Raw genomic sequence first — 72,089 nt, 5'->3', positions numbered from 1 at the left:
TGGAAGGTAGGGTGTATATTACTGAGTTCGCGGGGTAGATTGAGTTTGTAGGCTACGGGGCCGATTTTGGCGAGAATCTTGAAAGGCCCTATGTAACTTGGGTTCAGCTTCCCACGCTTTCCAAAGCGTATCGTGCCTTTCCAGGGTGAGACTTTCAAAAGGGCTTGGTCTCCCACCTGGAATTCCAAAGGTTTTCTTTGTTTGTCTGCGTAGCTTTTCTGTCGATCTCTACCGGCTTTTAGTCGTTCACATATATGTACGATCTTCTCGGTCACTTCTCGACTGATCTCCGGACCTGTGAGAGGGCTGTCAGGAACTCGTCCTTTAGCTAACTGTGTGTCACCCACCTCAGCCCAGCACAGAGGGGATCTGCACTTCCGGCCGTAGAGGGCTTCGAACAGAGTTGCCTTGATGCTCGTGTGATAACTGTTATTGTAGGAAAACTCAACAAGGGGTAAGTGGGTATCCCATGCCTTACCAAAGTTGATCACACTGGCTCACAACATATCTTCCAGGGTTTGGATAGTCCTCTCACTTTGCCCGTCGGTCTACGGAGGGTAGGCTGTACTCATGTCCAACCTCGCCCTACGACGCTTTGTAGCGATTACCAAAATCTCGAAGTGAGCCTACTATCTCTATCGGAGATTATAGATATATGTTCTTGTGAGTTTCTCCATCTTGTCTGTTTCTTTGATGGGCAGGAAATGTGCGGACTTGGTCAATTTGTCGACGATGACCCATATGGTATCAAGCCCACCAGCTGTCTTAGGTAGCTTAGTTATGAAATCCATAGTGATCCGCTCCCACTTCCATTCAGGTATCTCCGGTTGCTGTAGTAGACCTAATGGCTTCTGGTATTCAACCTTGACCTTCGCGCAAGTAAGGCATTTACTCACAAAGGTAGCAATCTCTGCTTTCATGTTAGGCCACCAGTATGACTTTTTAAGATCCAGATACATCTTATCTGAACCTGGGTGAACAGAATATCGAGTGTTGTGTGCTTCCTTCATGACCAAGTCTCTAAAACCACCGTGACGCGGTGTCCAGATTCGGTCCATGAGATATAAGGGTCCGTCACTCTTGACCTCCAAGTTCTTTTCCATTCCTCGTAGGGATTCTCCCGCCACATTCTCAGGCTTCAAAGCTTCGAGCTGGGCCTCCTTAATCTGTGCGGATAGATGCGAATGGATAGTCATTGTTAATAACTTGACTCTTCGACCAGATTATTCTTTTCGAATTAGCGCGTCTGCTACTACATTGGCTTTTCCCGGGTGATAACGAATCTCGCAGTCGTAATCATTGAGTAGTTCGACCCACCGTCGTTGTCTCATATTGAGCTCCTTCTGGTTCAGTATGTGTTGGAGGCTTTTGTGGTCGGTGTATATCATGCTCTTCATACCGTACAGGTAATGTCTCCAGATCGTTAGGGCGAACACAACCGCTCCTAATTCGAGGTCGTGCGTGGTGTAGTTGACCTCGTGTGTCTTCATTTGTCTTGAGGCGTAGGCAATGACCTTACCTCGTTGCATCAAAACACAACCAAGCCCCTGGTTTGATGCATCGCAGTATACCACAAAATCTTCTGTCCCTCCGGGAAGGGATAATATCAGTGCGATGCATAGGGCTCGCTTCAGTGTTTGGAATGCCTTCTCCTGCTTCTCTCCCCAGTCAAATGTCACGCCATTCTGAGTCAATGTGGTGAGAGGTTTCGCAATCCGAGAGAAGTTCTAAATGAATCTGTGGTAGTAGCCAGCGAGGCCTAGAAATTGATGAATTTATGTAGGCGTCTTCGGTGCTGACCAGTTTTCAATAGCATTGATTTTGGATGGGTCCACATGGATTCCCTCTTTGCTAACCAAGTGTCCTAAGAATTCGACTCTTCGGATCCAGAATTCGCACTTCGAGAATTTCGCATATAGTTTCTCGGATCGTAGGGTTTCTTGGACTTGTCGTAGGTGATCGCTATGCTCCTCCTTACTTCGAGAGTAGATGAGTATGTTATCAATGAAGATGATGACGAACTGATCCAAGTAAGGACGACACACCCTATTCATTAAATCCATGAATACTGCGGGCGCGTTGGTCAGTCCGAACGGCATTACTACGAACTCGTAGTGTCCGTAACGAGTTTGGAAGGCTGTTTTTGGAACATCCTCCTCAACCACTCGTAACTGGTGGTACCCGGACCTAAGATCAATCTTGGAAAAGTAACTCGCCCCTTGCATTTGGTCGAATAGGTCGTCTATACGGGGAAGTGGGTAGTGATTTTTGACCGCCAGCTTGTTGAGTTCTCTAGAATCGATGTACATACGAAACGATCCGTCCTTTTTCTTTACGAACAAGACCGGTGCTCCCCAGGGTGAGAAGCTTGGTCTTATAAAGCCCTTGCTGAGCAGCTCATTAAGTTGACCGGATAGTTCTTACATCTCAGTAGGCGCTAGACGATAGGGCGATTTAGCTACGGGGGTAGCCCCTGGAATTAGGTCGATTCTGAATTCAACCTGACGTTTGGGAGGTAAACCTGGGAGCTCCTCTGGAAAGACGTCGGGGAAGTCGCATACGAAGGGGAAGTCTTTTAGATCTTTCGTTTTCTGGTTCGTGTCGACAACGTGTGCAAGAAATGCGCGATATTCCTTACACAAGTACTTCTGGGCTTGAATACTCAAGATGACGCGAAGGCTCGTACTAGGTTTGTCTCCGTAGATTAACAAAGTTTCGTTATTCAGTAGATTTAGATGGATTGCTTTATCGAAGCACAGAATATCAGCACGATGGAGACTCAACCAGTCCAAGCCCACAATGACATCGAAACTCTTGATCGATACTGGTATGAGGTCGATTGGGAATGAATGATCATCTAGCGTGAGGGTGCAACCTATGTAGATTTCGTTAGAGCTCTCTGTCTTTCCGTTAGCCATTTCTACGACGAATGTTTCTTTTAGTGGTTATGGGGATTGCTGAAGTGTTTAAAGTTTTGGTTTATGAAGCTTCTTTCTGCACCATTATCGAATAAGACACAAGCATAAGAGTTGTTGAGAAGAAACATACATGTGACTACTGTGGGGCGCTACTGCTTCATTGTGGCCAATAGCGAGTAGTAAGAGTCTATTGCGATAGTAAGAGTCTATTGCAAGTATGATAAGAGTGTTTCATGGACTAAATCAACATAGCCCAATAATCAGAGAGAGTCATATCAACAGAGTAGGTAACTGCCAAATTTTTACTGGTATTAATGATGTAATATAGGTTCGGGAAAAGTGACCTAAAAGTAGGCCTTAAAATCAAACCATAAGGGAAAACGTTGGCAGTCTAGGAGCCTAGGTAAAGTACTTTCAAAGTTAGGAATGTTTACAGACAAGTGCTCTACCGAGCATAGGAAAGAAAAGGCTAGTCCTTAAACAAAAGAGGGAGATAAGTGGACATCTTTTACTGGCGACGGGTATCCCTTGGGCGAAACCTAAGATCAGCCATTCGGTGCACAACTTCTTGAAGATGTATTTCTTGTGTTCTCTGGCGTGCCCGGAGTTCCCTAACTTCGGCTCGGGATGTAGCTAGTTGTTGCTGCAGAGCCTCACTGGTTCTCCTAGTCCTATCCATCACTTCTTCCAGTTGGCGGATACGGACAGTGTTAAGGCTGGAGTTGGCATCAATTTCCATGACTCTGCCAATGGATGCTTGACCTTGTTTGATGTTCCTGGCAATCCTACGGACCATGATAGGCAAGACTCGGTCCGTTGATCCTCCTTCGCTTATGTTGTAGAAGCTTCGGTCTCCGTTGAAAGGTACAGGCTGACCCCGCTCATCGCCCCATCGGTTCAAGGTTATTGCCCACATGGGAGTGGGAACTTGAAATGCTAGGAGGGGGTTGGGGTTTGGAGCTACAGGGGGTAGGTTGTTGACTTCTGGCTCGGAGCTGGAGCTATCCGAAAAGCCTTCAGCACGGTGATCATCCAAAGGGATCGGGTGATCATCTTCTAGCTCCTCATCGAGCCATCCTCCATTGCCTTGGTTCGGATAATACGGATCTCCGGGATGGTGGAAGCCAGCCATGCTATCTATGCGAGAATGGAGAAAGAAAGGTTAATAGACATACTAATCTAGGATACTTATAAGATGGTCGTTATTAGTCGACCCAATACTTGCATAGTGCATACCAATTACATGTAACCGAAGCAAGATAGTCCTTCGAATAAGCGACCCTAACTCCAGATCCCCAATCAAACAAGAACAGGAAATGAAGCAAAGGTCCAGATTCTAAGTCTATAGCTCCCTAGTCACATGTAACTGTGGTGTATCCACTTAGCAACTATTGCCCTACTAGTAACGACCCTTTTAGTTATCCCATATATAGTTAATAGAATGCAGAATACTCCTATAGTATTCTTGTTCTAACATTCTTGTGGTAATGTTGGTATGTGTTTAGACTTGTTGCAACACCACAATCACTCTTAGGCACATGCTAGTCACTCCTAGAAAAATGTAGTTGATCAGGCTACATCCACCCAGATGTGACATATGTCTCTAAGCCTAATTGTGTTGTTCAATAATCTTAATACTTTTATTCTGTTCTAGTATGATACTGACCCTTTGTATTGGTGAATGTAGATATATACTTAATTAAAATATTTTAGCATTTAAAGTATATATTCTTGGTCAGAGTGTTTTAGTCCCGAAGTGTTTATAGTTCGTATATCTTTTATGGGTTGATATACTTGATTCACTATAAACAAAGCTCTGATACCAATCTGTCACACCCCAAAACCGAGAACGGAGGAATACGTTCTGGGGTGAAGGACGTCATGTACAGTATCATAACAATTGCATAATAGTAAAAACAAGCGACAACAACCATTGTATTAATATAGTAATTGTAAATAAAAGTGTGTTCTGTACAGTTTGATAGACACCAAAAGTATAAGAAAAAAATAAAAGATGGTCTTGTATATACCCCATCTTCTCAAAAGCTGCACCAGTACCTGTTGATTTTTGACCTGAGAATACAAGTTATTTTGAAAACGAGTACCAACATAACGCTGGTGAGTTCATAAGAATTTAGTGTTGTTGTTTGTATAAAAGTGTTTACAATCATGTAATATAAAAGCTGCGATTAATGTTTGAGAATAGAAAAAATCCCTAGAAAATGCTATATTTTCCAGATTTGAGCATTTGTAAGTTTGATCCTTCGAGTGTGTAAAAGTATTTCCATTGAAACTGTCAATTATAAAAATAAGGTAATAGATTTCATTCAAGTAAAGTATATGAGGAAAGATATTGCCGATTGGCTGTAGTAGTGTTGCAAACTCCAATTAGTAATATATATTTATTTACTTCGGGAAGTTATGTGACAACCCAAGTTGTTCCGTTACATTTCCCCGTTACCGTTAACGGAATATTCCAGTTTATAAAAGTTCCGTTAATTAGAGGTCGTCAATTTAATAAACATTTCATTTGTTTATATTTAATATGCCGTTAAGTCGTGATAAAAGTGGAATAAAAACACATAACACACATTTCCATTTAATTAGAAAAAGTTAGTTTTTTATGACCACTAAATCGGGTGCGACCAAAAGCCCCGTCTAACGGCAGTATTGGGTAGAATTCCACTGAGCTCCAACTCTCACCCATATATAAAGGGGAGTAAACTTCATTTGGAGCTTTTCCACCCTCTCTCTCTATACTCTCTCACTAGACCCGTTTTCGACCCGAATCCGCAACCAAACGCTTCCAAATCGTAAGTCCACTTACCCTAGCTTGTTCTAAACATTATGACTCGTGATTATAGCTTAAAATTCGACCATTTAAGCTGTTGAAAAGGAGTTTACGGCCCAAGATTCTCCTTAGGCCGTAAACCCCTTATATGTGGCCAAAATGACCCAAGCTTGTCCCTTTAAGCCTAGGAACCAATTAAGGAACTTGTCTAGGAGTGTTTAATCATAAAAACACAAGGATTTGAGGCATAAAAGAGAGTTTACGGCCCAAGCACATGCTTAGGCCGTAAACACCTCTAAATCTTGTTAAAAACCCCAAAACACTCCTAAACCACCCTAGGGCTTCATACATAAATTAGGGGCTTATCATTTCGGGTTTAAACCATTTAAACACATCAAAATGGAGGGAAAAAAGGAGTTTACGGCCCAGGCATGTACCAGGGCCGTAAACACCCCTAAACACACCCAAATGATAGTTTTAATTCCCCCAAATGGGCTCATACTTCATTATAAATTACTAGCAAGGTATTAGGGGCTTGAAACTTCACAAAACTCAAGGAATGAGAGTTTACGGCCGTAAACTCCCTTAGGAGTTGTCCCTGGGCCGTAAACTCCCTAATGAAGCCCTTAAAGACCTTAAACTCACTCATGCCTTTTCGATTTGGACTTAGAAAAATTCCACTAACAAGATAGAGCCTTAAAACACACTAGAACCCCTCACCATGAGTTTACGGCCGTAAACTCAGGGTGAGATGTCCCTGGGCCGTAAACATAGCTTTGGGAGTTTACTCTCGGAGAGTAAACTCCATTCCTAAGCCATACACACCTTTAGACGCTACCCGGGACACCCCAAACACTTAACCAAAGTGTTTTCCGCTCCTTGAGTGCGTATACTTGTTTAATTAGTATTTAATATACTAATTGTATGTGAACATATGTTATCATATGTTAAATAGGTCATTGAGTGTGTTCGAGTCCTTACGTGACACCGAACGCCCAATCGGTACCTTCGTTGGACCTACTTACACCAGGTGAGTTCATACCCCTGAATGAACCTTTTAAATGTTTTTACATGTTTTATAGGGGGAATACAAGTTAAACGTGCCAGTTATCATATCAATCACATGTGATTCATAACCCGCATGCACAAGGATTTACCACACTGTAAACCGTTTTACCGAGTAGGACGCTATAATGGTTTTCTAAAAGGTTTTCATTTGTTTCAAAACTCTTACTTATACTGTTTTATCTAAATTCATTTTAAACTGGTTCATGAAAGATTTCCAAAGGTTTTCAAACATATTTTACAAAAGAATACAAATTATGATTTTTCCCCGAGTATAAAGGCTTTTCCTCAAAGTTCCCTTTTACGACGTATATTCTTACTTGTTAGTTGCTACTGCTTCGCTTTCATGTATTTTATAATCCTACTTGATAATGCTTTCTCTTCGTGATACGCTTATACCTGTTATTGCCTCTATTTCACTTATACTTGTAGTCGCTTATACCTGATAGACGCTCTTACTTCACTTGTTGTCGTCTCTACTTCATGATACGCTTATACTTGTTGGACACTGCTACTTCACTTGCGACCGCTCCTACTTCACTTGTTAGACACTCCTACTTCACAAGAATCACTTCTACTTGATACACACTCAGTCGTAGTTAGATGCATGTATGTGCTTATATAGGTACATATAAGTAATGATTGAAAGACTTAGGAAGGCTTATCCGCCCTATTTCCTTTTCTTCGTCGAGATGTGGTCTGGTGGGATCGGATGGCCGTCTGAAGGTCGTTTGATTCATTAGTTATATATTATGTATATGAGTATGGACATACAGGAATTCTCTAGTCATTTTAGTTCAGAGTCTCTACCTCTAGTCTACACTTACATTAGAAACACACTACCCACTATTTGGAAGTCTCTACCTCTAGTTCAGCACTTACACACTACCCACTATTTGGAAGTCTCTACCCATTATTTGGGATGCATCTTCAGGACACGGCCTTCTCTGTCGTCTAGTTGGTAACCAGAATCTCCTGTAGGGAGAGTGGACATTGTGTGTATAGATCTATACGGGATTGACAACCCCGCATCCAGACTGCTAGCTACAGTCCCGGCCTACCAAGCCAACGGGTGACAAATGTCATATTTCGGACGCTTGTAGGGCGTCTGGTACTCTAGTCAGTACGGTTACGAGTATCCCGGGTTACCTTATAATTCATTGGCCTTAAGGTAACGGTATTTTACCGGCAATTTACACTGTATGCTGGTAATTCATTTTCAGAGTCACACTGTTTTGACCTTACAAGACGTATCTTTCACTTGATACTGTCTAGGGTCTGTTTTTCTCTGTTTTGACCTTACAAGACATATCTTTCATTTGATACTGTCTGGGGTCTGTTTTTCACTGTCTTAGACCTTACCAGCTGTACCTTTCATTTGGTACCTTCTGGGGTCTAAGTCTCTGCTGGTTAGACTGAACCAGGCGTGTCGTTAGTTCGATACTCTCCTGGAGTCTATGATTCCTTTGCCTTAGTCAGCAGTCCTCACTGCTGAGGCATATGTTATTTCCCTGTTGTCTCTTGCTTTCTTTAATAATCAAATTCAGTATTTTGATAATGATAGCAATTAAGGGAAAACCACTTTTTACCACATAACACTGACCAGTCTTGGTAGAAGGCTGCTTTTATTAAAGAAAATATAGGATTTTCTAGAAAGAACTCTAATACACAGTAAACACTTAAACTACTACTTTATAAAGTTATTTGGATAAATGTCACTAAATACTTATGAACTCACCAGCATTTGTAAAAATGTTGATACTCGCTTTTCAAATAACTTGTATTCTCAGGTTAACATTAGACAGGTACATCCCCGGAGCTGTTGATGAAGATAGCTTAGTGTCATGCCGTACTTACTTATATTTACTTGTATTACTTTGATGTATTGTAATGTAACCATGTAAAATTTTTACTATTAATGCAATGTTTTGTTGTACTTTGATTACTATAATTCATGTGTTGTGATACTTGACATGACGTCATCCACCCCAGAACGTTTCCGCCGTTCCGGTTTTGGGGTGTGACAAGTTAGCTTAGACTTTAATTCTTAGTGTGTTAATTTAGATATGGATGTGATCTTTCATGTAACCAATCTGAGTGATAATAGAGAGTCTGATGACCTTCCTGGTCATACGTAGTGTAGCGATGTTTTGTCACCCCTGGGCCTAGTCAGCTCGGACTGTAGTTAACAGTCGGGATGTAATAGCGTCCGTCCTCTATAGATCTATACATGTAGTGTTGCTTTCCTTCCGGGAAGCTCTGGTTACATGGTATTTGCGCAGTAGATTGTCGTATGGAGGGATAGTGTGTCACGTTCTGGATTAGTGTATTTTCTTGTATTATAGTATTGTAAACTTTTAGTATAGTATATAGGGTGTTCTCTTTAACGTGCATTAATTTGTAATAGTGGTAATTATAGTGAGTATCATAGTGATAGAGGAAATGAGAAGTAGTCTTAACTATACCTATTATAGTTAAATAGAGTGTGGGATTACATGCCTTTGATTGGTAAAGGTATGGAATAAGATGAAGACTTTCATATCTAACACAAATATATATGATATATAACTAAGAATTCAACGACAGTCGGACGGATAACAGTATACCCTAAGACCCCAATCAAACTAGAACAGGAAGTAAGGCGAGCTATCGGTCCTAAGTCCTTCAAGTCTTACTTATATAAATATATTGGTGTAGATATAGTTTAAAAGAAAAGTAGTTTAAAAACAGTTTGAAAATAGTTTAACAACAATTTAACATAGAAAATGCGTTTGATAATTATTTAAAACAGTTTTGTTGACAAGTAGCTAAAAGTATAGAAAAATCCTTTTTGATTGCAAGTTATAAATTGCATATGATTTGATACTATAACTTGTTGTATTTAACTTGTATCCCACCCTAAAACGTTTAAAAGAAACATTTGAAAGGTTAATTAAGGGGTATGAACTCACTTGTAGTGAGTGGACCGGGTGGAAGTGTTAGTTGAGTGCTTGGTGTCAAGTGAAGGCTTGAATACACTTTATGATCCTAGTAACATATGAAGACATATGTTCACATATAATTAGTGAATAAGACACTAATTAAACACATATTGACATCCAAATGCGAAGAAAAACTCTTTGGTCAAGTGCTAGGAGGCTATTGGGTTGCAAGGAAGGAGTGTAAGGCCTCACTATGGAGTTTACTCCTCAAATACTCACCTTAGGTGAGTTTGCAGTTGAGGGACCAATTCCCCATGAGTTTACGGCCGTAAACTCATGGGAAAAGTGTATTTGAGTGCTTAAGTGTTTCTTACATCACTAGGAAGAGTTCTGGGGTTTAATCCATGGCTTGAGGGGTGTTTAGGGTTAAAAGGGGGCACTCCCTTGGAGTTTGCGGTCCTAGGACCACTCCTCGGGAGTTTACGGTCGTAAACTCTATGGTTTACGGCTGTAAACCCTTAGACACACCTTTTCCTTTGTTTTTGAGGTCCTAATCTCATTCTTACAAGTTTCTAGGTGAATGTATAAGGCTAAATAGGGGGTTTAAGGCTCAATTTGCATAATTAGAGGGAGTTTATGGCCTAAGAATGTTCTTGGGCCGTAAACCCTCTTTCAAGCCTCCAAACTTGGTGTTTAAGGTCCAAGACACTTCAAGGTTAAGTTCTAAGCTAGTCTCTAAGCCTAAGGAAGGGATTTGGGGCATTTTTGGCACTTTTTTAGGGGTTTACGGCCTAAGAGGGTTCTTGGGTCGTAAACTCCTTGTTCTTGGCCTTCTTGGATGATTTTAAAGCTATAAAGATATGTAATGAGCTTTAGAACTATTTAGGGTAAGAGAACTTACAGTTTGGGAGCTAAAACTTGCGGATTTTTGGAAGAATCGAGCCTTAAAGAGAGACAGTAGAGAGAGAGTGACTAGAGTGGTAGAAAGTTTAAGTTGGTGACCACTCAACCCTTATATAGGGCTTGAGTTGGTGGCCAGGTGGGGATCCACCCCATACCAACGTTAAACGGAATTTAAATTTTTACCCGATTAAATGGTCGTAACCCGGCTTAGTTGTAAACTAAAAAATTTTCTCAAATAAATTTTAGGGTATTACCCGTGTTTTTATTTATTTCATTTCAACACTAAAATAAAATAAATCATTAGTTGATTTGTCTAATCCAAATGTTAACGGAAATCTTAATAATAATAATAAAATAAAGTATTCTATTAATGGAAATGGGGTACCGCAACGGAATAAATTTCGAGTTCAATGGACACCTGTGCCTTAACAAAGGTACTGTCACACCCCCAAACCGAGATGGCAGAAACATTCGTGGGCGGAGGACGTCATGTTCAGTATCACAACACATGTAGAATAGTAAAACAAGTGACAACATATATTACATCAATATTATAGTGTTTACATTGTATTCAAATCACGTATGATTGACTCCAAAAGTAAGTAGCAAAACAAGACTCGAAGTTATTATGCTCCTTCTTCTAGAATCCTGCACGTGTACTCATCTACTAGTTTCCTGAGAATACAAGTGATTTTGAAAAGAGAGTATCAACATTTAAGTTGGTGATTTCATAAGTATTTTGTTTTAGAAAGCATGTTCTTTGTTCCTCGAAGGCCTTAGTATGTTCCTCTACAAAATCCAATATTTTTTAATGTAATCTAATGTAAGAAAATGTGACCCTTAAGTTCCTTCTACAATCACCTAGTAGATACAAGTTATATACAATACAGATCAAACAGACAAACGATTGTGTGGTTCTACCCTAAGCCCACAACCAAACAAGGAACAGGAAATGAGGCGGAATCCACACATTCCACTGTTTGTCGGATCCACATTGTATGTAACTGTGGACTATACACTAGGTAATTACAGAGTTAACATTGTTGGTCATTTTTGAGTGACATCTACATTGTACTTAGAAAGTAATGTAATACTGTTGTATTTGTATGCAATCCTTTGTGTATGTATGTACTTAGTTTAATGTTCCCTCTGAAAAGTATGTTTTTGTACAAGAATATAGTATGCTGTACTTGTATGTTATGACCTGAACCATACCTATTCCCCCTATGCTTACTTAGTGTATACGGATTATATATATAACCAAGATCAAATAGATAGTAGAGTGTGTGAATATGCTCTAAGCCCACAACAAAAAAGGAACAGGAAGTGAAGCGAAAAGCGCACATTCTACTGCCTATCGAATCCTATTAACATATAACCCTAATGTAAAAACCAAGGAATCATAGAGTTAGCATTATAGGCCCTTTCTACGATGTATGTTCATGTTACTAGTTCATATAATTGTTCCTGGATCCACCAGATGTACTGTAAAGTATTGGATTGTAGTTTTGTTATTGTATAAAACTATGTAAAGTTGTTTATGTATTCATACACTAATCATATTGTTACTACCAAATTGTGAGTTATTATAACCATGCTAATGACCAGGATGGCCTGATACGATGTGCTTCAAGCGTCGGAACTGTTAAGACATTTGTCACCCCAGAACAACTGTAGCTAACAGTCAGGGTGCGGGATTGTCAGTCTCGTATAAATTTATACACAAACTCACGCCCTCCCTCTGGGAGACTCTGATTATAAAATCAGGGCTTTCTTTGGCACTTGGATAAGTACTGGAAGGTAACTCTCACAAAGCTATATTTACGGTTACGTGTAGAATAAAGAAAAGCCTTTTTATAATGCTATATTGTATATATTATCCTTTTCGTAGTTGAAAGTTGTAGTATGAAAGTTCCCTAAACTATACCTATTATAGTTTATATGTATGTTCTGTACGCGATGAAAATCTAAGTAATTTAACAGTTTAAATAACACAATGAAATAATTTGAGAAAGATACCTTTTGCTCGACATGTTTACAAAAAGGGTTAAAGTTTTATTTAAATCAGTTTCATGTTTAATATATATATATATATATATATATATATATATATATATATATATATATATATATATATATATATATATATATATATAACATATATAATTGAGATCAATCACGCAATCGGAAAAATGGTTCAAACCCTAGTCTACAACTAGACAAGGAACAGGAGATAAGGTGGAAACACCAGTCCTAAGCCTACTGGATCTTAATTATATATATAAAACATGTATTTGGAAAATAAAAGTATAAAACAGTTTAAGTAGTTTGAAAACACTTTTTAAAATAGTTTAAATCAGTTGAAATAGCTTACAATGTTTTCAAAAACTGTTTCAAAATTATTTGAATGTTAACACAGTATTTCCTTGTGTTTTTACTTGTATCCCCCTCCCCCTTTTAAAGCTTTGAAATATAGTAAAACGTAGGCGATTGAACTCACCTCGAATGTGTGTGCTTGATCGGACTCGAAGTGATTGGAATGATCCTCGGGTTAGAATACGAACTGTAGTCGTATCCTAGTAATAATTATACACGATATCGCGTTTAAATTAATAATATATTAATTTAAAGTGTTAGATAACACTAAAGTATTTAAGAAATACTTACAATAGCCTTCGAACTTAATTGGAATAAGATCTAGACTTCTTCAGTGAGCAAATAGGGGCTTTTGGTCAAGGCTTGAAGACTTGAAGATTATTCTTGGTGTTCTTGGTGAAAAGGGAAGGAGATTCAAAGGAAAAGGGGCAGCACCTTATGAGTATTGAGAGCAAAATGGGGAAGGAATTCGGTGTGAACATATATATATATATATATATATATATATATATATATATATATATATATATATATATATAGAGAGAGAGAGAGAGAGAAAAAAAATAGAAATCGGTCTTAAACGGCTTGGGCCCTTGTGTGTTTGGTCCTAAAGGGCCTAGATCTTTGAGAATTCGGTCATGGCAAGACCAAATTCACCATTTGATGAAATTTATGGCCGAATTCATTCCATATATTTGTTTCCCTAAACCGAATTCACCATTTAATATTTGACTTGTCTGAATTCTCCCTATAAAGGAAGTCTATGACCGAATTCACTTAATTAAGGTGATTATCTATGTTACAAACCTTTTTCCCTTGATTTAAATTACTATATACTGAACTATATTAACCTAGGTCTCAAGCCATGTTTAGTTGTTAGCTTATAAACAATCCCTAAAGGCTATAGAGGACACAAGGCAACAAGGGGGGTGTAATGTGGTTTCACTTGTACTAGGTTAGGGTTTAGGCTTTGCTGGGTCAAACATTTTGAGTTGTAACAAATACCTATGGACTTCGGTCACAAAATCTTCTCGGACCTATCAGGTGCAGCAGTTGATGAAAAGAAGTACAGATGAAGGATTAGATCCTTACTTTATCTTACAACAAGTCATACGGACATCATGTTTGCTACTTGTCTTTGTGCCAAATTTCAAGTCAATCTGAAAATGTCACATCTTTTATATGTAAAACAAACATTCCGATATCTCAAAAGAACCAAGAGTCTTAGAATCTGGTACCCAGAAAATGAGAGTTTTCTTCTTCAAGCTTACTCAGATTCGAACTATGTCGGTCTTCAATTGGATAGGAAAAGCACTTCAGGTGGCTGTCAATTTTTGGGAGGTCGATTGGTTAGTTGGTCATCCAAAAAACATAACTGCATTGCTCTATCAACAGCTAAAGCAGAATACATTGCTGGTGCTAGCTGTAATTCACAAGTTCTCTGGATGAAATCTCAACTTTTGGATTATGGTTACCGCTTTCAACGTATTCCAATCTATTGTGATTCTCAAAGTGCAATTGCAATTTCACACAATCCAATTCAGCACTCCATGACGAAGCACATTGATATACGGTACCATTTGATAAAAGATCATGTTTTAAATTGCAATATTGAACTCATTTTTGTTCCATATGACGATGAAGTTGCTGATGTCTTTTCTAAGATATTAGACAAAACCAAGTTCAATGGTTTTCTGAACAAAATGGGTTTGATGATGCCTGATCCTCAATTCTTTCAGGAGATATGTACTCTCTGATGGTAAATCAGAAAGTATAGTTGGTTCCGAAGCAAAATCTTTTTACATTTCGGAACTATTACCTCTCGGTACAATCAGGATCATATTATGTGTCTTTTTATCTAACCTTCTATCTCAATGTAAGCTGTACAGCTCCTAAGTCTTGCAGTCCAAAGACCAATATAGTTATATTTGTCGCAATCTTGTCTCGGAACCCACTTCATAAAATCATCCCAGAATTCAAATTCGAAACGGTAGTAAATTCTTTCTATCTTTTGCTCAGGAACATTCTAAACATTGCTTTGGAAATTGTCTTAAAATTTTTCATTCAGGAATGTCTCAAAATTTTGCTCCGAAATTTTAAAGAATCTTGCTCCGGAACATTAAAGATTTTTTTTGGAATTTTAAAGAATTTGGCCCTAAAAATTTTCAAAACGCACTCCGAATCTTTTCAAAATTCGCTCTGGATATTTCAACTCTTTGCTCCGGAATGTTTCTCAAATTTACTCCAGAACTCTTTTTCTCAAATTCTCATTTTGGAATGCTCTTTCTCAAAATCTTCTCCGGAATCTTTCAAAACCATTCTCTCTAGAATTTCAAAAAATATTCTGCTCCAGAATTTTCAAAGAAAAAATTGCTTCGGAATTTCAAAATCTTTCTACAAAATTTCAAATCATGATTCGGATCTTAACAAATCTTCTCCAGAGACCTTTTCAAAATTCAATCTGTTTTTTTCTTAAAGGATATTCAGGACCTGCTTTTCAAGATCACTTTGTTCCAGAATGCACTTCATAATCATTCGGAAGTCCAAAGGTTTTTAAGGTGAAACGTTTTCAAACGGTTACTTTTCAAAGATGCTTATCTTGTCATCCTAGAAATCCACACCACGTTTTCACCCTCACAAAAGCAAACATCCCATCGCCATTTGACGGTTTCTATTCCTCACGTCGTTCCATAGAAACCTTTCGTCATCATTAGTCCACTCATGGTAATTATAGTGAGAAGACTCACCTCGTAAGCTGGAAAGTAAATGTCTCGTGCTCAGAAATCTCGAACTAGCCTCTGCCTAATACACACAATAATGATCCCTAATTAATAACGGTTCTCATGAAGCTAGACCAATCCTTCCATACACTCACAGAAGGGTAAAAGACCATTTTACCCTTCCATGGGCTTAATAGTCCACACATTGACCAAACCCTAAAAGTTAACGGCAAGGAGTACGCTTCGTGTACCAGCTCTCTACGTTGGGTGTACTCAGCTGCCATGTAGGCATCGGGGATGCTCGACCCCTACGCTGCCCGTACTGGGATTACACCCAGCGTAAGTACCAGTTTCACACTCCTCATATATTTGGTCTAAATCAGTTAAGATCTTGGCTCATATCGCAGATTTGGACTCCCTAATATCTTTTAATCCATAAAGTCAGCCACTTTAAGCCTTTGCATGGCTGATTTGCTCACAAACACCCAAAACACTCATCCTTTTTTCTCATAAAGCTCATATCTCATGCATGGCTTGTTTCTAACGTCCAAGATTGGATTTTTATGACATTACTCCACAAAATAAACTAAAATGGGTTGACCATGGTCTCTGGAGATCATTATCTCATAAAGTCTCCATCTTTTGGGACAAAACCCTAAAATACACTATGTAGATGCACAAATCCAAAGAGTGGGAAAGATTTGAGCTTTATACCTCATAATGAAGCTCCACACTCAGATAATATCAGATCCAAAGCCTGGAATCCCACTCTTTCTTCTTCAAGAATACTTCTCCACTTCAAGAACACAAGAATACACTCACAAGCTCTCAAATGCACTCACATGCTATAAGAACGAAGAATTAGGGTTAGGAGGGTTTGGTGTCTGGGAATGGTGGCCAGGAATGAGGCCATAATATCCTTTATATAGGGGACTCACCAACAATTAGGGTTAACAATCAGGGCCTGGTACTAGGTGGCCTCCGCGTCATATGCACTCATACGAGTACACTGAGCGAACACTCTAGTACGCCCCACGTACTCATTTACCACCTTTTCTCTAATAATGCCAAAATGGACAAATGCTCATGAGATTAAGGTTTACAAGGTATACCTCGGCTTGGGATGTTACAATTCTCCCCCACTAGAATCAGACTTCGCCTTCGAAGTCATGCTCCACAAATAACTCTGGATACTGCTCCCACATCTTCGACTCTGGCTCCCAAGTCAACTCAGACCCTCTCCGACGTTGCCAGTGCACATAAACCAGGGGCACCTCTTTGTTCCTTAGAACCTTCACCTTTCGATCCAAAATCGCGATCGGCCTCTCAATGTAATTCAGGCTCGCATCCACCAGAATGTACTCTAGGGGTACCACTGTCGTCTCATCGGCCACACAACTCCTCAACTGGGACACATGGAAGGTGTTACGTGTGACATCCCTATTTTCAGGGCCAGAAAAGACCGATTTTTTTTAGCTTTATAAAAATCAGAGTACCTCTTTTAATAAAAATATTGCGGAATTTGTTCCCAGTAAAACATGATAAATACGTTATCAAAGCATTTCCGAAGAAAAGTATTTTTATTCATTTTAAAACATTTGGGATGTCATCGTCAATATAGAAACATAAGCATAAACAGAACTTACATTCATTATCACTAGTGATTTATATCTCCTTAATCTCTCAGTGTAATGTGACTTCAAATCAACACCTGTGATATAAATAAATTGAGCAGGTCAGGTTGGGAAACCTAGTGAGTACATAGGGTTTTCAACCCACAATAATATAATTATTATGTTTAATCATCAATTAGTTAACCCAATTACCCATCCCTATTATCTTCTTTACTCTTAAGTATCTACCCTAAGAATCAGCTATTTCTCATTCATTCATTCCTAAGGATTATCCTACGGAATAAGTACGAAGTCCATCGTTGTCAATGACATAGTTGTCAAGCACATCTACTAGTTCTATCACTTAGGCGCAACTGCCATAATTGTGACATTCTCTATGAGGTGCAGCTGCTAGTATTGTCCTTTGAGCACAGCTGCTAGGGTTATCTCGTTTATTGACGATATTGTTTTTGAGAGGTTTTTTAGAGTACACCGGTGAACACATCATTCACAACACCTACAGGTTGCGAGCCTGCTAGTGTTCCACTTGACTGTCTAGAATGGTCCGTGGTTGTCATCTATACTCTACTAGATGAAGGGGCAGCATTTGGGTACAAGGCTTCTCACATCGCCCACCTCTCACCCTCACCTCATGGTCTATTTCACCTCTCACCTCATCATCCGACTCATATTTCATCTACCCATGTTTTACCCAACATATTTTGTAGATATAAAATATATATACAGTTTAAATCATTTAAAGCATGTATAAAAATATTTTACCTAGCATAGAAAGCAAGTATACAGAAAATATGCACACATAGCACGTAATTTATATTATATACTTCATATCTATGTGTAAGATGCAAGGGACTATGCACTCACCTGATAAGGTGGTGACTCGGCACTCGGACAACACTTCGTTACTCTTAAAACAATTTCCTCGACAGAACCTAGTATCAATATCACTAGGGTTTAATCTGATGTTAACCGCGACTAATTAATAGTCTAGCTATTATTACTTTTATATAAGCGTTAACACAACAATTTTCACCCACTATATACAGACGAGGTCAGACAGGGAACATCGGAGGGCAAGATCATTTCAGCATATAAGAACTTCTGAATCCAGCAACCCAAGAGGCCCTCCAAACAGGAACCCCCGTACCGCGAGTGCTTAAAAGATATTATATGATACTTATATAACCCAAAATAATAGCTCAAATACTTATTATAAGGTCCTAATAACATTACTATATTAAAACATAAGCTATACTAAAGATAGGGTATGCATAGCTCACTTACAGCGGGTTTCTCGAAAACCGGGCTCTGCCGGAGCAGAGTTTCTAAACCAAAAGGATCTTTTTTCGGGTCTTCGGGAGCCTCGGGACTTCCTTCGGGTGCTAGGGGGTTTACCTAGACTTTAGGGTGGGTTTGGGGCTTTAGAAAGAGAAACTAGAGAGAGAAAGTGAAGTTGGGAAGGTGTGAAGAATGAGGGAACCCGACACCTCTATTTATATGCTGGAAATCCCAAAAACTCATCGAGTTGGCCTCCAACTCGTTGAGTTCCAGGCCAGGTGTCACCATCTGGTGGCTAGCCTTAGGGAGGAAGCGACAGCTGCGATCGCGCCACGTCACCCAAACTCACACAGCACCCTCCCGACTTAGAAAAATCATAACTCTCTCATACGAGCTCCATTTTCGACGTTATTTATGTCCCCTCGTAGGTAAAAACAAGATCTACAACTTTCATTTAGACTCTTTTGGCTAATTCTCGACCGATCTTAAATTTAATAGAAGGAGGAGATTATATTGATAAATGTCTGCGTAAAATTCATAACTTCTACATACGGACTCCGTTTTCTTCTATCTTTTTATTGTTAAGTTCCTATTAATGAGATCTTCAACTCTCATTTAGGTCGTATAGGCCAAAAACCTCTCAAACTAAAATTTGGTGTTCGGGTCGTGCACTACTATGCCAAATCTTAGAAAATTCATAACTTCCTCATACGAAGTCAGATTTGAGCGTTCTTTTTTTGTATGTTCTCAGGTTAACGTATACTACAACTTTTGTTTAGATCACTAAGGGTAAAAGGTCCTCTATCGTAAATTCACTATTTATGTCTCCCGGTGTCGTGCCGGTTTTGCGGTAAAACTTCTACGGGCCATAACTTTTTCATTATAACTCGGATTTCGGCGTTCTTTATATGTACGGAACCCTTGAGAAGTATTCTAAAACTTGGTTAAGATTATCTATTCTAAATAATATTTTGTCGAAAAGTGGTTTTCGACCCCTACTATTTCCAAATTGACTAGCCCAGATCTACGGGCGTTACAATTATCTCCCCTTAGGATGATTACGTCCCGATATCATCAACAAAACAAGGCTCACATGATGACTCCATACGTTATCTTTTCATCCTAAGTAATAACCAGAACTTTGATGTTTCTTCGATCGAGTATCTAACTCTAAGACTTCCTGACTGCAGGCGGTGCCCGATCTTGGACTCGCTCTCTATCTCATGTTAGACTTCCAATCATGATCTTCATGTCACGATCTCGATCTTTATTGGAGACTCCTTCTTTAACAAACTTGAGATAAGTTTCTTCCTTCGATTATCATAATAGACCGATGGGTCATGTTCTAATGACCTCTCATCGTATGATGCATTACTTCGACTCAGGTCTTTTAGAGTCAAATTCTAGAACAAACTATACCTTCCTTGATGTTCAAATCACATCTTAAAAGGTATCATTTCTAGCTCCAAGAAACCATCGCGATACCTCTACTAATCGCTTTGATTAATTCTTCCGGCTTAAGTCAGGTGCTACATCAAACTTGGTTCTCGGAACCACGTGACATACTCGTCGTAGTCGGACTCAATTTGGTATGACCACTAGGGTCGGAATAACAACAATCTTCTTAGTTGTTACTAAAACAATGGTAATGACATACTTGAATAAAATGTTATCAGTTACTAGCTTCTTGGTAACCTTGTGACTTTCCCTGATCCAAGTGCGAGTCTTCTGCTTCCGGTAGTATAGGCCTCTACTACCATTCACACCTACTCAAACTCGTCCCAAGTATTGCCTCATAGTTTTCCAAGTCATTATCACAAAATCAATTTTAACACATTCAAATGTGTCCAAAAAATCATATAATTTTCCCTAGACTCTACTAGGACTTCTTCCATGTGTATCTTCAATCATCAATTCTGCTTCAACTCGGTTGGTGATAGAAATGTCAGACGATGGGATAACTTCATGGATTATACCAAAAATCTTTCTTTTTGCTAATCGAACATGTACTTCTCGCATACTATACATATTATTTATTAGACGCATTCTAAAGGCAAGATATCACTCTTACAATATCTTCCTATAGGTATCATTCACTATCGTAAGCCTTTTCATTTCCTATATTTTACTCAATTCACTGTGAGTCTTCACCATGATGTTCTACACACTAGAGCAATCGTTTGGTGTATCGAGACGAGAATAAAGATAGAGGAAGGTTTAGATGCGTATTCCTCCTTATTATCTCGAAAAATTATATGCCAGTTCTAATATCGTAATTAAACGTTTAGAAATCTGACCACATAAAATTTATAGATCCAGTCGGCAACAAACCATAGATCTGCTCAAACGATAGCATAAAGCACTACAAATTATTAAACACATAAAAGCATGTTAGGCATCTTCCCTAAATAAGATATTGCTTGTGTCTATTCAGGTGTACTACCTAAAATATATTAGACACACCCCTCATGATCATCGCTTAGCATTCTAAGTTTAAGTCTAGAAATAAATCCTTATTACTAGTTCACTTAAACTAATGCTCTGATACCAACTGTGACATCCCCATTTTCACGGCCAGAAAAGACCGATTTTTGTTTATGCCTTATAAAAATCAGAGTACCTCTTTTAATAAAAATGTTGCGGAATTTGTTCCCAGTAAAACATGATAAATACGTTATCAAAGCATTTCAAAAGAAAGATATTTTTATTCATTTTAAAACATTTGGGATGTCATCGTCAATATAGAAACATAAGCATAAACAAAACTTACATTCATTATCACTAGTTATTTATATCTCCTTAATCTCTCAGTGTAATGTGACTTAAATCAACACCTGTGATATAAATAAATTGAGTGGGTCAGGTTGGGAAACCTGGTGAGTACATAGGGTTTTCAACCCACAATAATATAATTATTATGTTTAATAATCAATTAGTTAACCCAATTACCCATCCCCATTATCTTCTTTACTCTTAAATATCTACCCTATGAATAAGTTATTTCTCATTCATTCATTCCTAAGGATTATCCTACGGAATAAGTACGAAGTCCATCGTTGTCAATGACACAGCTGTCAAGCACATCTGCTAGTTCTATCACTTAGGCGCAACTGCCATAATTGTGACATTCTCTATGAGGTGCAGCTGCCAGTACTGTCCTTCGAGCACATCTGCTAGGGTTATCTCATTTATTGACGGTATCGTTTTCGAGAGTCCACTCGAAATACATGTCAATGGGTTTTTAGAGTACACCGGTGAACAAATCGTTCACAACACCTACAGGTTACGAGCCTGCTAGTGTTCCACTTGACTGTCTAAAATGGTCTGTGGTTGTCATCTATACTCTGCTAGATGAAGGGGCCAGCATTTGGGTACAAGGCTTCTCACATCGTCACCTCATGGTCTATTTCACCTCTTACCTCATCAACCGACTCATATTTCATCTACCCATGTTTTACCCAACATATTTTGTAGATATAAAGTATATATACAGTTTAAATCATTTAAAGCATGTATAAAAATATTTTACCCAACATAGAAAGCAAGTATACAAAAAATATGCACACATAGCATGTAATTTATAGTATATACTTCATATCTATGTGTAAGATGAAAGAGACTATGCACTCACCTGATAAGGTGGTGACTTGGCATTCGGACAACACTTCGTCACTCTTAAAACAATTTCCTCGACAAAACCTAGTATCAATATCACTAGGGTTTAGTCTGACGTTAACCGCGAATAATTAATAGTCTAGCTATTATTACTATTATATAAGTGTTAACACAATAATTTTCACCCACTATATACAGACGAGCCCAGACATGGAACACCGGAGGGCAGGATCATTTCGGCATATAAGCACTTCTCAATCCAGCAACCCAAGCAAACCCGAACCCCCGTACTACGAGTGGTTAAAATATATTATATGATATTTATATAACCCATAATAATAGCTCAAATACTTATTATAAGGTCCTAATAACATTACTATATTAAAACATAAGCTATACTTAAGATAGGGTATGCATAGCTCACTTACAGCGGTTTTCTCGAAAACCGGGCTCTGCCGGAACAGAGTTTTTGAGCCGAAAGGCTCTTTTCTCTAGGCTTCGGGAGCCTCAGGGCTTCCTTCGGGTGCTAGGGGTTTACCTAGACTTTAGAGGGGGTTGGGGCTTTAGAGAGAGAAACTAGAGAGAGAAAGTGAAGTTGGGAAGGTGTGAAGAATGAGGGAACCCGACCCCTCTATTTACAAAAACTCATCAAGTTGGCCTCCAAATCGTCAAGTTCCAGGCCAGGTGTCACCATCTGGTGGCTAGCCTTGGGGAGGAAGCAACAGCTGCGATCCCGCCACGTCACCCAAACTCGCATAGCACCCTGCCGACTTAGAAAAATCATAACTGTCTCATATGAGCTCCGTTTTCGACGTTCTTTATATCCAAGCGTAGGTAAAAACAAGATCTACAACTTTCATTTAGACTCCCTCGGCTAATTCTCGACCAATCTTAAATTTAACAGTAGGAGGAGATTATACTGTTAAATGTCCGCGTAAAATTCATAACTTCTACATACGGACTCCGTTTTCGTCTGTCTTTTTGTTGTTAACTTCCTATTAATGAGATCTTCAACTCTCATTTTGGTCGCGTAGGTCAAAAACCGCTCGAACTAAAATTCGAGTTTCGGGTCGTGCACTGCTTTGCCAAATCTTAGAAAATTCATAACTTCCTCATACGAAGTCAGGTTTGGGCGTTCTTTTTTTTGTTTGTTCTCGGTTTAACGTATACTACAACTTTTATTTAGTCACTAAGGATAAAAGGTCCTCTATTCTAAATTCACTATTTACGCCTCCCGGTGCCATGGTGGTTTTGCCGTAAAACTTCGACGGACCATAACTTCTTCGTTATAACTCGGATTTCGACATTCTTTATATGTACGAAACCCTTGAGATGTATTCTATAACTTGTTTAAGATTATTGATTCTAAATAATCTTTTGTTGAAAAGTCACATTCGACCCCTATCACCTCCAAATTGACTAGCCTGAATCTACGGGCGTTACATTAGGAATCTGACTCAGCTCTGCAGGTAGCTCTGACCGGTATGCTACCTTACCTACTCTAGAGGTCACTCTAAAATGGCCAATGTACTGGGGCCCTAACTTGACCCGCTTCCTGAATCGAATCATCCCTTTCCAAGGGGATACCTTCAGGAGTACAAAATCTCCAACCTGGAATTCCAACTCGGATCGTCGCCTGTGTGCATAACTCTTCTGGCGACTCTGGGCCCTCAGTAGCCTCTGTCTGACCTGCTGAATCTGCTTAGTTGTCTTCAGCACTATTTCAGTGCCACCCATCATACGCTGCCCTACCTCTCCCCAACAAATGGGAGTCTGGCGTCTCCTCCTATAAAGAAGCTCAAAGGGAGGCATACCAATACTCGAATGATGGCTGTTGTTGTAAGAAAACTCAGCCAAGGGCAAATAAGTGTCCCAACTTCCTCCAAAGTCCATAACACACACACACGCAGCATGTCCTCAAGCGTCTGAATTGTCCACTCGCTCAACATCGTCCAAGGCTTATCTAAGGTAAGGATTTGGATTGCTTTAAGGAAAGATTATCCAGCTAGGGTTTAAGGGTGTAACCCTAGGAGTCTACAAGTATAAATAGACCCTTAGAGCATTAGAAATTGGCATCTCATCTAAAGTAGAGAAACCCTGGCCAATTTCCTCCTAACCTCTCTCTCAAATCATCCTCCTTGCTAGTTGGTGTTTGTAAGCCATTAGAGGAGTGACAATTGTGACCCTAGAGCTCCAATACAACAAGATCAACCAAGAGAATCAAAGGTAAACTTCTAGATCTGATTTTGTATTGTTCTTATACCTAATTAGTCATTAGAAGTCTTGGATTCAAAGCATGTTTAATTAGAAAGCCTAGATCCAAGCATTAGGGTTTTGCATGCGCACATAGGAAAGTTCTTATGGCTAAAACCCATCAGTGGTATCAGAGCCTAGATTGGTTTCTATTAAATTGTTGCTTGTTTGATTGAAACTTGTTTGCAAAATTTGATTTTTGTGTTTCTGAGTCATGGACTCGGCGAGTCCCATAGTGGACTCGGCGAGTTGGCCTGACTCGGCGAGTAAAGCGTCAGGAAAGGCCAGATTCGGGATTTTTTGATAATTATCTTATGGAAACTTACCTTAATCATATTAGATCAACCCTAATCCGATTTTTTGATATATATGACTATAATCTTGATCTAATTAAAGATATTTATCAACTAATAAAATATTTAATTTCCTTATATGATAATTAATTAATTATTTTGATTAAATTGGTAATTATCTTGCAAGAAATCTTGAATAAATCAAATATGGATAATTAGGGAATTAATTGTTAATTATAATTATTTGTTATTTGATCCTCCATGTTTTAAATGTTTAAAACTTGTCCTCAAGTTTTGAAATTTATGTTTTGTGATTAAAAGTTTTAATTTAGACAATTTAAATTTCAAACCTTAGATTTTTAAAAGTTTAAAATACAACCCTATACTAATATAATATTACAAGATTAATATATATATATATATATATATATATATATATATATATATATATAACTAAAATGCTAGTCTTACCGTTAGTAGCCCTCATTCACAAAGCCGATCTATAAGGTGGGTATAAGGTTGCGGCCTATAAAATGACGCTTAATGGGTGTACACTCACACCCATCGCTTGCTTGATCGGTGGAGGGTCGTTAGCCGAACGGGTAGGATAGGGCAACCTCATCCTCTCATTAAAAGTATAATATGAAATACAAAGTAACTACATGTTTTTAAAATCTCCCAATCTTAGTTACTTTAGGAAAAGTGAATTGATGCAATCCCATGAAATTACACTTTGCACCCTTGCTAAGAAGTTAGTGGAGCATGTGTGGTTTACCGGCACACTAATTGGTTCTAAGCAAAGGTGGCAAAGGGTGATTCATTGTTTATCATAGTTCGATGGAGCGTGTGTGGTTTACCGGCACATCGAATAGGTGATCGTTACAATGAAGGCACCATGTGAATTTGCATGGTAATTCACACCCGCTTTGAGATCCTCGGTATCCCAGTCACAAACAAGAGGGGCATATCGAGATTTAAACATGCCATTGAATAGTTTCAATGAATCTCACCCGAACCTAGGAATTCTCAATACATTTAGGACTTAATGTTATGTTTTTATGGTGGAGAATTAGTGAATCGTCATTCACTTACCTTCATATTATTTGCATGTTGGATTACGGCATCCCTTTTCTAATATGTAAATATTGTTGTTGGATCCTAGCCCTAATTTTTCTTATTGGGTGATAATTAGGGATTCATATTCTAATCTATCTTTGTCCTTTCTATTTGTAGATGTTGAACGCAAACAACGTTGATGCTAGTTCTTTCACATTAATGAGCCTTTGTCAAAAGGTCACTTTCGATGGGACGAACTTTAGCGAATGGATAAGATACATTCGCACCATTGCTCGCTATGAGGATAAGGAGTATGTCCTCGATGAGAAGCTCGAGAAGATCAACCCTGAAATCGCTACTCTGGCTGAAATGACTGCTTTTGAAACTCATGAGCGTGATGCAACGAAGGTACATTGCATCATGATAGCCACCATGAACTCCGAATTCCAAAAGTCCTATGAGGACATGTACCCGTACGAGATGCATCAAGACTTATTGGAGAGATACCACCAAAACGCGAGACAAGAGCGTTATGAGATCTTCACTAACATGATTTCCGCTAAGATGGGTCATGGAGAGTCTCTTACCGTGCACCTGCAAAAGATGCAAAGGTATGTCGACCGCCTTCGCAAGTTGAATGTTGACTTTGGGGAAGACTTGGCGATCGACATGGTGCTTCACTCTTTGCCTCCGAGCTACAATCAATTTAGGATGACCTACCACATGAACAAAGAGGAGGTCACCCTAAGCAAACTCCAAGGTCTCTTGAGGGTCGCTGAGAGCAACTTCAGGGACAACTCTGTTGCACCAACTCCCAATCCACCTGCTGCTCCTGTCTTTGCTATTGGACAAGGAAAGGGAAAGAAGAGGAAGGCTTCGTCTAAGAACTATCGTAAGGTTAAAGCCCGAGATGGTGCTTCTTCTACTGGGACCAAAGTTGATCCTGCTAAACCCTGCCCTAACCCAAAGGAGGCAGAGTGCCACCAGTGCCACAATATAGGACATTGGAAGAGAAGTTGCATAGAGTACCTGCAAGCCATCAAGGAAGGAAAGATCAAGCCGTCTTTTGCAGGTATATACACAATTAAATATAACGATTCATCTCATGCTATTTCTTGGGTTCTTGATACCGGTTGTGGTTACCACATTTGTTCTAATGTGCAGGGACTAAGAAGAAATAGGGATGTGGAGGCTAGAAGAATAAACCTAATCATGGGGAACAGAAGATCGTCGCCTGTGACCAAGATTGGAGTGTATTCTTTAGTGCTTAGGAATGATTTAAGTTTAGATTTGAACAATTGTTGCTATTCGCCAGAAATGGCTAGAAACATCATTTCATTTCATGGTTTGTTTAGACAAAGTTTTAGATTTTCTTTTAATAATGAGAATGGTTCTATTTTGGCTTATCTAAATAGTGTCTTTTATTTTGAAGCTATACCATGTAATGGAATATATGAAACTGTTATGATTGTTGATAACTTAGGAAATGATGTTTTAAACATAGATTCTTCCAATAGTATGGATATAGCATCCTTGTGGCATTGTCGTCTTGGACATGTCAACAAGAAACGCATAGCCCAACTCCAAAAGGATGGAGTGTTGGAATCATTCGACCTTAGGGAAGATGACACATGCGAGTCTTGTTTACTTGGAAAGATGACTAAGTTACCCTTCACGAGTACGTGCGAAAGGGGTGAGGGTCTATTGGACCTAATACATACCGATGTATGTGGACCGTTTAGATCAACCACGAAGGATGGGAACCGCTTCTACGTGACTTTTACGGATGACTATAGTAGATATGGGTATATCTATTTAATCAAGCAAAAGTCAGAAACTTTTGAAAAGTTCAAAGAGTTCAAGAATGAAGTGGAGAATCAATTGGGCAGGAAAATCAAGATGCTTCGATCCGATCGAGGAGGAGAGTACCTAAGTCTTGAATTCCACGATTATCTCAAGGAGTGTGGAATAGTTTCACAATTGACGCCTCCTAGGACACCGCAGTTGAATGGTGTGGCAGAAAGGCGTAATCGAACCTTATTGGATATGGTTTGCTCTATGATGAGTCGTGCTTCACTACCTATCTCTTTTTGGGGGTATGCCTTAGAGACTGTCGCCCATATCCTTAACCGAGTCCCTACTAAGAAGGTTGCCAAAACACCTCACGAGATGTGGATAGGGAAAGCTCCCTCGTTAGCACATATCAAGGTTTGGGGTTGTGAGGCTTTCGTAAGACGAGATACTCACGACAAGCTCGAACCTCGTAGTGAGCGATGTATTTTCATCGGCTACCCACAGAAATCCTTTGGATATCTCTTCTATAGACCGGAGGACAATGTTGTCTTCGTAGCAAGGAGAGGAGTTTTCCGAGAGCGAGAACTCATAAGCCAAGGAGACAGTGGGAGGCAAATTGAGCTTGAAGAGATTCAAGAGTCGATAGATGAAGGAATCAAGGAACCTCTACCGCTGGCACTCAACCCAAGGAGGAAACTCCGGTTGAACCGATTGATGAGTCCTTACCTCTTAGACGTTCTGAAAGAGTTAGAGTTCAACCCCAATTTTATGGTTTTCATATTACTACCGAAGGGGACACGTATATTAGTGATGGTACACTAATAAATCTTGATGAACCTAATAGCTATAAGGAAACCATGGCAGGCCCGAAGTCTGCGAAATGGAAAGAGGCAATGGATAGCGAGATCCAATCCATGTATGATAACCAAGTTTGGAATTTGGTTGATAATGTGCCCAGACGTAAGACCGTTGGGTGCAAATGGATCTTCAAGAAGAAGACCGACGTGGATGGAAACGTACACACATATAAAGCGCGATTGGTCGCGAAGGGCTTTACTCAAACTCCCTGAGTTGACTATGATGAGACCTTCTCACCAGTTGCGAAGATAAAATCTATTAGAGTGATGCTAGCGATTTCCGCATTTCATGATTATGAGATTTGGCAAATGGATGCCAAGACCGCTGTCCTTAATGGGAAGTTGGCTGAGGATGTTTACATGGCTCAGCCAAAGGGGTTTGTGGATCCGAAGCATCCGAATAGAGTGTGTAAGCTTGAGAAGTCCATTTATGGACTTAAGCAAGCATCTCGCAGATGGAATCTTTGCTTCGATGAGAAAGTCAAAGAGTTTGGATTTGTACGAAGCGAAGATGAATCGTGTGTATATGTCAAAGCCAGTGGGAGTATAGTAAGCTTCCTCGTTTTATATGTCGATGACATATTACTCATAGGAAACGACATCCCGACTCTGCAGGAAGTTAAGTCCTGGCTCGGGAAGTGCTTCGCTATGAAGGACCTCGGAGAGGCTTCTTACATTTTGGGAATAAGGATAGTGAGAGAAAGAAGTAAGAGGCTAATAGGACTTAGTCAGAACACTTACTTAGAGAAGGTACTAAAACGTTTTAGAATGGAAAACTCGAAGAAGGGAGAATTACCGATACAAAGTAATGCCAAGTTGAGTAAGACTCAAAGTCCGAGTACCATACGCTTCCGCAGTTGGCTCAATCATGTACGCTATGACTTGTACTCGCCCTGATGTAGCCTTTGCTTTGAGCATGGTTAGCAGATATCAAGGGAATCCTGGCAGAGCCTATTGGATTGCGGTGAAGAATATCCTTAAGTACCTTCGGAGGACAAATGAATGGTTCTTAGTCCTCGGAGGGAGTGATGACTTGAAGGTGTGAGGGTATAGTGACACCAGCTTTTAGACCGACAGGGACAACTACCGTTCGCAGTCGGGCTGGGTCTTTACCTTGAATGGAGGAGCAGTGACATGGAAAAGTTCCAAGAAGGAAACCGTAGCTGATTCAACGTGTGAATCAGAGTACATTGTAGCGAGCGAAGCGTCGAAGGAGGCGATATGGTTGAAGAACTTCATCGATGATCTTGGAGTTGTACCTGCCATAAAGGAGCCCATGGAGATTTTCTGTGATAATGAAGGAGCGGTTGCCTTGACTAAGGAACCGAGAGATCATGGTAGATCACGACATATCGACAAAAAATATCACTTTATTGGACATCGTGTAGAAGAAGGACAACTCGTAGCGAAGAGGATATCATCGGAAGATAACCCAGCAAATCCGCTTACGAAGGGACTGAGTAGGGTTAAGCACTTGCAACATGCTAGGAGTATTGGGCTGAAGGATGATATTAGCATAGATTAGATAGTATTAGAAACATGTAATAGACAAATGTAGTTAACATTTGATGATTAAATAAAGGAGTTTTATTTATAAGTAATGTTACTGTCTTATGTTAATTGTTTAACTATTGTTTCACTTTGCATGTTTTGACTTCCAGAATAATTGAATTTATTAAGAATAATCGAATTATTCAAATTGTCCACAATCGTTCATATGTTGGAAGTAGATATGAATGAAGATTGTCGTGAATTGGTGTGTAGATTGTCTAAATGGTATTAGACATAGTAAAGGGTTGCTGCAACGTTCATGAGTGCTTCTGAACCTATTTTGAGCATTGGAACAAACCCGCGTTTGCTGGAATCACCTTATGGAATATGATATAAAAGGGTGATCGCAAGACGATAATATCATATAGTCTTAAAACCTAGATATATGGTTTGTTATTTGTTGATTGATTATACATTGATAATGCGAAAACGCATCAGTAACTCGGTGTTATAAAACGTATTGTTGTGTATAGTTGATTAATGAATAAGTAAATGCATATAAGTCGAAGTTTATCTGTAAATTTTATCCGAAGAGGATAAAAGCGATGTCTCGGTCGCTCGATGATTTGATTTGACTTATGTGTCGGGCCCGGTCAGAACTGAATTGATGTGTTCGATTAAGTTCTATGTCAAATAAATCAGAGATCGAGAAACCTAAATGCTTGACTGATCATTCCATAGAATTGTCAGCATGATATCTAACAGAGGACTGTACGATCCCTTATCTAAAGGACAAGATTGATTATATCAAAGTTTGACAGTGTCTTTGAGAGCTATGATTGCAAATCGGATTGTACTTGTGCATATAGTTACTAGACTTATCCAAGTGGGAGACTGTTGGAATAGTGTCTAAGGCTGCAACTATATTAGGCAAGTATTTGACCCGATTGTGCATGATCCTTTTGGGTTGCCTTCACCATAGCAACTTGATATGATGATTTATTATGAGAGAATAAATATTATTAATATATTATGAGAATAATATAAGGAATAATAATATTGTTATTTGATTAATATAAGTCATAAATTAATTAGTATTAATTTGGTGACTTAAAGAGATTAATTGAATAAGAGGGTATAAACTGTCAATTGTTTGATAGTTACACTTTAGACTGTAAATCCTTAAGGGATAAGGGATGGACGGATTCTAGGGCTTAGGATAGCTCAACATCGTCCAAGGCTTATCTAAGGTAAGGATTTGGATTGCTTTAAGGAAAGATTATCCAGCTAGGGTTTAAGGGTGTAACCCTAGGAGTCTACAAGTATAAATAGACCCTTAGAGCATTAGAAATTGGCATCTCATCTAAAGTAGAGAACCCCTAGCCGATTTCCTCCTAACCTCTCTCTCAAATCATCCTCCTTGCTAGTTGGTGTTTGTAAGCCATTAGAGGAGTGATAATTGTGACTCTAGAGCTCCAAGACAACAAGATCAACCAAGAGATTCAAAGGTAAACTTCTAGATCTGATTTTGTATTGTTCTTATACCTAATTAGTCATTAGAAGTCTTGGATTCAAAGCATGTTTAATTAGAAATCCTAGATCCAAGCATTACGGTTTTGCATGCGCACATAGGAAAGTTCTTATGGCTAAAACCCATCAACCCTGATATAGACTCTGCCTCGCCTTGACATCAGAGCAGAAAGCTGACCCATATCTGGTACTCTCACCATACATTGTCAGCACTCCCCCACTGGGGTCTCGGATAGTCACCAACTGACGCTCGCAGTCGATCACGACTCCATAACGACTCAACTAATCCATGCCCACGATGACACAAACATCCCCCATCGCAATAGATACCAGATCAATCGGAAACTTGACACCAAAAATCTCCAACACACACCCTCGATACACAGCAACAACGAAAACTACATGCTCATCAGCTATAGAAACCCTCAAAGGTCGACTTAATGCCTCACGTTGGATACTAATGTGACGACTAAAAGCTAAGGACACGAAGGATTGACTCGCACCCGAGTCGAATAACACTAAAGCAGGTACAAAACTCACAAGAAATGTACCTAAATAGAACACAGAATAAGCACAATAAATTTCAAAGTCATTAGATAAAAGGGAAAAATACGTACCAGCCACGACATCAAGTGTTGCGCGGGCCTCCTCCGCTATCAATTGAAAAGCTCTACCACTAGCCCTCGGAACCTAGGCCTTCACTGGCCGACTATCAGCAACACGCAAAGCAGCAAGTGCAAATCCCTGACAAAGCTGGGGGCACTCGGCCATTCGGTGGATAGTCTGGTTGTAGTGAAAGCAAACTGCAAACCCCCTGGGGCAATCCTTTTCCATATGCCCCTCCTTGCCATACTTGTAGCAAATCCCTGCTCGGCACGACCCCTCGTGACTCTTGCCGGACTTTCCACAAGTGCATCCCTTTTAGCCCCCAGTCCTCGAATCAGCGAGCTTAGCCCGCTTAGCTGTCAGTTATGACTATGCCAACCTCTGATCTCTCCCTTGAGACTCCGCATCCTCCCTAGCCTGAGTCTCCAACTCAATCTCCCTTCTCCTGGCATTTTCCTAAAGCTTAGAAAATGTCCGATAAGACGAGTTCGCCACAAACTCACGAATATCCCTCCTCGGAATGCTCAAATATTGGCTCATCCGCGCCTGCTCTGTCAATACATGCTCAGGGCAGAACAGTGCCCTCTCATGAAACATTTGATTAATCTCAGTCACCGACTTTGTCTTCTGCTTGAGAGACATAAAATCCTTGGCTAACCGTTCCCTCTCCACCGGGGGAACATACTCATCTCGGAACATCACATTGAACCTCTCCCAAGTCACTACAACGTGCTCTGCAAAGGTAAAACTAGTCGTCACAAACTTCCACCAGTCCTTTGCTCCCAAGCGAAGCTGGTCCAACACGATATGTACCCTCAAGTGTTCCAGACATGAACAATTGTAGAAACACCCCTCGATATCATAAATCAATCTCATCGCAACAATCGGATCCTATGTCCCATCAAACTCTGGTGGCTTCGTGTTGCAGAATGTGGCCTGGCAGCAACGAAAGTTGTGGTGGCTGCAACAGCAGCCACCTCGGTAATAGCAACATATATCTAATCAAACGTCTCGATCAAAGTGGTCTTGATAGATCCAAACATCTCCGGAATAGCCTCTCAGATGGCTGCGTCCACCTCGTCATGAGTAATCCTGCGAATCTCATCATCGCTCACTCCACTACTCTCGGGGTTGTGGTGCATACCCAACATGATGCCTATGAAACACAACACAAAATAATCAGAGACTCACTCGATTATACGCACGCTCGATCACTCACCCTACTCGTTTCTTAGCATCCTAAGGATTTTTACTTGGACTGCTTACAGATCCGATGTTTTCAGTAGTACGGGCCCAATACTACCTTCCACATCCCATTTGTAGTCACCTTAAGTCTTCCTCTTAGGATTCTAATTCACAAATTCTCTATATATCACGAATCACATACTACTCTCTCAGTAGACCCATTTAAACTCATCTAAGTATCTCTTTTTAGATTATCTCCTGACTCAGAACTCAGCACATACTCAAGCAATTAACAGATAACACTGATCAAAAGCATTCCCTAGGCTAAGGCATCAAAAATCAGGAAACTCTAGCCCTAAAATATGAAATACCTAGCCTACCCTCTAGCATGCAATTCTAGTAAAATATCTCATAAGTATTGTATAACACAAAAGTAAGGTATTTTGGGAAATCATCGTTCGGCCTCTGGCTGATTGTACACATCGCTCCATCTCATCTTCTCTTAAAACTCCTCGTTTTTAGAAAATCATTTCTTTCTGAAAATTTCTTCTCAAATCCTCATTTTGAGTCCAAACACACCCAAAGGTGCATCCGAATCCCTCAAACCAAGGCTTTGATACCAACTTGTAACAACGTCAAATTTCAACCAAAATTTTCAATTTAAAAACACATTTGTCTCAATAAATAAACACAAATTATCAAGTGTCAAATCATCAGATCTCATATCAAAATATGTTCATATTTAAACTCCAGGATCCTCTAAATCATAACTCAATCGATGACGTGTGTACAATCAGGCCAGCGCCTTCCCGTGATCTGAAGAAGTACCTGAAACACATAACACATAATGGTAAGCACAAAGCTTAGTCCGTTCCCCAAAATACCACACATATCACATTAGCCACTCGAGGCTAACTCAATACGACCCTCTAGTCAATGTGTTCCAGTGGAGACCCTCCAGTCCCATACTCGGGAGGACCCTCTGGCCCTCACTCAATAAGTTCATAACAATAAGCATAAACCACAAGGATAAAATGCAAAGTAGCACAATACACAAATAAGCACACAAGACATCTCAATCACACCAAGATACCACTCATGGTAAGTATAGTGAGAAGACTCACCTCGTAAGCTAGTAAGTAAAAGTCTCGTGCTCGAAAATCTCGAACTAGCCTTCGCCTAATACACACAACAATTATACCCAATTAATAACAGTTCTCATGAAGCTAGATCAATGGGTAAAAGACCATTTTACCCCTCCATGGGCTTAATAGTCCACACATTGACCAAACCCTAAAATTCAATGTCAGGGAGTACGCTGCACGTACTAGCTCTCTACGTCAGGCTTACTCAGGTGCCATGTAGGCATCGGGGATGGTCGACCCCTACGCTGCCCGTACTGGGATTACGCCCAGCGAAGTCCCAATTTCACCCTACTCACATATTTGGTCTAAATCAGTTAAGACCTTGGCTCATATCACAAATTTGGACTCCCTAATATCTCTTAATCCATAAAGTCAGTCACTTTAAGCCTTTGCATGACTGATTTGGTCACAAACATCCAAAACAATCATCTTCTTTTCTCATAAAGCTCATATCTCATGCATGACTTGTTTCTAACATCCAAGATTGGATTTTTATGATATTACTCCACAAAATACACTAAAAGGGGTTGACCATGGTCTCTGGAGCTCATTATGTCATAAAGTCTCCATCTTTTGGGACAAAACCCTAAAATACACTATGTAGATGCACAAATCAAAAGAGTGAAAAAGCTTTGAGCTTTATACCTCAAAATGAAGCTCCACACTCATCTAATCTCAGATCCAAATCCTGGAATCCCACTCCTTCTTCTTCAAGACTACTTCTCCACTTCAAGAACACAAGAATACACTCACAAGCTCTTAAATGCACTCACAAGCTATAAGAACGAAGAATTAGGGTTAGGAGGGTTTGGTGTCTGGGAATGGTGGCCAGGAATGAGGCTATCATATCCTTTATATAGGGGACTCATCAATAATTAGGGTTAACAATCTGGGCCTAGTACGCCCAGCGTACTAGGTGGCCTCCGTGTCATATGCACAAATATGAGTACGCTGAGCGTACGTGTAACACCTGATTCTTGGTACACATCTAATTCAAGCATTCTTGTGTTTTTCTCTGGGACTCAAAGAGTTGGATGCCCAACTCATCGAGTAGAGTCGAGATCCGCGGACAGTTTAAGTGACCTATTCGACGAGTCGGGAGACTGACTCGGCGAGTAGGTGATGTTTGAGTGAAACCCTAAATTTAAGGGTTTCCACCATATTTAAACACCTTATCTTTGCCTCCATCGTCCCTATGACTCCCAGAAAGTTGTATATCGAAACCCTAGCCGTTTTTGTGTGTCCTAAGGCCATTTTGGTGCATTTGGTGGATTATGAAGCTTGAGAAGAAGAAAGAATCTTGAGAGTTTGAGTTGGGGCTTGGAGATCCATAGATTTTGGTCCATTTCCAACTCAATCAAGGTAAAATGCCCCTATCATGGTCTTCCATGCGTTTATTCATCCTTAGGGCTTGGATTTTGGGTACCTTTAGGGCTTTCCAAGCCATTTTCGGATTTGTGAAGTGTTATGTGGAGTCTTGACTTCAGTTCTAAGTCATTGGAGGGGTCTCATGGCATAAACGTGCCAACTCTATGGCCATGAGAGCCCCATGCATCTTGTAGAACACCTTTTATGGCTTTTTGAGCCAAAGACCCCATGCATGTGCACCAAGTTTGGAACTTTACGTGTAAAATGGACATTAGGAGGTCGGATCTATGGTTTTGATGTGTTAAGACCCATTTAAATCGACTGTATAGTAATGGTCAATGATGGACTTGATGATTCGTTTTTAGGACTCGACAAGTCGAGGTGTAATGTCCACCAAATCCTTTCTGTCGATAGACCAGATGATAGTGCGGAAGGTTCCTCAGTTGTTTAGGCTCATAAGGGACATGGGAATCATGGGACTCGACGAGTGTTCGAGCAAACTCAACGAGTCCAAGGCAATCTCCCCATCATTGAAGATGAACTCGACGAGTTGTTCATACAACTCAGCGAGTCATAGACTGGACACATTCATATGCTAAAGATGAACTCGACGAGTTTAAGGAGGAACTCGCCGTGTCGGTTGAAGATTGATTGAGGTGTTGTTGAAGGTGAACTCGTCGAGCTCTTTCTAGACTTGACGAGTGGGGATGGGTTTGTAGTATTATGTGGGAGAAGGGACTCGGCGAGTTGGCGGACCAACTCGGTGAGTCTGGTCAACCAAAGAGTTGACCTGACCAGGGTTTGACTTTGAATTTGACTTGGATTCAAGATTGACCCTTGTAGGGGTTGTGAGTACAAATTGATAACTTAGCAAGGTTGTCGTGTAGGGATTGAGGAGTCGAGGAGAGCCGACTTTCACACCGAGGACAGTACCGACACTACACAACATCGAGGTGAGTTACCTTCCATTAGGGGTGGGTTTATGGCCACAATGTCGGCCCGCCAATAAGAGTAATTGGTAGATATTTGTCTTCGTGATAATTATCTTGGTATGCTTATGAGATATGCTTATGTGATATGCTTATGTGATATACTATGCGAGTTAGTGGTAGTAGCAGGGAATAGATTTTCCCTGACTCGGTTGTTAGGACCAAATGGTAGGTCAGTACCCCACATATGCCTGACCGTATGACTATATTTTTTATTGTATGATAGAGGTAGGGGTGAAATAGTCCCCGTTGCTTGTTGGGATAGACCGGAGGGTCGTCGGTACCCCAGAACGGCCTGAAATGGGTAGGTCAGCACCCCATAATGGCTCGACATGGGTAGGTCAGCACCCCAGAATAGCTTGACGTGGGTAGGTCAGGCACCCCAGAATTGCCTGACAGTATGTATGCTATGTGATTGTATGGTATGTGGTATGATGGGGGAACTCACTAAGCTTTGTGCTTACAATTTCAGTTTTGGTTTCAGGTACCTCCTCGTCTAAGGGGAAAGAGTCAGCGGTGTAGCAGCGCATCACACACACGCATATGGTTTCTGCATGGAGTTTTCTGGGATTGTACTATGATTTTCATAACTTCGATGACATGGTATTCAGACATGTTGTTATGTTTTATTTGTAAATTGTTATGACATTGGCAATATTTGGTAAACTATATTATGGATATCTTAATTAAAAATAAAAATTTTGGCCTCAAAATTTGGGATGTTATAGTACACTCTAGTATGCCCTGCATACTCATTTACCACATTTTCTCTAATAAGGCCAAAATGGACAAATGCTCATAAGATCAAGGTTTACAAGGTATACCTGAGCTTGGGATGTTACATTAACCTTCCATTTATCAGCCTTCAGTCCCATTTCGACCCCTTTGCAAACCCTAATCTATTTGAGAGCATTTTTGAGCTTTATGTGTATTTTTGGTGAACTTGAAGAAGGAAGAAAGAAGAGGAAACCATCTTATAAGAGTGGAACACTTTCGATCTAGAATCACATCACCATTTGACGCCATGTGAAGGTAAAAAGCTCTAACATGATGAGACTATGCTTAAATCTTGTTTAGCCATGAGTTTGTGTTCTTTTGGTCCCATTAGCTTAATATTATGAGTATGGGTTACTCTAATTCATATAAGCTGTCCTTTCAGACATTTTGGATGGTTTAGAAGCATAAACATGTGGTCTTTGTCATTAGTTCCCTTGCATGCATGAGCTAGGATGTCTTAATGAGTTAAGAAGTTAGGGTTTTGGTATTAAGCCCTTAATAGCCATGCAAGATGTTTGCCAAATTTTGGTTCACCAAATTCTAAGAATTCTTCTGGTTTGGTTGACGCTTTATTGATTTTGAAGCTAAAAATGTTAAACTATCATGTTGGTTGCTATTTTTTGGAAAGCCTCCAAAGTTCATTGTCATTTTAGGCTAAAATGACATATATAGGAAAAATGATCAAACTTTGTTGTTTTTCATTGATAGAACTAAAATAAAGTGGTTAAACCATAAATATAACCAAAATATAATAATCTCTCCGTAGTTTGTTTATTAGTATAAATTGAATTACTTATTTTTTATTATTTCGTTTGTATTTATTTTGAAATTTACTTTAAAAATACTTAATGTTTACATTTTGATCTTTAATATTTTCCTTAACAAAATGCTTAATATTTATATCTTTACGTATAATTTTTTTAATTAATTCAACTTATACGTATCTCAGACCTAGTGTTAAAAAAAATTAGAAACTAAACATTTTATTTTTGTAAACTATAGATATTATGTAACCAACAGGACTAAGTTTTTGATAATAGTTATTTTTGTCAAAGATACTATTATTTATAGTAGTTATATTATTCAGTTTTCCTATTAAAAATGTTAAAAGATAATTATTCTGGATAAGGATCAAAACCGTAAAGAATGAAACTATAAGGATGCCACCGATAAATATTTCAAAAGTTGACAACTACGAATTCTACTAAACCATGAGATCATCTTCTACAATTTACTAGAAATAATACAAGAAATGAATCTTTTTTGAAAAAAAAAAAATAATCTTGTAAATAAACTTTATGTTTTATATCCATTCTTGTTTCTTGGTTAAACGATGAAGTCTCTTTCTAGTTTCTAACCAGAGTCCCCCTACCTCCCTACTCTGTTCTCTAATTTTCCTTTTATTTTTTCTCTTTTCTCTCCATCTTCATCTCCAAATCTTTGCACTCGTTACCCTTCTTCTTGTCCTTATATTCTGAACTTTATAATCTCCTTATTTTATTTTGCCCTTTCTGGTTCATTTTTTTTTGTGGGTATTGATTGTACAAGCACTACCCCCATTGGAGTACCCTAATAATCCAATCTTGATTTGTGTTTTTTTTTGAATTTGGATTCTCTTTTCCAAGAAAGTTAAAAAAAAAGCACCCTTTAAGATTTTCGCTATAAATAATCTTTGGGGTTGCATAAAGCATAACCGGTGAGAATTTCAATGGGGTTTTTTCAACTATGGCTGATATCTCTAGTCACGATTCCATTCCTATGTTCGTTGGAATCAGTGAACGGAATTGGGGCAAATTGGGGAACGCAGTCGTCTCACCCACTGCCGCCGGAAACGGTGGTGAAGATGCTGACAGATAACGGAATCCAAAAGGTGAAGCTGTTTGATGCCGATTATGGTGCGCTAAAAGCTTTGGGTAAGTCTGGAATTGAAGTTATGGTTGGAATTCCTAACGACATGCTTGCTACCATGGCAAGTAGTATGAAAGCTGCTGAAAAATGGGTTTCGAAAAATGTCTCCGATCATATCAACAATAATGTTAATATAAGGTTAGTATTTCGTTGATTCTTGTTTTTGGTTATGATTTTAGTTAACCCTAGGTGCAATTGTTATGTTGCTTGTTCTTGATTAGTGAATCTAAAATCTAAATTATGTTCATTTACTGTTTGTCACCGGAAAAGTTACTATTTTGTGTGATCGGAATGAAAAGTGGTGGAGGGTATTTTGGTCTTTTCAAATTAGATATGAGAACTAGTCTCGATCCCGTCCATTGCATGTCAAATGCATTGTGTCATGTGATCGTGTCTTGTCAGAATGTCTCATTGCTCTTTTCGGGATGTTTGGTGGTTTGTTTTCAAAGCAATTTTGTGACTTTTGATAACTAATAATTAAGTGGTTAAAGTTATTAAATTAGTTAGGGAATCTCACATTTATCACAATAATCGACTTTCGTATTTTAACTTTGGGAGCCTTTGTGCACATGTGTTTCATGGGTTGAATAGGGTTAAGGACGATTTAATGAGAATTTGTCTATTATGTTGGATTCATATCATGACAAAATAAGTTGTACTATATTTGTTGAAATCTGAAGACTGAAGATATTGTACTATAGGACACAATTATAACATTGTACATTTACTTTTTATATTTCTTATTACATTTTTTAATTCTTATTGGAACATTATATTTTGATATAATTTGGTATTTGGATTACCATTGTTATAATTTGGTAGATATTTCAATGTACAATGTTGTATAGGAAATAAAAGTATGATGGTATAATAAACAAATAAATTAAAGGACATTGCTATTTCTTGCAAACATCTATTCAGTTATTTTAACCGTTATTTGTTCACGTTTTGTTTTGCCAAGATTTGTGTTGAAAGTACCAAAAATCTTCTGTAAACCTATTTGTTATCGTCGGGTTTTTTTTTTAAACACAATTCATTTCTATGGATTTGCAAACATTGTGATAATTGCGTCATTACCTAAAACATAAGTTTTTTTTTTCATTTTTAACATAATTCATTTCTATGGATTTGCAAACATTGTAATAATTGTCATGACCAACTATCCAAAAGCATAAGTTTGTTTTTGTGATTTTTTTTTTCATTTAATCACTTAACTATTTTACGTACTAATTAAACATTTATAGTCATTTCCACTGTTTATAAAAACCAATTTTCCATGTTACTCGATTTTGAAAAAGATCAATATACAAAAAAAAAAAAAAAAAAAAAAATCCATGTATTTTTACCATTTTCTTGATCATTGTATTTAATGGTTTTATGGTTCAATAGCTAAATCAATAAAAATGCTTCTATGATTAAATCAAGAGAAATCAAATATCTTCTGCTTTTTCTTTTTCTATATCTATTAGATCAAGATAAATATCAAAACCAAAAGAAGAGATTAAGAAAAAGATAATTAGTGGATTCCACAAACAATTATTTTTTTTTTCAAAAATTATATGATTTAAATTTAATCACCAATTAAGCAATTAAGCAAAATTTCTTGATTTGAGGTTTTCTTTACAGATATGTTGCAGTAGGAAACGAACCATTCTTGTCAACATACAACGGAACGTTTCTAAAAACCACCTTGCCGGCGCTCCAAAACATCCAGGCGGCGCTCATAAAAGCCGGCCTCGGCCCCAAAGTCAAAGTCACCGTCCCCCAAAACGCCGACGTCTATGAAAGCTCAACCGGTGTTCCATCAAGCGGCGATTTCCGAACAGACATTCACGATTTCATGATCCAACTCACCAAATTCCTCAACGAAAACGGATCTCCATTCACTGTCAACATCTACCCCTTCATAAGCCTCTACATCGACTCCAATTTTCCAGTGGAATACGCGTTCTTCGACGGAAACGCAGCTCCGGTGAACGACGGCGGCACCACCTACACAAATATGTTCGATGCCAACTACGATACCCTCGTGTGGGCCCTACAAAAGAACGGATTCACAAATATGGGAATCATAGTGGGTGAAATTGGGTGGCCGAGCGACGGAGATCGAAACGCCAATAATCAATTAGCGCAAAGGTTTATGCAAGGGTTCATGAGTCATATTGCCGGAAATAAAGGGACGCCATTGAGAACAGGTCCGATTGATGCTTATCTGTTTAGTTTAATCGATGAAGATGAGAAAAGTATCCAACCGGGGAACTTTGAAAGACATTGGGGGGTTTTTTCTTACGATGGGCAACCGAAATACGCGTTGAACCTTGGAATGAACAATGCCGGAGCTTTGATTCCGGCGAATGGGGTGAAGTATTTACAGAAGAAATGGTGTGTGATGAAGGATTCGGCGAGATTAGATGATCCATCGATTGCACAATCGGTGAGTTACGCTTGTGCTCTTGGGGATTGCACGAGTCTTGGATATGGAACTTCTTGTGGTGATTTGGATGCAAGAGGGAATGTTTCTTATGCTTTTAACAGTTATTATCAGAAGAATGATCAAGCCGATGAAGCCTGCAAGTTTCCGAATGTTTCGACGATAACGAAAGAGGATCCATCTAAGGGGACATGCCAGTTTAATATTATGATTGAGCCGTATTATGGAGGGGCAAATCGGTCATTTCAGTCGATTTGGTCGTTCCTTCTTGGATTGGTTATGTTTTTACTATTGTGAGTTTGACTTTTTTGGTGAAACTTTGGTGGAAGATTGAAATTTTGGGGATGTTTGATGTTTGATGTTTGGGTAGATATTTAAGAAGGTAGTTTAATTTTAATTAATGGAAAGTGTGAAAGTAGAGGGATGTGGATGAATGTTTCTGAAACCTTGGGGTGTAGTTTGAGCGAATTGTATTTATCTGGATTGAATATGAAACATTGATGTGCTATATAGCTAGTTGTATCCTATTTATCTCGTGGTGTTAATGTGTTATGTTTTACCCCTTATTTTTCATCAATTACAAAAGTCTGCCCTGTACAATCTTTTCTTTCATAAGGCACCAATCTGGAAATAAAAGGAAAAATAAATAAAGTTAGATTAGTAAAGATATTTCAAAAATAGTATTTGAGAAAATAATTGTACAAAGACTAACGGGGAGTATTTTTTTTCAGCAACGATAGTTAAGCGTTTGGTGGTTTTCTTTTTAGGGAAATTGTTAGAAAAGTCCTGATATTTTCGGAAAAATTACACTTTAGTTTCAAATTTTTTTATATGAACATAAAAGTCCTGATTATTTGTAAGAACACGATAATGTCATTTCTTGTTAAAAGAAAAAAAATGATTTTTTTGTTAATTTGAGCCAAAATAAAATAATCAGGACTTTCATGTTAAAAAAAAAACTTGGAGTTAAAGCGTAATATTTTCGAAAATATTGAGACTTTCGTAACAATTTCCTTTTTTTTTTATTACCAACACCATATATGAACGATAACCACAAGTTTAAGTAACACATCTATGATTGGCATGTGTATAAAATATATAACTTTGATTAGTCCAAATCATATTAATGCTTGCAAAACCCTATCAATAAATTATAACGTAGCAGTATATGTGGGGGTCAGTTTTGTTTAATATTGTCAACACGAGACAATAAGAGAGCACATATTATGTGAAACATTTAAGTTGCTAGTGAGTTAACATCGTTTGGTTGATGTAGTTTGAGACTTTAAGTTGTTGCTTGTGTGGTTAAGAAACGACGTTTGGACATCCATTCGTAATACCATTTATGTTAAATGACAATATATGAAAGAAAAAGAAAAGCAAATAAATGATGAAAATCTTTGTACCATAGAAAGCCTTATTTATATGACTTTATCCATTAGAATATTCTTTTTTACATTAAGTTACAAGAAACTCTCATATATAATGTAAGTGTTATTAGTATATCCATTAAAAAAAACATCCACATACAACTTTTTTAGACCGACAAACACAAGCACCAAATGGTTAATCCTACTATTAATTCTACACCTTTGTCTACCATATGATTTAAGAGTGATATATCTTTCTAATACATGTGATATCATGGAGTTACAAACCATTTGTTACGATTTATTAAACAATAAGTTTGTTTTTCACAAACTAGAAAAAACAAACCCTATTCCTCAAGATTGTTAATGGCTCACCTCGAACAACTAACGATTAATTTTTTCTCTTAATACCTTAAATAGCCAAAACATATAAAAAAAAATAAAATATTTTTCTTTTCATATATTGCTAGATTGTTCCACATCATCAATTAATTCCATCCCTTTGGTTTCAAATGGAAGCATAACAACACTAAGTCCTGAAACAAGTATAGCAACCTCAAACAACATAATTGCGAGTGTTTGGTTGCAATTTGCAACCAGTCCAATTGCTATAATCGGGCACACCATGCCACCGGTTCGACCTATAGCCGTTGCTATTCCAACTCCTCTTGCCCTTAAGTTTGTTGGATATACCTACAAAACCAAAACAAATAAAAATAGAGTGTATGTTGCTATTTTTTTAAACAGTTAAGTATTGTTTAGATAAATGATGTTTATAAGCATTACATAAAACGACAACACCAAATAAAACAAATGAGAACAAATTTAAAAACATTAGGTTTGAAAGGGGAAAACCTCATTTTTCTATTAAACAAATCTTTCTCCATTAAATATACATTTTTCCTAGTTACGTCATGTCAAGTTAAATCAAAGTAAAAAAAGAAAACATCGCCTATATGCTCTTTAGATAATGATGTTTAAATAATATTTGAGAAAACGACGACACATGAGAAAAAGGCAAAAAAATATGAACAAATTTGTAAAAAATTAGGATTAGTGGGCATTTTCCTGAATTTCTCTATTAAGTTGTTCTATTGATATTAAATAAAATAAAATAAACAATTCGTTTATAGTTAAGTTATCTTCCTATTAAATTCATTAAGTATAAAAGAAACAAAGCAGAACATGGTATATATACCTCTGGGGCGTAGATACAAGCGACAATGAAGCTTGTGGAGATGAACATACGAGCTCCAAATAGAAATGTTGTAGTCATTATTTGATTTTGATGAACAATAAGTGGTAGAAGTAGAATGAATCCCGCAAGGAACATAATTTTCATCGAGATCTTACGACCTAGTCTGTCTAATATGATGGCTGCCAAACCAAGCCCGGGGAGTTCTGAAATAAAAGCCCAAAGATTTAATTAGCTGTTTTAAAACCCGGTTTTTTAGTTGAACCAGTATGGTGACGGGTTCCCGGTTCAACCGGTTCGACTGCCGGGTCAACCGGTTTTTATAATTTTCATCTTTTTTCCTATTTTCCTACAAATATATACATATATAAATCATGCATTTTACGTTACTAGTTCAAATATTAAAAATATACATAAAAATAAGTTGTGGTCAATTCAAATACATTAAAATAACATATAACCATAAATTTAGTGTTTTATATCAATCTATATACGTCAAAAAGAAAATAAAATATAATACTGAAACAAAATATAGTATTAGATGAATACAAACACATCAAAAAACTTTATAACATTTACCATATTTTTTTATTTAGAGAAAACTAAATAGATTTAAAAAAAATTACCAGAGTTTATTATGAAAATGGTTCTTTCCCATGTGTTTTTATTCGGTTTAACCGGTTTATTTTGACCGGTTTTTCTAAAAACTGGCCGGTTCAATCTGGTTCAGAAATCGATATAAAACCGGTAATAGTTGGACCGTTCTATCTCCGGTTCAACCGGTTCGACCGACTGGTTCAAACCGGTTTTTAAAACATTGTTTATCAGACATTTGCGACAATAATAACATGAATGGTAAGTAAACTTTCTCGCTAATTATTTACTTGAATAAAATTTAAAATTCAGTATAAGTAATTTATAAAACAATATTTAACTTTTTTTACAAACTATATATGCAACTACATTCACTATATAATCACGTTTCATTTGATCAAATATGTCGCAAGTAAAATGCTCCTTATTTGGTCTTAGCAAGTTAGCATGAAACAATATTTTTCATGATTTCATATTTCGTCTAATTAAACTTTTTTCTATATATTAAAAAAAACATGAAACATCATTGCCTAAACAATTATAAAAATATAGGTTTCCTATTCCCCTCAATAAAATAATAATCAGTTTGGTGAAGAACATTTGGTTCCCCGTCCCTAAAACATTATTATAGTGCATGGCAACGATATCATCAAAATCCACCTTAACATTTCCATTTAACAAGACATATATTCTCATATCTAGCATTGGGAATTAGTGACACTATTTATTTCTTTTGGTTCTTAACATATTTTTTTGTGGGCATTTTATTGCAATCAATGAACGAAAACAAAGTCAAAACAGAGGTATATATATACCTGCCAAGCTAGTTACAAACACATTCGTGTAGAGACTCGAATCCTGGATACTTTCCAACTGCGAAGCAATCACATTACCACATTCGCTATTAGAAATGCTCAATTGTGAAGTCAGAAGCACAATACCATAATAAGAAAATGTATTTCCAAAGTACAAGGCCCATAACGGAAGTGTTGTCTTTATCAACTTAGGTGATAGTAGCATGGATATCGACGACACAGTAGTTCTATGATCATCCAAGGTTTCTAACGAATGAAACTCGTTATGATCAGCTTTATTTATTTGATCGGACACTAGCATGCCAATGGGAAGTTCACGTTGATTGAGTGTTGATCCTCTCTCTAAAACATCACGTGCCTCAGTCAATCTGTCTTTCATGCAAAGGTACCTTGGTGACTCGGGTACATTACCATAAAACAATAACACAAGCAGAGATGGAAAAGCAGATAGACCGAGTAGCCATCTCCAACCAAATCTAGGCATGATCGACTGCAATACAATATCATTTAAAAGAATGTATTAGTACGTAAAACTTAACTTATGATCATAAATTTAGCGATCTTACTTGATTTGATCATGTTATTAATTAGCAAGGAAAACATAAGCCGCAAATCTGAAAAGGTGAGGGTTTGGAGGCGTGGATCTCAAATAAGGAGACTAGAGAACTCACTTACTATTCTCACCTTCTTGTTGTTAAGTAAGTGTTCTATTAATTTAATAAACAATGTGATTTAGTAGGTCCATATGACTGGTGGAGTATGTCAATTAAGGTGCTGTTTGTTTGTTTTTTTCTAAAAAAAACTATTTCGGACCACTTATTGGTGTGTCGCGCAGCACTTGGCCCTTCGCAGTTGTTTGTTTTTCAGAAGACTTCTAACTTAAAAACTGTTGCGCGTGTGATGCGTGGCGCAACAGTAGACCAACTGCTTCAAACCTCTTCACATGTTAATTTAACTTACTACAGCAGTCTGCAAATGTTAAAAAACAAACAGACTTTTTATTAAATGTTATAGTCATTTGGTCCACCTCTTCTGCTATAGAGAGTTGCAGATGTGGTTCGCAGACTTCAGACATATACGCTTCAAAAGAACAAAACAAAGATCACCTAAATGACGAGATATAACATACCCATCCGAGTGAAGCCTCAATAATGGTTCCAACAGTCCAAAATGTTGCAAAAACAACCATCCATGTTCCTCTTTTTTGAGTTGGAACGAACTCTAGAAACCATGATGTAAATACATGTCCACACCCTAGACCAATGCCAATGAAGCAACGAAGAATCAATAATGATGTGTAGTTTGGGGCGAAAGCACTCAAAAATCCAGCTCCTGTTGTTAGTATGGATGCACCAAGGAAACCCTTCCTTGTAAAGCCAAAAGCGAAGTAAATATTCATGTTTTCAAAAAGATAAATCCCGAAAAACTGAGTACTAATTAATTAAACTTACTTTCTTCCATAGTTATCTGAAACGACGCCCCACAAATATGCCCCCACAAGCATGCCAGCGAAAGCAACAGTTGAAATGAAGCTCTCTTCGCCGGAAGAAAGTCCCCATTCCGGTTGAATGGCCGGTCCGACGAAGGACAAAAGCATCATCTCCATGGCTTCCGCCACCCAACCCAGTCCAGCATATGCAAGCACGATAAACTGGAACTTCCCAAACCCTATGCTGGAAATTGCTTCATCTAACGTATATGAAACACCTTCATCTTTTTCAGGTGATCTTTCATGTTCCCCTTTCTCTGTTCTTTCAGTAGCTAAAATATATTCAAGTATTTATAAAAATTCGTTTCAAAAGTTGAAATCATTTGCAGCTGCATGTATACTAGTGCTTCTGGAATCATGCATGTGTGCAATTATTCTGTTTCACGATCGAGCATTTGAAAATCATGTATGAAAGTTATATTAAAGGACATTATTTCGGAGTTCCTTTTCAAATGAAGCGTTGTGTCGCATGAACCATATATGGTGTTTAGGTTTTTCGATTGTTTCCAATTTAGATCCATCTCACTTCTTAAATTTCAATGGTTTTTGGATGTGTGTAATCAGTTTGTCTGTAATTTGGTTCATTTGTGTATATTTTGCTTGGGTTTAAATAAAAGTAAAGAGATGAGAGTACCTGTTGAGTTAGATGATCTTTGCACTACAAAGCAAGATGCATTGCGGTTTGAAATGACTAATCTATCCCCAATCTGTTTAGTTTTTAGTATATTAGAAGTTGATATGATTAAATGCGCGCAACTATAACTTGTTGATGTTTTCTTTTTTGGACGTGAAGTAAAGTTATAAGATTATGCAAACATCATGAAATATAAATTACGAATTTAATTTTGATGAGACGATGGTTTATGTAGTTCATTTTAGCCCTGTTCTTGAGTCCATTTGAGGAGGAGAAGGAAAGCAATCCAAAAGAAATTGTGTTCTTGAGTTTTCTTTAACATCCTTTTCTTGAGTTTTTTTTTTAAGAAAGAAAATAGAAGGAAAAGTGTGTTTTTGAGTGTTTTTTAATGAGGGGAAGGGAGCAAAATGGGAGAAAATGGGGGTTTCTAAAGGGAAGAAAAGAAAAGAAAGGAAAGGAAATATGTTCTTGAGTTTAATTTAAAGAAGGAAAAGAAAATAAATGATTTGGAGGGAAAGAAAATGTATATTTTTTATCAAATATTTCCTCTCACTTTTGGTATAATTGGGAGAGAAATAAGAGGAAAAGAAAGTGGAAGCTAAGGAATGGAAAAGAAAAGAAAAGAAACTTCTATTTACTTCCTTTCATTTCTTTCTTTCTTTTTTTATATGAAAAAAACTACTTCCTTTAATTTCTTTTAAAAATGTAAAATAGTGTTTAAATCCATCTTTCTAGGCGGATTAGGAGGGGGAGTGTGTTGAAATTACATTTTAGTCCCTGCCACAACTCATTTTCTCTCAAATAAATGACAAGAATGTAAAAAAAAAATGATTTTTTTTCTTTTTTCCTCTTTCAACTTAAGAGTTAGGAACACAACTTCCACTACATTTTCTTCCAACTCAACAACACAACTAAATACGTTTCCCTTCATTTTTAAACTGGAGCATAGAGATACTATAAAAATACCTAATTATATAACTTTAATAAGATAAAAACGATGGACTTAATAGAAGGCAACTTCTAATTCTTTTACTAACTACATAGAAAGATTTATCTCATAAGCATATTAAGTAAAAGAACAACAAACTTTTAAGGAGGAGAAAGAGTAGAAGTACCAGAGAGTGGACATGGGATGTTAATCTAAATTCACGGCCAAAATATGAAGAAGACGACGGAAATGTTATATCCGGCGGTGGCACGACCGTCCATCCTACTGATATTGCAGAAAATGACTTCATAATTTATATTTAAATAAAATAAGTAAACGAATGTTTTTATTGGAGAACTTCAAAAAATGAAGAAGTGAAAGTGTAAAAGGAAAGGTAGAGAATCCTACTTCAACAAAAGAAATGTAAATCTCATCCACAAACTGATTTCGAGCATCATACACCACACCTCTATTTTTTCACACATTTGAACTTAGTACATCTTCTTTTTTGCTTTTTGAAAAAAAAAAGATATTATGTTTGTGTTAAATGTTATTACACTTAAAAAAGTTATTGAGAAAATATATCCTTGAAATTCTTTCATGTTTAGGAAAAAAAAACATATTTTTCTTGAAAAAAGGGTAAAAAAACAGATAAGTTTTCATATCAGAGATTTTAACCATTGATGTCTGCAATTTTTATTTTATTTTAAGTATTTAATGGGTTTTTGAAAATAAAGCAAGACTTTTCCAATCAAAATCAAATATTTAAAAAAGTTTCTATAAAATCTATGCTTTTATAAATTTTAAATTATTATTTTACTATATTTTCTTTGATCTAACATGATAGAGAATACAATCACAACGAAATAAACCAACTTTATTGGGGATATGTCTCTCATGTTCTTCATGTCCCATGTTATACGTAGGGGTGTCGAACGGGTAAAATTTTCGGGTTTCGGGTAGAACGGGTCGGGTAGAACGGATATTTCCTTAAGAAAATAATACCCGATACCCGACCTATTTTGTAATTCAGGTTTTTGGGTTTGAGGTCGGGTCGGGTAATTATCGGGTATACCCGAAAATTTCTTAAATGACACTTATTGATAATTTTTTTTTATATGTTGGTTGGTTTAGTAAAGAATCGGGTAGGAAAATACTCCATACAATTAACAAGTACATATATAATAGCAATACAAATCATTATAATATGTTATGTAGTTTTTTAATTCCATTCCGTGCGATAGTGAGAAACAGAGAATTGTGATGACGGTTCAGGACTTCAGCTTCAGTGTCGTATTCCCTTCGCAAGTTTACGTCGATTGTCGAGCCATCGTTCATAAGAAGGAAACGAATGGTTTTGTTTTATTTGAAGTGTGTGTACGTGACTGCATTGTATATTTGGTATTATTTAAAAAAACGAATTCGGGTATTCGGGTATACCCGAAAATAAATATTCATACCTAAAACCCGACCTATATTATTATCGGGTTAACCTATTACCCGAATGTTCATACCCGTTACCCGTTCTACCCAACCCATTCTACCCGAATTCGGAACGGGTCGGGTGGGTAGAACGGGGTTTAGGTATTTCCTTTAAAAAGATAATATAGTCTTTTATATATATATATATATATATATATATATATATATATATATATATATATATATATATATATATACACACATTTAGTCTTTATTATTTTTTGTGTAAAATAAACCTTTGAAATTATTGTTTTGTGCATATTCAATTTTTATGACCGACTATTCCAGGTTAAGCTTTCAGTTTGTAAACATTCTTTTTTTTTTTTTTTTTCAAAATAAGTATTTGATATTTTTTAACACATTTAGTCATTTCTTTCTTTAAAGTTTGCTTACGTGACATCCTACGTGGGACAATTATTAATGACGTGTTCTCATATGGGTAGTGGAATCATGTATTATTTGTTTTGGTTTTGGTAATAACATTGTACTTTTGATATTAGTAACTATTATAGTACAATATCAACTATGTTTGATACCAAAAAAACTTCATTTAATAACAATACCAACTACATTACATAATGATTTCAATTATTGGAAATAATATCCATATTCACAACAGTTGATAATACTAATATTAACTAGGGAAGATGTCCATGCTTCGCATGGGTTAGAAATGGTTTTGTTTTTGGTTGATTGTATGAATGGAATGCACTTAGAGGTGAAAGTGGATTGCATTTAAGGATAAAAGTTTCCAAAAAATCGAAGAACAAAAAACAAATAACCATTAGAAGAATCAAACCTCTGTACTTACATAGATTTGTTTATTCAATCCATCTATTATTTAGACAGCATATTTTGAAAAATCTTTGTGCCAATAAAGAATCAGGGAAAAAAATCCGGCCATACTCGACAACTAACTCATTGCCTTTCTACTTGATTCATTAAAATCAGCTTCACTCATCAACTCTTCTTGAACAATCTGCAAGATAGATAAAGTACACGATACTTTTACTCAAGGGTAGTTTGGACATTTGGTTAAACAACTAAACTTTGTAATACAAAATAGAGAAGGATAGAAGGATTGGATAGACAAACCTCATCTGGAGTGATAGGAACATCAACATTTGCAGTCTTAGTAGTTAGTGTGATTATATATGCAGGTGTCCTAATGTTTTTCACCACTCCTGATGTCACATATGATATGTTAAATGTTAAAACCAAAAAAGTTTTCATCTTTGCCAAAAAAAAAAAGATAAGCATTTAGAAGTTTGTTTATTAAACTGTCAATATTTAAGCAGAGAGTTTTATAAAAACCTGGATATAAGAGTAAACAATGTGATCTTCCATGCATGTTGTCCCAAAATCAATAATTATGATCCTTGATGTCTTCACACTAGTAACAAACAATAAATAAATGGGTTTATACGTAGATTATGTACTTATATGGAATGAATAAGATTTTTTGCATACCACATATTAGAGAAAATCTAACAAGAAATGCAACCTTCTACAACATCAACATTTTTTTAAAAAAACAATAAATCAATTCAATTCTCTAAAAATCTAACAAACAACAAAACTGTAAATAATCATAATGTAATACGGTATCAGACACCGATAATCCAACAAAGTTCTATATCAAATAGTCGTAATGTAGTAACTCATTTGTTTCTGAACCAGTCGTAATGTAACCATCAGACACCGATAATCCAACAAAGTTCTGAAAAAATAATACGTATCACACTACTTTTGCAATTTTTGTCCCAAAACCTTTTCTCTATCAAATTTAGTATTTATTCTCAAGTATTCCATTCCTAATGCTTTCATATAAGGGTGCATATGCATTTTTATTTATATCGCAGTTAGCATGGCCGTTTAATTTATTTTTAAATGGCGATTTTGCTCTTGGATAAAATCTGAAAAGAACAGTAATGAAATAAATTCAACAGCTAGGCTGTTAACTCATATGACATAGGAACCAAAGTCATTAGGGAACTTCAAAATAAGAACAAAATTTGCAAAAGAAAACTTTTTGGAACGAATTTTCAAAAAACATGTACACTTAGGGGCCAATAATGTAAAAGTTATTCTTGTATTAATGGAGAAAGAAATCATACCTTTACATTCATACGTCATGTGAACGACTCAATGAGGGAATCAAGAGAAGTGCAGTCTGATAAATCCCAAAGCTTCATTGTGTTATGAGTAGATGATGATACAAAAGTCATGGAATCTACAAATTTCACATAACTAACAATTTTGTTGTGTCTAATTAACGTAAAAATTGCCATACTTGGATCCCTCAAATCTTAGTAATAAATCCTGTGATCAGCTAAACCAAATGCTAAACTACTCACCGAATCAGTTGGAAACTAAACAGAAGAAACTTTCATCTTCGTTTTAATGGTCCTCACACTCTGCCCCCTGCATAAACAACCAATGCAAGGAAAATCAACTTATTACGTGAATTTTTTATTTTTTTTCACTTATGTACATTTAAATATATCTACATTACGTTTACTTTTCAAAGTTGAATTGCTTGATTGATATTCCAAAGCTTTAAAGATCCGTCGTCACTCCCGCTGTAACCCTCATAAAAATTTGCACCAATTTAAAACATTTTAATTCATTCAAAAGCCATTAAGTTGTTACAACTTGTTTTCAAAAGAGTTTAAACATAAGAGTATCCCCAGAACCAAATCACAAAATCAAAAAGTATGAGGAGCATTATGATCACGCCTTCGCCGTGCCACGATCTCCTGAAGTACATGAAACCAAAACACTACAACTGTAATCCCGAAAGCTTACTAAGATACCCTCAAAATACCAACCACATATAACCATACTCATATCATATCACAATACAGAACAACCATGCATATGGAGTCTACAGTGTGACTGGTCCTCCTGCACAGGACCTTCAGTCCACCTGGTCCACTCTCCAAGTCTAGCCATGTATATCGAGTCTACAGTGTGATTGGTCCGCCCGCACCGGGCCTTCAATCCACCTGGTCCACTCTTTGAGTCTACAGTATGACTGGTCCGCCCGCATCGGGCCTTCAGTCGGCCTGGTCCACTCTCCGAGCCTCAACACGTCTGGACCACCCTCTTGGGGCCTTCAGCCTATCCGGACCGCTCGCTGGGCCTTCGGTCTATCCGGTTCACCCTGGGTATGTTGGCCTACAGCACAAAGCAGGACCCGCCTCAACCCAACTCCGGTCAAACAACCATGTGCACATAAAACAGTTAATCACATAACAATCCTCAGCCAAACAATGACTCTATCAGATCATGCAGCATAACAACATCCCTACCAGGATACCGACCTAACCGGTCACTAACATAACATTACCCTACATACCAGGATACTGGCCTTAACCAAGTCACTAACATAACACCATCCTAAAACCAGGATGCAGATCTAGCAACTCAAAAACATATCAAACAAATACCCGGATTCCCATCCGATAAAGGGCCGACTTGGTGCCTTAGACCCTGTTGATATAGTGAGGATAACTCACCTTGAAACTGCTGAACCGAATCACGAAAGCACAAACCCGAAGCACTGCCTCCAACTCCAACACCTATAATCATCAATGATCCAATGACATAAATAACCAAAAATTACCATAATACCCCTGAAGGTCAAACTGGTCAAAGTCCACCTTCCTGATTGACCCTACTCGCCGAGTCAACCCATTGACTCGCCGAGTTCCTAAACTTAGGAAACTCTCATAACACGACTCAACTCGCCGAGTCACCCCATGACTCGTCGAGTTCCACAATCTCTGAGTCTTATCATGTCCAACTCACTGAGTCACCACTCAACTCACTGCTCTGAGTCTAACCAGAAGAGGTTTGGAGTTTTGCACTCTGACTCGCCGAGTCCAAGAACAGACTCGCCGGGTCCACGACAATCTTCATCAGACTCTCCGAGTTGTTCTTCCATTCGTCGAGTCCAAGCTCATCATCATATGACTCGCCGAGTTCACCCATGTGACTCGCCGAGTCACTACGCGACTCAATGCCTGAATCCCTAGCCCAACTCGCCGAGTTGATACGGGTATTCCCAAAATCGAAAGATACAAATCTACTCCTAGCTCCAAACAATTGATCTAGGTCCCTAGAGTGCATTAGCAACATAAAGTTGCTACCTTTACGTGCTTCATGCCTCATAATTCCAAAAACCAAGCTAGAAAGGAACTTAACTCATGGGGAATGGCTTTTGCATAGCAATTAAAAGGGCTTTCTGCATATTTGAAACTCAGATCTGGAGTTTCAGCTCCAGATCTAACTCATGCACCAAGATCTCATCATATTATCTCCAAACAACCCTAAAACTCCATGAAAGATGGATCTATAAAGGAGAAAGCCAAGGATAACGATTCATTACCTCCAAAACGACCTCCCACTAAAGAATAAGCCGAATCTCCACTAATCTCCTTGATCCAAGCTCCTTGATCTTCAAGGTCTCTTCACAAAATCCCTTATCTAAGCTCCAAATTGCTTCCAAGGACTCTCACTCATGATTTTAGGGTTTATGGATCTCAAAGGGGAGTAAGGGGGCTGAGGGGAGGACATTAAGTCCTTTAAATAGGGTGCAAACCCTAAGATTAGGGTTTTCCTCTTCCAGCACTGACTCGTCGAGTCCAGCCGCCGACTCGGCGAGTCAGGCCACTTATCACGTGCTCATCACACGTTCCGACTCGACTAGTCATAGCTCCAACTCGTCGAGTCCATCCTTCTAATAACACTTTACACCCCTGAACTCTTGCTTCTGGACTTGGGGTGTTACACCCACTCGCTATCATTTTCGGTTTCGCAGTTAAAAAGTCAACTGACCACACACATTTTTCGTGGTCTTTCAACTCCATAAATAATTCGTTCTATGTGACATCCCATATCTAAAAAAAAATTAAATGACTGATTAATATCCGGGGTTAATGCCATGAACGGGTAACCAACTATTTAAAGTGTTTGAAAAACACCCCTGAATTATTTATTAAAACAATAAAAGCCAATCCAACCAAATAATTTATACTGAAATTAAAACATATGAAATACCATTACATGATGCATATCAATATGTTAAAAATCATCAGAATAAGTGCAAAAAAACTGTTTGAAAGTTATGAAAGTGAAAGGGAAACCTGAAGTAATCGAGTAAGCAATGGTTTGTATACAAAACACATTCAGAACATGAGATATCAAATTTACACTCACAATATGTAATCTATGTAAGTAAGTATATATAATCAATAAAGGATCTTCATCTTAGTTGGAACAAAATTGGGGGAAAAAAGAAGATTACAGGAAAGTTTACATACTATTTGTAGATCATGGAGTAAAATATCGGTTCTCTTAAGCATTTAATCGAGTAGTTGGTCTGCATCTTCAAACCTGCCAGCTTTTTCGAAAGGAGTGGGAGTTCAACGGTATCAATTTTCGGTCATCAAATGGAACTGTCGCTTAATTGAAATCCGAAATCAAGTACTTATCTACAAAGAGTAGTGCAAAGAGTAGTAGAAAACATAAATAATTAAATTGTTTAACAACTAAGAAATAACAATAGAAAACTAACAGAGTTTAAAGTTGTTGATTATTCGTACTGAATTATATAATAAATTTACAATATAGTAAATTCCAATGACTTTGTGCTAGTGCAACTGGCATGGGAATCCTAGCTTCCATGCTCTGCATCTTCAATGATATCTTCCACAAATAATCAAAGCTGATTGCAGCTAGAACCTCCAATTGCGTGCATTCATGACCTAGCAATATAAGTTGTGTTTACAACACAGTAGACATCAAAATTGACAACTAAGCATATAATGAGAGGTGTGTTTTAATTATAGCAATCACCAATTAGAAATGGTTTGGGTAAAAATAGAGTCGGAAATTAAATAGCGTACACTCAAGACAAATGTCTAATTCTTCTTGGAGATAAAGCAACTGGATTCTATCTGAAATTCAAAATCAAACAACTCAAAAGTAAACTATCGAGTATAATCAGAGATTGAATCGATTTGGGCGTAGCCAATAAGATTGCCTTGAAAGGTGCTTCCTCGATGGTGAAGTTGGAATGTGGTGAGAGACGTAAAGAAAAAAAACAAACCTGGTCTATTTCTTATGTGAAGTAAGGTTTAGGGTTCGTTTGCTGAGAAAAGTGGTGCTCTCGTTGTTGGTCTGGGGATGGAACGAAGATGTAGTAGCAGTCGATGGATTCGAGACTTCCAATAGTAGTAGAAGTCGACTGTATCAGTCGATTTCTCCAGTGCAGTCACAATCGGCAGCAAGGAGGTGGCCTCTGGTTCCCTTTCCTTCCGACTGATTGAACACATCAGTCAAAAGGTGAATTCAGAGAAGCGCGACCGTTGGTGGTATCTGGAAAATAAGGAACATGTAGAAGTGAACAATCAGGTGGAGATAGAGAAAAAAAAGTAAAGAGGGACGATGCTCTAATTGCAAAGCAGTTGGAGGTAGCAAATAGTCTTTGATCAAGAGAGAGAGAGATAGAGAGATATATGATAATCTGTAACACTTTGATTGGAGAACAAAACGGTGGAGAAGGAGAAGCGGACACGTATCTGTGAGTAAGACTGTCCGGCCACGACCACCATTAACCATCCCACTCCAACAAAATACTTTTGAAAAGTTACCACATTTGACAACTTTGTATAAGAAAAGGGACTATTTTTGTCAATCCATTAGCCACTTTACTAAGTCTTCTAAAGGTAACCAATTTATGGCATACAAAACAACAACCAATTTATTGAAATTGAGTGTAATTGACCAACCCCATATCATATTATATTTGAGTAGGAAAATAAAATGAAAATGAACATAAATTTCACATAATTTGTCTAAATCACACTAAGGGTAGCCACAAAACAAGCACCATGTACATCATCATTAGGGGTAAAGTGGTCAAAAAATTTAGATCACACCGAGGGAAGCCACAAAAAAAACACCATGTCGTCAGGGGAACAATGTTTAAAAATGGATATGTAAGTGATAGAATTTAATAATCACCAAGAACTTCATCTACATTATGAATCCTTGTCTTTTTATAATTTTCTCATATCAATAATTTACATATAATTTAGGGCACTTTATTATAATTCTCCATCTTTAAATTTTCTAATTCAAAAACAATCAAATAATATTATGTTGCATGTACTTATTTGACCATGTTCAGTTTTACCAACTTGTGCAGCTAGATCCGTTTGTTCATTTTTGGTTTTATTATGGAGAGATTTAGTGTACATAAACATAAGCTTCATGTTTTGGGCATAATCAACCAACATAACGGATTCTCATAAGGAACCCCATGATTAAATTTGATTCATTACATCTTTACATCTATGCCATTCATAACTAAGAGATAACTATGTATCGATCAGTAAAGATTAATAGCTCCAACATAACAACTGATTAGATGCACATAAACAATACCTAATATAAAGCCAAAATCCAGAAGTAGGTCATCCCTTAGGCAATGATATGTCAAATGGAAATGCTTTGTGCATGATTGCTCTGCTAGGTTGCTCTGATTTAGGATGTATGAGATTATCACAAATCTTGTTTCAAAATTAGAGTATGAGTGCATTATCAAAACCTATCCTATCCAAGAAATAGGGAGGAGTTAATGGAGGTTGGCTTTAACAGGAGGAAAGGAGGCTCCGGTGTGTTAGCTTCAAACTGGTGGACATGAAGGAGAGGCATGAATTTGGTTGAGTGAATGAGAAACGAGAGTATGCAAAGGGAAATGGAGTCTAAGTTTCCAGTTAGCTATATTTTTTAGATGGCTCGGTCAGTTGGATAAGGACCAGGTAAGAGGCTAAAAATTATTTATCAAACTCCTTAACTTAGACCGAGTTAAAGGTAACCTCTTACTGGACTCAGTAAAAGGTGAATCAAACATAACCTAATTATCAGTCCTCTTTCCGCCTTTTCCATGTCGCCGATGATGCATTTTATATTTCTCTTTTGCATATCTATTATTTTTTTTATGCTTACCATCAAACTCTCTTCCACCAATTATTTACTATGACATAATCAAGTTCTTCCTTTACTTGTGTAGTCGTGTATCAATACGTTACTGACTACATTAATGACCTTATTTCGCTCACCATACATACCATTGTTAGTAATGGCTCCTCATAACTAAATATTATATATGTTGTATGATATGAATATAACCAACGATCTCACATTATTCTTCAACCCTCTTCATCTAAAGAAACCATGGCTGAAGCTATTTGTTTCAAGACTACTCGAGAGGTTTGGTTTGTCTTTGTAACGTCTAGTTTGTGGTATGTATTTAATTTATAAATTATTCTATTTTATGCAGAAACTCGATGAGTTGGGAGCCCCAAACTCCTCGAGTAGAGATCATAAGGGTCGCGTATTTTAAGTAACCTACTCGACGAGTTGGGAGGCCTCAACTCGACGAGTAGGTTGGCAGAGATGAAACCTTAATTTTCGGGGTTTGCACCATATTTAAACACCTTAACCCCAAGGTGTTGGCCTTATTTCTAGCCTCCAAGTCCCTAACCCTGGATCTCGAAACCCTAATGCTATTGTGAGTGTTTGTAAGCCATTTTAAGTGTTTTAGTGTGTGCTTGAAGCCATTGGAAGAAGGAAAATCTTGAGGACACAAGAAGGAGTATATAGATCCATAATCCTTGCCTCATCCACGACATTTTGTTGGTATAAAGCTTAAACCTTGATTTGTATTTGAGTAGATCGCCTTTTAGGGTTATTTTGCTTGGTTTGGTCCAAATATCATGGTCCTTGGGAGTTGGACGTCCCAAATGGGTTACCACTTCAGATCTAAGGTCTTGAGGGGTTTTCATAGCATAAAGGTGCCAACTTTATGGCCATGGAAATTCCATGCAACCTCTAGATAATCATTTTGTCCTTTTAGAGTTTATAATGGCCATGCAAGTGGAGAAAGTTGGGACTCTGCGTGATCTTTTTGTCCTTAGAGTCCAGATCCAGGACCTCATGGTCTATCTTTTAATTTTGGTTGTGAATGGATTAAGACCTTTGCCTTTTGGGTTAGGATTTGAGCTTAACCCCTTTAGGAAAAGTATTAGGGGGTAAAGTTGGAAACTTTACCCTTCTAGAAGCATTTCCAATCTAGATATGGAGTATAGAGTGTAGATCCATAGAATAAGGGCTTAATGCATTAAGAAGGGCTAACAGACTAAAGAACTCGATGAGTTCATAAAGGAACTCGACGAGTTGGGTCGAAGTATCCTGATTCTGTTAAAAGGAAGAACTCGGTGAGTTGGAGGAAAACTCGATGAGTTGGATTGCGATTTCACGATTCTGTGACTCATGGGAACTCGACGGGTTAAAGGGTAAACTTGACGAGTTGAGTCAACTCGGAGCGTTGAATTTGACTTTGGCCTTGACCTTGATTTTGACCATAGTTGGTCCTAAAGGGGTTATGAGTATGAAATGTTATCTAAGGGGTTGTTTTGGTTTATGGAGTGAGTAGAGCTGATTCTAGGGCAGAGACGTTTCAGCTATCATCTGACATTTGAGGTGAGTTTCCTCCTGGATTGAACGGGTCGAAGGCACCAATGACGAACCGTGTATATTATGTGTGTTGATTAGTAGCTAAGTGTGGGCAGGGCCCGTATCTTAGCATTACTTGAGTATGGATATGGAATGGATTGGTAGATTTGGTTATACTTGTTGTCTTTGTGATACTTGTATGTGTTTCTTAGTTAGCTGAGTGTGGGAAGGGCCCGAATCTCACTATTAGCTGAGTGTGGGTTGGCACGTAACTCCTAATTAGTCGAGTGTGGTCGGGGCCCATATCTCCTAGATAGTTGAGTGTGGGCGGGGCCCGTATCTCACTAAGCGTGGGTGGGGCTCATATTTTACAGGCGAGGTCTGTTATCCGAGTGTGGGCGAGGCCCATATCTCATTGAGTGTGGTCGGGGCTCGTATCTCCTAGTTGCATGTTATGTGTATGGTATGTGGTAGTTTGTGGGAAATTCATTATGCTTCATGCTTATAGTTTTCAGTTTTGGTTTCAGGTACTTCCAGTAGCAAAGGGAAGAGCTCGGGATGACTGCATTGCACAAACCATGATGTTTAGCCTTGGGTGTTTACTCTAATATATTTGACATATGTTTTGATATGAATATACCATTTATGATGTTTTGAGATACTACGAGTTATGTTTTGAAGAGATGACTTTGATAACAATGGTTTATTTATGATTTAAAAATGAAAATTTTGGTCCATATTTTATGAGTGTTATAGTCTTTGAACCCACCTACAATGATAAATTGAATAAATGCAAGGATGCCAATAGGATTCACGTAACATCCTTAATTTATGGCTAAATTGAAATTTTCTTAAAACAAATAAATTAAATAATAATATATATAAATAAAATTAATATGCTCCAGCCGCATTCATGGATCTCATGAATCACGTATGTAGGCCCATGTTGGATCAGTATGTGATTGTATTTATTGATGACATCCTGGTCTATTCCAAGACTCAAGAGCAGCATGATGAGAATCTGAGGGAGGTATTAGAGACTTTGATGAAGGAGGGATTATATGCAAAGTTCTCCAAATGTGAGTTCTGATTGCGTGAGGTGCAGATTCTGGGGCACTTTGTCAACCAGAGCGGCATTCTGGTCGATCCGGCCAAAGTCGAGGCGGTGATGAGGTGGGAGGTTCCGAGGTCTCCATATGTGATTCGAAGTTTCCTTGGATTGGCAGGTTAATATCGGAGATTCATTCAGGATTTGTCCAAGATAGTGGTTCCTTTGACTCGGTTGACGAAGAAGACCGTCATGTTTCGTTGGAGGCTTGAGCATCAAGCAACATTTGAGACCCTGAGACAGAGATTATGTGAGGCACCGATTTTAACCTCGCCAGAGGGTGTTGATGACTATGACAACCCAAAATATTTGGACCAAGCAAGGTCTAAACTGTAACCCTATTACAAGGAGAACCTTGAAAACCATTAGAGTATAAGTGCGTGTATATGGAAGTATGCACTTTGGAAATCACATACGAGTTAACCTCATGAAAGAAAACAAAATTTAGTGAAGTAAAACTAGATAAATACTTTTGATTAAGGATCACATGGTGTAGACACAAGAATTTGTAATTGTGTCACAATCTTAAGCAATTGAACCATAAGGACAACATAATTGAGTTTGCTATTAATTAAGACCATAAACATTTACCTAGGCCCCATCCAAGACCGTGAAATACCTTAGGATACCTTAGCTAGGCCATGAACACCTTCCTAGGAGGTGTTTTAGGCGTAAACCCCCCCCCCTTAGTGGACCACCTTTGGCCGTGAACCACCCTAAGAAGCCTTAGTTGGCCGTGAATAGGGGTGAACATGGTGCGGTTTTTGCATTCTTAAAACCGTTGGGTGCGGTTTTGCAATGGTTCTGTTTTTCGGTTTTTAAATGCGGTTTTGGTTTGTATCGGTGCGGTTTCGGTTTTTAAACCGTGTTAAGAATTTGGTGCGGTTTTTTAAAACTTTAAGAACTGAAAACCATGCGCATATAAGCTTGTATTGTGCTGTTTTTTTTTAATACATTCATTTTCAGCTCAAAACAAAATTACATAATCAAAAATTGTAAGTCGCTTAAAATACAACTTGTGTCCACTCTCACAAACTAATTAATGATTGAAGGTTGGTTGATTTTGACTTAATTTGTTACAAGTTTATTACATGTAATCGATTAGTACGTTTGGCTAACAATATAACATTTCTTTTGCACCCCATATAGTCTTATACAAACACAAAATAAACATATAATAAATATATTATCGTTTATAACTATTTTAAATAGCATGTATATAATATACATTGATTGATTTATTACTATACACGCTTGCGATGCGGTTCAGTTTTGGTGGACCGGTTTTTAGGATAGAAACCGCACCGCACCGTTGACCTTCGGTTTTTGCAAAAATTAAATCTGCACCATTGGTTTTTGCATCGGTTTTGGTTTTTCGATTGCAGTTTATTGCGGTTTTGTTGGTTTTTCTTTAGTCGGTTCGGTTTTTGCTCACCCCTAGCCGTGAACACTTCTATAGGAAGTATCTTGGTCGTAAACTCAAAGGGGAAGCATCCTTGGGGCGTAAACACCTTATGGATGGGATGGTTGGGCGTAAACACAATCCTAGGAGGCATCTAGGCCGTAAACAACTCCATTATATGGAGTTCACGGCTAAAATGTGTGGATAGGAAAAGAATAATTGACTTTAAGGTGTAACATTTCTTTCCTTCCCAAAGCAATTACAGTTAACCACGAAATATTCTCCAAATATCTATGTATTATCCATCAGGTAGCAATGCCTTAAATCTATATAACCAAGCACATCTTATCACTTTCATCCTCCCTTTTTGAGCGTAAACTACTTCCTATTTATCACATTTACTCTCTATGAACCCTTAAATTACTCTCAAAGTATTCAAGCATCAAGTATAACTCCTTCAAAGTATTCCCTAGATCTTGTAAGTATTTCATGATTAGCTAAGTAGTTTCCCATATTCTTTTGTTTATTTAATCGTATTTACACATAAAATTATGTGCTAATTGTGACAACCCGAAAATTTTTAGCCGGTAAAGCACTGTTAAGCATAAAACGCGAAATTTTAATAGAATACTTTTTAGCCTTAGGTATCTAAATAAAAGTCGTAGATATCATTAAACCATAAACGTGCATAAAAAGGACGTCCAAATCTGACTTCGTATGAGGAAGTTATGATTTTTCTAAGTTTCGGATATAACAATAGACAACTAAAAACTTGATATAGAGATCGAGTGACTTTTAGTCGACGCAACCTAAACGAGAATTGAAGAGCTCGACAATATTAGTACAATGGTAACAAGATAGACGAAAACGGACGTCAGATGAAAAAGTTATGGATTTTTAATGGACTTTTCTAGTCCCGGCCTGTTAAAAATAGAATATTAAAAATAAAGTCAAAAATTAGCCAACAAAGTGTAAACGAAAGTTGTAGAGCATAATATCACCTACACATGGATATAAAGAATGTCAAAATCGGAGCTTGTATGCGAGAGATATGAATTTCTAAAGTTTAGGACACGAATCCCCACACTGTCAGAGGACTCACGATGTGAGCCTGAAGCTCACGACGTGATCCAGTAATGGATTGGTTCCAGGCTGTCAGAAGTCGAGTCAGCAGATGGATAGGATAGAACTCACGACGTGAGCCAATCCATGCTTACGACGTGAGCTCCAAAAATACTCCCTATAAATAGAAACCGAAGGTCTCGGGTTTAGGCTGCTCAACTCTACTTCCCTTACTACATTTACTCTATGTTAAGCATCCCGACGGAAGCCCGAAGTTCCTGAGAAACTTGCTCCTTTCCAGTCGAAGTGTTTCCCATGTGAAGCTCGTTTCTTCACCCGAAACTCGAGATTACGTCAAGAAAGATCATTACTAGAAACGAAACGCTGCCCGATTCACTCTTACTAAGTGAGTTCATACCCCTAACTTATCTTTTAAATGATTTTAAATGCTTTTATGGGGGGGGGAATACAAGTAGAAAACCATATAGTTGTATAATCAATCACATGTGATTTATAACTATCAAACCAAGAGATTTCTTATACTTCAAACTGTGTTATCAAACAAACTATTTCAAATCAATTCAATACCTTTGGGTAGCAAAGGTGTTCAAACATACGCAGTCATTCAAACAACATTACTAGTAAACTATAATAGGTATAATTTAGAGGACTACTACTAACTATTTATATTACAATGAGACATACAGAAGTCAGTTCAGAATATACTATAACGAGAAATAGAAAGAACATACTATAAAGAGAAATAGGGAGGAACATACTATACACTAGAACAGAAGGAACATACGATAACAAGAACAAGATAATAATAATGTGAAACCACTACTTCACGAATTAGCAATATACTTGTTAGGTCGCATTTTGTAGTCAGAGTCTCTTAGAGGGAGAGCATGAGTTTGTGTATAGATCTATACGGGATTGACACCCCACACCTTGCTGCTAGCTACAGTGGGACTTGCAAGTCTACAGGTGACAAATGTCACATCAGTTTCGACGCTTTTAGGTCGTCGTGTTAAACACGTGTCATATCAGTATGGTTACAACCAACTCAGATTTTAACCTTAATTAACAAACTGGTTTTAAGGTTGTAAGTGCATCAGTAATTACTTATACAATATTACGGAATACTTTCATTCTCCCATTACATTCATATTGTGATTTTCTCACATAAAGGGTAATCCAAACTATTTTCTAGTAAAGATAGTCTTAAACTTAGGAAAACTTGCAAAAGACAAACAGTACGATCGAGTCTTAGTACATTCATTTAGAAAGGGGCCTATAATGCTAACTTTATGATTCCTTAGTGCATACATAAGGGATATATATTAATCGGGTCCAACAGATAGTAGGATGTGTGCTTTCCGCTTCATTTCATGTTCCTTGTTTAGTTGTGGGCTTAGAGCAGATGCACCCAGTCTACTATCTATCCGATCTTAGTTATACATATATATATATATATATATATATATATATATATATATATATATATATATATTCTGTATATACCAAGTAATCATAAGGAGTACCAGGTTTGGGTCAGGTCATAGCATACAAATTTAATATATTTTTTTCTAGTACAAAAACATATTTTTCAGATAGAACATTTAGCATACTAAACTAGAAATTTATCAGTAAAAGGGTTTAATCCATTCAGTGGTTAATTCTATTATACCTGAGTTTATACATCAGGGTTATATATAATTAATATCCGATAGGCATTTGGATGTGTGCTTTCCACCTTACTTCCTGTTCCTTGTTTGCTTGTGGGCTTAGGGCAGATTCACCCATTTAACTGTCCGTTTGATATTAGATTATATATAGCTTGTATAAACTAAGTGATTATAGAAGGAACTATTGTGGTTACTATTTTTACTAAAGGAAATATATGATTTTCATAAAGAATGTTTTTCACCAAATATAAAGAACTATTACAGTTAACTTCGTAAGTACCAAATAAATACGTCAGTGTTATATACAATGAAGATCTAACAAATAATGGGATGTGCGACTTCCGCCTCATTCCCTGTTCCTTGTTTGGTTGTGGGCTTAAGGCAAATTCACACAATCGATTGTCTGTTTACTCTAAATTGTATATAACTTGTATCCATTTAGTACCCATACAGGGAATTGTAGAGTCATTTCTACTCTCATTCATCACATCAGAAGATATAGGATTTTCTGAAGGAACCGACGAACTTTTCTAAAAAGAACTTTCAACTTACTTTTCATCACTAAAATACTTATGAACTCACCAACTTAAATGTTGATCTACTCTTTCAAAATAACTTGTATTCCTAGGAAAATAATAGACATGTACGCACTCTGGGATTCAGAAGATGGAGCATAGTAGCATCATCTCTTGTTTTGTTATTTAATTTTGAGTCACTCTTTTGTGAACCACATACTTTGTAAACACTTTAATATTAATACAATGGTTGTTTGTTACTATGATTACTATGATACATGTGTTGTGATACTAAACATGACGTCCTCCGCCCCCGAACGTTTCCGTCGTTCCGGTTTGGGGGTGTGACATTAATATTCTTAGGATATTCTAAAGTTCAAAGAGTTTATCAAACACTTCAAGTGTTAGGACTTAAACACTTATCAACATCTACCCAAATCAACTATCCAAATCAAACCAAGGTGAGCTTCATACCCCACTCTTTTCAAGTTTTCATTTTTTTTTTGGGGGGGGGGGAGGGGGGGGGGGAATACAAGTCAAATCTTGTTTAAATCCTTGGATAGTTGCATGTATTTGTATGTTTAGGTGTTTATGTGTGTTGAAATGATATTATCTCATGTTAACACTTCATAAACTTGAGATTTCACAAACCCCATGACGTTAAAACTAAGTTATATTTGTATAGATATACATATTTTGCATTATAAACATAAAACTAAGCTATTAGGTAAATATATGATGTGTTACACCAAAATGGAAATTTTTGGTTAAAAATACTTTTACCACTAAAACTTGTGCAAACTTTAAGACATAATAAATTTCATGGATTTATACGAGATTTTGGTGGAATTAGTGAAAATATTTTAGTCACAACAAGAAGAGAATATTTTTTTTGTAAAGATCTCCATAAAATTTTGGGTATGTCAAAACATCGTACAAGACATGGCTATTTATCTAAAAATAAATGTTGCTAGTAAAACAATCATGTTATGTTTATACCATTTCAAGGGTTTTAAACTTGGAACATTATGTCCTATTTATAACCTTTTGCAAGTTGAAAAACTATTAGTGATTATTTATAATTTTCAATATAAATAATTTTATTAAGACGATTTACAAAACAAAATTTTATGACGGAAATATTTGCGTGTCATAAAGCTACAGTCATAATTTTACACAAGGAAAACATTATTTGCATTATTTAACAAAGGGAGAAAAACTCGCATACATTCCATTAAGGCTCTTGAGAGACTAGTATTTTTTTTTCGTCCTACCTATCTAGGTACATTGTAAGTCCTGTGTGTATAACCAGAGCCCACTGGAGGGGGAGCGGGATAATTGTGTATAGATCTATATGGGGTTGACACCCCACACATGTGTTGTTCGCTACAGCTAGACCGGCTAGTCTATGGTGACAAATATCTGGACCATATTTGACGCCTGAAAAATGTTAAGGCAGGCATTCTCTTCATATATGTATGGTTATAACGACTCACATAGAGTAGGGTCCTAGTGACATTGGAATTACATGGAATATACACCCATTAGTTTATAAAGTACCAAACTATGTTTCGTATATTTTGCAAACTACTTTCACAACTTCGGTCTTAGGGTTTTTATAACCACGACATCTTTTATGTACATACATTATAAGATTTTCTGGGAACACTTCTTTTCGAAAACAAACAAAGGAAAACCAAGTAACATGCACACAACTATACACTCTTTTACAAAGAGTACTCACTCTGCTAATTTTACAAAATTCCAGAACTATGTTCATCTATTTTGTAAATCTGATTTCACAACTTCACTTTTAGGGGCTGAGGACCACATCATCTTTGTATAGAGAAAATATAGGATTTTATGGAAACGCCATCTTTTCAGTAATAAACAAAGGAAAACTAAAGAACATGCATGCAATTATACACGGTTTTGTAACGAGACTTATAAACTACTTTTTATAGAAAGTTTTGGATTTTCTGGAGTTTTACAATGAACTATGAACAAAGTTATTACAACGTTTTTACCTACAAAAATGCTTATGAACTCACCAAAATTTTAGTTGACGCTTTTCAAAACGACTTGTATTCTTAGGGATCTAGTAGACAGATATTCACCACGATCGTGGTTTGGCGTCGCTGCATTATGTTATGTCTACTTTTGTTGTTTGTATTTAACTTTGGAATAGAACAAGTATTGTAAACAATGTAAACCTATTATCAATGTATGAATGTTTGTGTTGCTATGTTTCATTTATATGCAATTCTTATGCTACTGTATGATGACGTCATCCGCCCCCCGAACGTTTTCCGCCGTTCCGGTTCGGGGGTGTGACAGATTGGTATCAGAGCATTGTTTATAGTGAACTAGTATATCAAACCATACAAGATCTACAACTATAAATACAATGGGACTAAAACACTCTGACTAAAAGTGTACTTTAAAAATACAAGTATTTTATATAAGTATACATACTTACCAAAACAATATCATAATGAGAAGAAAACAAAAGTAACTAATGGTTGACACTACAGTCAAACCTAGACAGTTATGTAATCATATCTGAGATAAATATAGCCCGATCAACTATATTTATTTGAGATATGACCAACATGTGCTTGGGAGTGATATTAGTGTTGCAACAAGCCTAAAACTAACCAACTATACGTGCAAGAGAACATTAGAATCGAACATCGAATTTAAAATACTATAGGAGTATTTTAGTATACCATATAAACTCCCACACTTAAATCTTCCACGTATTTCTTATACCCATATTCTCACACGGACCACATGGCCGACTTTCATCTTCACGGAGATCACTACTACATTGCCCTAGTGGCCAACAAATGGGTCAAAGAGGAGCCGGGAGAGTTTCAAGAGGAAAACCTAGAAGCGGGTCCCAAATAACACCCGGTAACAGACTACGAGGGGAAGAATTTCAATGAGGAGTCAGACAAGGATGAAGGCACCAGAGGGATCCTTAGTAACCCTCACTCTTCGAGAGCAACACCAAACCAACACACAACGCAAGAGGACCCTACCGACCGCCTACGCTCTTTAGAGGAGGAAGTGGCCACCCTAAAGAAGAAACTCCTTGTAGTCTAAGCTAGGGTTGTTCAAGCAGAGTAGAGGTTAGATGAGACCACTCGTGAAATGAAGAAATGGCCGAGCTCCTTGTGCTTTATTTCGACATATGAGCATCACTACACCACTCGTGCTATGTCCTAGATTATTTTGTCTTTCATTACAACTAGTAGTGTTAAATCAAGGGAGGTACACCCTCCGAAAACTCATGTAATCTGAATCAACTAAGTGCACTGATATCTATGTACTCTTTTGACTAACTTAACGTTCGTACAATACCTATTTCCACTCTCCACCATTAATACACCATAGAGATGTAAGTAGAAACAATGAGAATCGTACAACAAAAACATGTGACGCATATGCATGTATGCATAAGTGCATATTTGCAATCGTAAATGAGATCCAACTAGAGATGACCCCAGTTACTTACGACCATGTTTCTCATCGTGCAATAGAATCATGTCTTCCTACAGGAATAACCAGTCCACCGGTGAGACACCAGTTCTGTAGATAGACATCCCGACATTCCAAGTCGCCATAACGGCTATAGTGACCGCCGTCATGGCACAACGCAACGCCAACAACCGAAATGGAAACAATGGCGACGATTCCAACCGTATTAGCAACCATAGAAACAAACGAGTGACGACCTACCAAGACATCCCGAACCCCAAACCTAGGAACAAGAAGCAAAAATATGGGAATAAGAAGAAGGGACAACCAACTCAAGGACCCTCGAAGAAACAACACATTGTTGTTGTCCATACTACCATGACATCTGCCACACCAACACCAGTGCGTCATTATGTTGGAAGCCTCCCAGAATGCAACAAATGCAGCTTCCACCATAATGGAGCCTACCGAAAGTTGCATTGCAATAGGTGTAACAAGAAGGGATACACCTCCTGCCACTATAGTGCCCTGTCCCCACGTGTCACTCGAACCTCCAACCCAAAAGTAAGCCCGGTATGCTATTTATGTAGTGAAACGGGGCACTTTAAGAGAGATTGCCCAATAGAGAGAAATGACGGTGAAGCGGGAGGAGTTTAACAACTGGACATGAAGGAACAACAAGGAACTCCAACAAGATTTTTGGTACGTTTTCAAACAGCAAAAATTAAGCATCAAATATTAATAAAAATTTTCCAACTCAATAGCATGGTCGTAAAATATTCCATCGTCTGAAAAAAACCATATCATTCACAGAAAAACTAGCAATCCTCTCAGGCGAGCTACGATGGATTAGTGTGAACATTGGAGTCATACGTAACTAAGATTCTACATACTAACAGTGCGTGATCTCGCCTAAATTCATGTTCCTTGTCTGGTTGTGGAATTAGGGTAGGGCCACTCAGTCGACTGCCTTATCGATCATAATTATACCTGACTTGTATACGCCAAGTGATTATAGAAGAACCTTGTAAGGTATACATTATGAAATGTTCGCAGTAATAATAACAAAGACGGACCATAAGAATCAAGGATATGTACGTAGAATACGCTATCATTCTAAGTAATCGTCTCCTTTCCAAATCAACTTTGCATCTGTTACTATAAGAAGACCAACGTCGTCACTTGTCATGAACTGACTTGATCCTCTCTATACCAGCTTTAATCACTGCGAAAGTACCGGAATGATTAGCAAAACTATTTCAATTCATAACTACAAATCTGTGGACCATCTCTAGCATCTAGGCTCGCGAGTACTTAGATGAGAGATAACATGCTCCGTCCTAGCCCCACAATAAAGATGAGAAACAAGAAACAAAAGGCATCAAGGAAATCCCAGAGATTTACAACCTCCCCCGGATATTCCCGAAGATCTTTCGGAAACATCACCCAGGTGCTAAGTGGAGTTGGAATCGAATCAACTCTTTGAACCATTCCAGTAACCAAACCCCTGATACCACTTAGCACCCAACACGAGAACATATATTGTCCCATCAATAGAACGACCTAATAAGTAAGGAGATTATCATACCAAACCTCTAACGTCAGGAAAACACTCGTCCGACTCTTGAATAGGAGAATCAGATTACCCATAGGACAACTAAACACTAAGAGTCAAGTAAATACCGATTGTCAAGGATTGATATCCTCTATTCCGAACCGACAACCCACTCACCCAACTCTAGGAAATTAAGCAATGGTCGACACTCCACTAGTTCAGGATTGCGTAGGAAGAGAACTCTCGAGGCAGCCTAGGATTCATAAGGCCAACCGCACCATATGCGGCCCCAACCTTAGTAACAATAATGCCAATCCTTAAGGCCTAGGAACTCTACTCTTAGAAAACCAGGAGCACAACCTTAAGAAAGCCATCCAGGATAGCTCCGGTAAACTATAGCTTTTTCCACGTATTCAGCCTTAATAAGTGTCTAACCACCGAAGCTCTAGCAATCCCACTCGACGAGATCAAGGCAAATAAGAACCCACACCCCAAAGAGAAACAGGTGGAGATTATAGGCTAAGAAGGTCAAAAGAAACAGAAGTACACACATCTTTCCTCAATCCTTGATATTCCTCAAAGAATTTGAATTTCGGGACGAAATTCCCTTTAATGGGGGGGATGATGTGACAACCCGAAATATTTGGACCAAGCAAGGTCTAAATTGTAACCATATTACAAGGAGAACTGTGAAAACCATGAGAGTATAAGTTCATGTAAATGGAAGTATGCACTTTGGAAGTCACATATGAGTTAACCTCTTTAAAGTAAACAAAATTTAGTGAAGTAAAAATAGATAAATGCTTTGGATTAAGGATCACATGGTGTAAACACAATAATTTGTAATTGTGTCACAATCTTAAGCAATTGAACCATAAGGACAACATAATTGAGTTTGCTAAGAATGAAGACCATAAACATTTCCCTAGGCCCCATCCAAAACCGTGAACTACCTTAGGATACCTTACCTAGGCCATGAACACCTTCCTAGGAGGAGTCTTGGGCGTAAACCCCCCTTTAGTGGGCAACCTTTGGCCGTGAACCGCCCTAAGAAGCCTTAGTTGGCCGTGAACACTTCTCTAAGAAGTATCTTGGACGTAAACTCGAAGGGGAAGCATCTTTGGGGCGTAAACACCGTATGGATGTAATGGTTGGGCATAAACACAATCCTAGGAGGGATCTAGGCCATAAACAAATCCATTTTATGGAGTTCACGACCATAATGTGTGGATAGGACAAGAATAATTGACTTTAAGGTGTGACATTTCTTTCCTCCCCAAAGCAATTACAGTTCACCACGAAATATCCTCCAAATATCTAGGTATTATCCATCAGGT

The 72,089-nt window shown here is 37.7% G+C and overlaps 2 protein-coding genes and 2 long non-coding RNA genes across 5 annotated transcripts; 1 reads left to right on the top strand and 3 right to left on the bottom strand.

The window, feature by feature from the left end:
* Positions 1-38,870: 38,870 nt before the first annotated feature.
* On the top strand, positions 38,871-42,435 carry LOC145061667 (O-Glycosyl hydrolases family 17 protein). Its single transcript, XM_079009203.1, has 2 exons — positions 38,871-39,611; positions 41,100-42,435. The coding sequence occupies exons 1-2, from the start codon at positions 39,274-39,276 to the stop codon at positions 42,199-42,201; spliced, it is 1,440 nt and encodes a 479-aa protein (XP_078865329.1). The 5' UTR covers positions 38,871-39,273; the 3' UTR covers positions 42,202-42,435.
* A 1,269-nt stretch (positions 42,436-43,704) lies between these two features.
* On the bottom strand, positions 43,705-49,317 carry LOC145061243 (organic cation/carnitine transporter 7-like). The gene is made up of 7 exons (XM_079008674.1): positions 49,117-49,317; positions 48,002-48,074; positions 47,330-47,639; positions 47,008-47,245; positions 45,879-46,368; positions 44,473-44,675; positions 43,705-43,967 (listed from the first exon to the last, which is right to left on the bottom strand). The coding sequence occupies exons 1-7, from the start codon at positions 49,237-49,239 to the stop codon at positions 43,731-43,733; spliced, it is 1,674 nt and encodes a 557-aa protein (XP_078864800.1). The 5' UTR covers positions 49,240-49,317; the 3' UTR covers positions 43,705-43,730.
* Positions 49,318-51,197: 1,880 nt separating this feature from the next.
* LOC145063228 (uncharacterized) lies at positions 51,198-54,471 on the bottom strand. The gene is made up of 4 exons (XR_013687882.1): positions 52,529-54,471; positions 51,726-51,804; positions 51,507-51,595; positions 51,198-51,390 (listed from the first exon to the last, which is right to left on the bottom strand). It is a non-coding gene; the product is annotated as an uncharacterized LOC145063228 (long non-coding RNA).
* A 1,167-nt stretch (positions 54,472-55,638) lies between these two features.
* On the bottom strand, positions 55,639-57,139 carry LOC145063227 (uncharacterized). 2 transcript variants are annotated; one of them, XR_013687881.1, is made up of 4 exons: positions 56,527-57,012; positions 56,324-56,374; positions 56,021-56,182; positions 55,639-55,909 (listed from the first exon to the last, which is right to left on the bottom strand). It is a non-coding gene; the product is annotated as an uncharacterized LOC145063227 (long non-coding RNA). The 2 variants fall into 2 exon arrangements; XR_013687880.1 differs by having other exon boundaries at positions 56,021-57,139.
* Between the last annotated feature and the right edge of the window lie 14,950 nt (positions 57,140-72,089).

The sequence above is a fragment of the Lactuca serriola genome, chromosome 7 (genome assembly GCF_051521515.1).
Source record: "Lactuca serriola cultivar US96UC23 chromosome 7, Lser_US96UC23_V15, whole genome shotgun sequence".
NCBI lineage: Eukaryota > Viridiplantae > Streptophyta > Magnoliopsida > Asterales > Asteraceae > Lactuca > Lactuca serriola.
This window is presented reverse-complemented; position numbering and strand designations above follow the sequence as displayed.

Excerpts from the sequence above, each read along its gene's own strand:
- LOC145061667 (XM_079009203.1), top strand. The coding sequence starts at position 39,274 with ATGGGGTTTTTTCAACTATGGCTGATATCTCTAGTCACGATTCCATTC. Across the intron at positions 39,612-41,099 it reads AACAATAATGTTAATATAAG|ATATGTTGCAGTAGGAAACG; the intron begins GTTAGTATTTCG and ends TTTTCTTTACAG.
- LOC145061243 (XM_079008674.1), bottom strand. The coding sequence starts at position 49,239 with ATGAAGTCATTTTCTGCAATATCAGTAGGATGGACGGTCGTGCCACCG. Across the intron at positions 48,075-49,116 it reads CATCCCATGTCCACTCTCTG|ATTGGGGATAGATTAGTCAT; the intron begins GTACTTCTACTC and ends AAAACTAAACAG. Across the intron at positions 47,246-47,329 it reads TCAGATAACTATGGAAGAAA|GAAGGGTTTCCTTGGTGCAT; the intron begins GTAAGTTTAATT and ends TGGCTTTACAAG.